The sequence below is a fragment of the Notolepis coatsorum genome, assembly GCF_963971535.1.
Source record: "Notolepis coatsorum genome assembly, chromosome: 9".
Taxonomy (NCBI): domain Eukaryota; kingdom Metazoa; phylum Chordata; class Actinopteri; order Aulopiformes; family Paralepididae; genus Notolepis; species Notolepis coatsorum.
In genome coordinates this window covers 60,778,842-60,850,930 of record NC_140173.1, presented here as the reverse complement: position 1 = coordinate 60,850,930, position 72,089 = coordinate 60,778,842, and positions in this window count along the sequence as shown.

Sequence of the window (72,089 nt, the reverse complement as noted above, 5' to 3'; positions counted from 1 at the left end):
CTTGACTTGACTTGACTTGTAGCACCTCACGAACATGCATTTGGTGCTGCACCATATTGCGAGAAAAAATTAGGATGTCATCTAAGTACACAAACACTGACACCCCAATTAAATCCCGCAGCACGTCGTTGACCAGGGCTTGGAAAACTGCCGGAGCATTAGCTAAACCAAAGGGCATGACTAAATACTCATAATGCGTGTTGGGCGTGTTCATTGGGCGTGTTAAACGCAGTCTTCCTGTTGTAATCACAGCAAGAGCCTTCTTCACTCCTCCTCATCCTCTCCCACACTCTCGCACGCTGCCAGCTCTCCACTCAACACAGCTGTCACTCATCCCCTCATCAACACAGCTGTCACTCATCCCCTCATCAGCCAGAAGATACTTCAGCTGGCGGAGCCTGTTCCCTCGCCGTGGGAGTGTTAAACTACCTTCCAAGACCTCCGCTCCAGTGTCCCTCCTACCCGGACATCCCGTGCTGATACTGCACAAGGAGTGCTCCTGCTCTCACCCCGACACAGCCCTGTGTCTACATTCTCCCGTACTGCACAAGGAGTGCACCTGTCCTAACCCCAAGAACATTCTCCCGTACTGCACAAGGAGTGCACCTGTACAAACCCCAAGAACATTTCTATACCTGTCTGTCGCACATTCCATCTGTCAAACTGTCTGCTTGGGGAAAACTACATTAAAATACCCTAAAACGCTCCATTCTCTCTCCTCCTGTGTTTGATATTGGGCTCCGCCAAATCCCCTTCTCACAGAACACTCCCACCAGAATGATGAACCCAGCACCACCGGAGAATGGGGCAACAACATCCAGGACATCAATGGACATGCCATTCTGGTAAACTAGACGAAACCATTTCCCAACTCGGCGCTCTCTCGGTTCACTCCCTGGAACGAGACAGACAATGTGAACGTTTTGATGCATATGTCACTGCCCAGCTAGACGACCCACCTGTTGTATCCCCACCTGTTGTATCCCTGCACAGGGAGCCCCATGTCCCCGCGCCAGAACGTTATGACAGAAACGTCTCTAGGTGTCGAGCCTTTCTTTTTCAATGTTCATTAGTATTTGGGCAACAGCCACACACCTTCCAGAGTGAGAAATCCAAAGTCTCCTACCTGTCAGGTCTGCTCACGGGTCCCGCGCTAGAATGGGCAACCGCCCTCCACTTTAGTCGTTCTTCCCTCTGCGATTCATACTCTGCATATATCGGCGACATGCGAAGGGTCTTCGACCACCCTCCCGGGGGTTCGGATAGTACGGCCAACTTGTTTACAATCCGCCAAGGTAATCGCAGCGTGAGCGAATATGCAATTTAATTCCGTATCCTAGCAGCAGGTTCCGAGTGGAATGACACGCCATTACGAGGTGCTTTTCGCCAAAGCCTCAGCGACGTCCTAAAGGATGAATTGGCGCCTAAGGAGAAGCCGTCTTCCCTTGACGAGTTCATTAATTTAGCCAGAGAATTGGACACGCGCCTCCGTGAACGCCGCCGTGAAAAGGCTAGTGCCGCCCGCCCTTCATTGCCCAGCTCGTCTCGCTCCCCTCCCTCTGGGCGCGCTGTCAATAGTGTGCAGCTGCAGAGCCGCAGAGCCGAAGACTCGGAGCCTATGGAGCTTGACCGCTCTCGCCTCCCTCTCAGCGAACGCCGTCACAGACTCAAGACGGGGGCATGTTTGTACTGCAGGCAACTCGGCCACTCCATCGCTTCTTGCTTGATTCGCCCAAACGATGGGGCTCGACAGTGACACTGGGCGTATGTACAAGCCTTAATTATGCTCCCAGCTCCGGTCCAAATATGCAATTCAGTGCCACGCTTTGTTACAACGGTCAATCGCTCCCTCTGTCCGCGCTGGTCGATTCAGGCGCCGACAAAAACCTCATTGACGCTGGGGTAGTGTCCCACTTCTGCATTGCCACTGACACCTTGCCAATTCCCTGCGATGCTCAATGTCTAAACGGGAGGTTGCTCTCGCGAATAACCCGCCACACCAAGCCTCTCCGTCTCCAACTCTCAGAGAATCATAACGAGGACATCCGTTTCCACGTCACTAATTCCCCCCATATCTTGGCACAATCCCATCGTTCTTGGCATGCCTTGGCTAAAGCTACACAACTCTGTAATAAACTGGCCAACAGGCTCAGTCACAAGCTGGACTGCTCACAGCCACGCCTCTTGTCTACAGTCAGCTCGGCCGCCACTGGAAGTCGCTGGTTCTCCCGTTCCCGACGAACCTATTGACCTTTCAGCTATTCCGCCAATTTATCATGATTTAGAGGCAGTTTTTAGTAAACAACAGGCTCTCTCTTTGCCACCTCATTGCCAGTACGACTGTGCTATTGATCTGCTCCCGGGAGCTACGCTCCCCGCTAGTCGCCTGTTTAACCTCTCACACCCGGAGAGGGAGTCCATGGAGAAATACGTCTACGAGTCCCTGGCCTCAGGCATTATTACCCCCTCCTCCTCCCAAGTGGGCGCGGGTTTCTTTTTCGTTTCCAAGAAGGATGGCTCCCTTCGCCCCTGTATTGATTACCGGGGTCTCAACAACATCACGATCAAGAACAAGTACCCCCTGCCATTGATTAACTCTGCTTTTGAACCCCTGCAAGGTGCCACCATTTCCACGAAGCTGGACCTCAGAAATGCCTATCACCTTGTCCGTGTCCGGGAGGGGGACGAGTGGAAGACGGCCTTTAAGACCCCGCTCGGTCACTTCGAGTACAAGGTAATGCCCTTTGGGCTGACCAACGCCCCTGCTGTCTTCCAGGCCCTTGTCAATGACATTCTCTGATTTTTTCCCGCTCTATGGAGGAGCATGTCCAGCATGTCCGCCGGGTCCTCCAACGCCTACTGGAGAACAAGCTGTTCGTCAAGGCGGAGAAGTGTGAGTTCCACGTCTCCTCCATCGGGTTCCTCGGCTACATCATAGAGAGCAGCCGGATCCGGGCGGACCCCGAGAAGATCAAGGCGGTGTCCGACTGGCCCCGGCCCACCAACGTCAAGCAGCTCCAACACTTCCTGGGGTTTGCTAACTTCTACCGCCGTTTCATCAGGGACTACAGCCGGGTCGCTGCACCCCTTACCCAACTCACCTCGCCCTCCGTGCCCTTCGTCTGGTCTGACAAGGTGGACTCTGCCTTCGCCAAGTTGCGCCGGTGCTTCACCTCCACGCCCATCCGCGTCCAGCCGGACGCGTCCCGCCAGTTTGTGGTGGAGGTAGACGCCTCTAGTACCGGAGTATGGGCGGTCCTCTCCCAACGCTCCGCTGTGTACTCCACATGTACTACATAAGGCTTCAGGCTATGAGTAGTTTAAGCCATACCACCTTTGGGGAAATACTACCTCTGGACTACTAACTACTACAGAAAAACTTGAGTAACAAGTTTTTCTACAACTCAAGTTCAGACCTTGAGTTGTAGATTGTAGATGTTACTCTATTTCATTAGCACTAAAAGTGATATTTCTTTATTGTTTCATAAACTCCAGAATGTTATCTTTCAAACGAGACCAGGCTCATGCATGTGCTATAAGTATAAAGTATAGTATTTTGGTTTGCAAAAAAAGTATGCAGTCCTCAAAAACTAAAACTTTTGGGGGCGCAGGTTAAGAGGCATAATAATACATAATAATTATTAACTCATAATGATACATAGTATTAACTCATAATAATGATTAACTCGTAATAATAATACATGGTAATTATTAACTCATAATTATACGTGAGCATTTTAACCCATAATAATACACTGATGATGTAACCAGTGGCGAATCCTTATGGAAGCCAACGGAAGCCATGCCTCCCTAATATTAAAATATGAATTAATATCAAATATCAAATATGAAAAAAAAAAAAATATATATATATATAATTTTTTTTTAATATAGTTTACATTCTTTTTCATCTGTGCATCTGTGTTATATTTTTTTTTTTTATTATTAATGTCTCCCTCTTCTCCTTCTCACTCCCTCTAACACACTGTCAGCCTCACTATGCTCACTGCAGCAGGAGAGGAGGCAGATGGTAGGTCTCTTTCTCCAGGCTTCCAGCATTATAGAGTCCAAATCCGATCCTAGCCAATCAGATTCGAGCTGACTGCCACACCCTAAAAGTTTAAAACGGGGCTGAGAGGAAAACACTCAGCATATTTTCCCCTTTGCACTCTGAACATTGTATTAACCCATAACTGTTCCCACGGGCCGAATATTGCCCCGATCCTCGCGAGATTAAATCCACGGGGACCTCTCGGCGTGCCGAAACTTTTCCTAAATCACTTCCATCATCGAAAACGAGGGGAAAAGGTCGGCTCGCGACCCTGAAAATGTCGCGTGATTTTAAAAACGCTGTATTAAGTGAGCCTATTATGGGATCCACGCGAGCTTTCTATCGTGGAAACATATGGGCGTCCCGCAACTTTTACTCATTCACATGTAGCCCCTAAAATGCTTAGAAAAGGAAAACAGAAAGCGTGGAATAAACTCGCCGAAACGGAAAAGTGTCCCACGGGCGCGCCGTGATTCCGATCCGTGTGAAAATATTCACGGCCATAGAGGAGACCGTGGGACACCTTTTTGCAACCGAATATGTGTCTCGGATTTGCTCCCACGCGGCGCGCAAAATCGTGCAAGGAAAAATCGGACCAAAAATTAACCAATGCTCCAGCAGTATTAATGACCCTGATGTAAACAAGACAAACGTCTTTCTCTGGTCTGCATCCCCTTATACAATTGTGTGTATTGAGCCGTACTGTATTGTACCCATTCTGCAATCTGTTAAATAAATAAAAAGAAAGTTTGACTGGCCGCCGAGCCATACTGTAGTGTACATGGTGACTGCTAGAATATTTAATAATTTTTTTTTGTATAAATTTTTTTTGGCTTCCCCTGTTATTTTACCCACGCGACGCCACTGGATGTAACGTGTGGATTTCAACCACGTTGGGAGATTTCAGACTTCATTCCCTCTTCCAGGCACCAAACGCTGTGGGAGGAAACATCACGGGTTGAAAGCAGCTCACAGAGGCAACAAAACATAGTGATGATCATATTCATATTATGAAAAACAACAACAACTAAAAACTCGTAACAACATCAGTTGTTGCCCTCAGTGCTTTGCTCCATTTAAAAATGAAACCAGACACTAAAAACACCATTATGTTCCCATAATCTTCTGGTCTGATCCTTCAAAACAGATCAACTAACGTTGTAAAAAACACTTCTATGTTCAGTCTATTGATCCCTTCCCTCCAGTGCTAAGACTAAATAATTCTCAAATTTGATTTTTAAATAAGGAAATTACCCAGATTTGGAATCTGAGGTCTTTGGTATGAGATGAGAAGAGGTTAAAACATAGAGAGAGAAGAGAGAGTGTCTATTCATTCTGTTTAAACCAATGGGGTTTTTCTTCACAGTTACAGTTGAATGTTGTGCTTGAATGTTGCATACTTTGCCGATGGTGCACGGCTGAGCTAGTGTCTGTGGTTTTGCCAGTCCGTCACGGTGAGATTCATGTGGCGGAACTTTGGTGTGTGTGTGCTCCGATTGAATGTGAGCCTCTGTCTTGTCCCGTTGCATGGGGTTGTGTCGTGTTTGAGACGACGGGTTTGAATGGCTGTGAGATGCGGAGGAGGAAGTAAACATTGCCAGGTATTCTGGTAAATGTAGTTATTGTAGTTCTCCCTCGTTCGCCCACTGTTAACACTTTGAGTGCCAGCGACGAGATTTCTCGTTAGTTCATGCCGACCGTTGAGTGCCAGCGACGAGATTACTCGTTTTTTTTTTATTAGCAATTTGCATTCATATTTCATCAATCTAGTCTCACGTTAGTGCTGCAAACTCTCTCTGAGCTCCATTGGGAAAATACAGCCCCCTATCGTCTCTCCCCGTTGTACTGCACCCCTTTGGAATGGATTGAATGAAACACATGGGGGAGGGAAAATCCTGCTTCCTCATTTTACTTCTCGGGCAAGTCACCCGAGAGGGTCGGATTCATTGCCGAGCCCCAAAACAGCGTGGAATACATATTTCCAGTACCCAGCGTTGGATCAATAAACGCGATCGATATTTGGAATGGCGATCAGGAATTGGAAAAATGTTTTTGGAGAACATCTGATCTGAGGTAAGGAATTTACCAGTCTTAGGATAATCAGAACTTTTTTCACAGAGATATCAACGTGTGCACTATGTGTGTGTGTGTGTGTGCTGATCAGGAAATGAGAGAATAGATTTTTCAGCTCGCTTCTATAGCGTACATAAGTACACATATACTATTGATAATCTAGCGTTTATTTGAAAACTATTCATAACTAGGCCAAAAAATTACAACGTTTTTTGTGTATTCCAGAATATTCCAGTAAAGGGCGATTATCACAGAATCTTTATATTTTCCTGAAACTTAAAAGAGACGTCTGGGAGGTTGGAGACATCAGGAAGATACTAATTCAATGTGGCTGGGCCAACTGATGAGATTATCAAGTAACATTACTATGTGAACAGGAGCTCTCAAAACAGGCTCACCAAAGAGGAACTCACACATACTGTAGGATCTAAACCAGTTTATTATAGGAGACAGGAACATTGATTAGCACATAGAAACACACACAGACACACTTAACCACACACACACACACACGCACACACACACACACACACACACACACACACACACACACACACAGACACATTACAGATCAGGTGACACACACATGAACTCACTCACCCACCTGGTGACCATTGTCTCATCTGAGAGCCAGTTTGACGAGCTGGGTCAAACTGTGGGCATGTCCAGACTTATTTGGTTATTGGAAAACACTATAAGGCATGTCTGTTTGTAACAAGGTCGGGACAGAATCGTAGCTGTCAGCTTGAAGAAGGACTTGTGAATGCTGTAACTTGCTTTGACTGCTGAAATAAACCAACGAGAATCCAGAAGCCATTGCTTTGAAACCAGTTGTCCCATCTTCTTTGCCTTTTTGACCACAGAACCATCTTTTTGCCTAAAATATCTACCTCAACAGCACCCACAACTGATACAGAGTAACAACAGGGAGTGGGTTGGTTTATGAAGTTTGCACTGTTCTCCTGTTCTTACTCTGTAGTTCCTGGAAATTACAGGGTAAATGTTGGGGAAGTTATACTCTAAATACTCTTGTTTTCCTCTGCTGTACCTACATTTAAGTACCTGTAGGAGATGGTAAATATTGTATTGTTTATAAAACATTTATTTGCATTGTTGATATAGTCTTTGTATGTGAATTTAAGCAAAGTTGCAAATGAGAGTAAGGGAGAGAGAGACTGATTAAGAGATAAAGACAGACACAACAAGACACAGCAAGACACACCTTTGGTGTGTGGATCTAAGATCAGGGCAAACACCAACAGTGAGTGGAGAAGGTCTGAAGAAGCTTGTCGCTGGATATATTGTCAAGATCATTTTAAGGCCCCACTCAGAGAGGCAGACTTGGTTTCCACCACAGCTGACATCTGGACAGCTACAGAAGCATGAAGTTACAAATCAGCTGTGACTTTGTAAACAACAATGGCAACTGATCAATTCACGGCAAGAAAGTAGATGCTTGGATACAGGTTTGAAAGTCAATGGCTTCAGGTTCTCAGTCGATTTATTCAGCAGGGCATCAGCGGTAGAATACAGCAAATTCACAGGATACAAAGAATCTCTCAGTGACACGGACAGCTTGGGTCTGTAGTGTGTTCTAATGTCGAGACAGTTTGATACATATAAATGTTCTCGACCCCCGTATCCACTAGAGTGGACTGGTCCAAAATAGCATAATTACAATACATTTCTTTGATAACAAAGGCTGACCTTCGTCCTACACCTTTACATGGTAATTCACTCATTCTGGCTCAGGGAGGGTGATCCGGCACCAGTTTATGAGTACTCAATCAGTTAATAATAAATAATAATGCAGGACCTCTTTAGGGGGTCTTTATTCGGCATGCAACAAACTCGACATGCAATTGGAGCGGCACACACACCGGGATACACACACACACATGCATTGTCTTTTTCTCAGTCGCCGATGCGATTGAGTCTCTGCGCCTAACCCATCCCGTCGTCCTTCCCCCCATGGGCAGCCGGGAGCAGATAGGGCGTCAACATGAGCCGTGCCCCCGGGGACCAATCCAAGTGCTCCTGTCCGTCTTCGTCAAGGACGCCACAGCGTTAGCGATCTGCATGTTTTTCCATTGGGTTTATCTTATCGGGGGGGGGGGGGGGGGACCCTTGCGAGCACGGGGAGAACATGCAAACTTCAGTCACACAGAGGGGCCTGGGAGATACCCCACCTGGCATCATGGAAACATGGTCCCCAAGCGGGAATCGAACCCTGGACCTTCTTGCTGTGAGGCGACAGTGTTAACCACTACACCACCGTGCCGCTCCACTACACCACCGTGCCGCTTAGTGCTGATTAGTTTCGTGTGTGTGTGTGTGTGTGTGTGTGTGTGTGTGTGTGTGTGTGTGTGTGTGTGTGTGTGTGTGTGTGTGTGTGTGTGTGTGTGTGTGTGTGTGTGTGTGCTCAATTCATTTGCATTGGCTCTGATGAAGGGAAGCTGACCAGTTTGGCCTGTTTAGAGGTTTGATCTTACTTATAAATGAATATGTGCCATAATTACTGGTGTTATTTGTCTACTAGCCTTCAAAAATATATGCGTGTGTGTGTGTGCATGTTTCAGACAGACAGCTGTATTTGTTTAACTTAGTATCAAATCAATTGGCCATATGAATTAAATGTTACTTCACTCCACAGGTTGTACATAACTTTTTTCGGAGGGGGGTAAGCGAGAGTAACGAGAAACGTAACTAGTAACGTAACTAATTACTTTTATAGTAAATTACTTTGAAGTAATTAGTAAAGTAATTGAGATCAGAATCAGAAGAATCGGTAATAAGTAACTGCACTTCCTTAGTAACTTGCCCAGCACTGCTCGTGACATTTAAGATTGTGCTTGAACTGAAGCATCGGCACAGTGAATACAGTATGACTGTTATGGTTTCAAGAATGGCCTGTCAAGTTTCCTCTATCTTATCTTTCATTATGCTGTTTACCAAGTGTTGTGAAGGGCCAGATTAAACCGAATATATATATTTATTTATATATATATATATTTAATTGTATTTGTATATTCTCTAATATTCCCTGATATCCCTTGTATATTCCTTGTACAATATGCATTGAATATCCATTCTAGCCTACTGAACATCCCATAATAGTCTCCATTCTACTATTGGTCGAGACCTTGGTGCCAGGCTGCCATACCCCTCAGACCCAGTTCAAACGTACCGCTCCACATGTACGAACAAGTCCTAGTTCCGCGTAGGAATCTGGCTACCGCACCACTAATGGGACTATTTGTTCATAGTGCGTATATATACTGCGCTACTAAAGTAGGACTTTCTTTTCAGTCCAGTTTCTTACCCTCCAATAGAGTCACAGACGTAAAGCCTCCCCGCGACGCCACGTGTGGGAGTAAGGCCAAGTTCGCCTACCATCGGTATTGAGACATCGTGTATATTAATATTTGAATAGTCATATTTGGCACTATATCGTCGAGTTGGACGTAGTCTATTAAGCTAATAATAGTCTGTTAATATATAGTGCTTCGTGCGGTGAGAATACTACCGTAGTCAGTACCCCATCGTTTCGGGCAGAGAACTGGCTGCTTATCCAGGGTGGTTGACCCCACGTGAAGCTGCACCCGAGGAGCCCCAGAGCCGACGAGCGAGTGGACCTGTATACCGGATTATTCTGCCGACGACAGCCCGCCTTCCCAGGCACGGATCATGCTTTGTATACTTTGATTATTCCATGGATAAAGACCCCCGACACTGCCGTGTGTTGGAACCCCCCCCCCCTGGAGAGGACGCAAGGTGAGGAGATGCTCTGCAAGACGAGGTCGCTTCACGTCTCTCCTCCGTGGACCGGATGACGCCGGCCCACAAAGAGTCCACCTGCTTTCATCTGTGGTCCAAGGATCGCCGGCGCATTGAACGGCACTACAGTGGGTTCACCTGGGATACCCTTGGCCGGATGAGGCAGCCAGATTCTACCCCCCCCCCCCCTCCTACTCCTGTCGGCTTACAAGCGACCGGATTAACCCCCCCTAGTGTGTCCAGTATATAATCATTAAAGTATCATTGCTGTTATAACTTAAACTATTCCAGGTCGTATATGTACCACCTGCGCCTTCAGAGATTGGACATTCTCTATTGATATACCGACGAATACTCTTGCCATAAAAGTGCATACTAATTTCCATTCATAAATGTGATTGATTTGATTAAGTGCTTGCTCTACACACCATCGCTGTGTAGAAATAAAGACCTATTTCTAATTCGTACATTTGTGTTGGATCCGTTTCATCTACGTGACAGTGTTCATCATAATATATTTATGCCGTGTACTGGGTGGCCGAATATTAAGTACAAAGGTAGTGGTAGTAAGTATCATATCTAGTAATACAGTCAGGGAATTGTACCCCTCAGTTACAATTGGTCCTTCGAGCCGGAGGGTAATTAGTGTAATATTAATATAGTGTTATTAATATTGAAATGGCCTATGATGAACACTCCACGAAACGATCCTCCTAACCAACGCCCGCAGCGCGAACGACGGCTCCCTCAGTACTTAGAGGCTTACGCTGTCAGTCAACAACCTAGTCTTCTACTAACAGTAGACGCGGTAAAACTAGAGAGTAAAGGTATGTCTAACCCCAACGCCCAGACTACCCCGACCATAGAGGCCCCTACGGGCTCTAATGTAACTGACCAAGTTCACGGTGGGGACCAGTGGGAACCAGACATGACTTCACACCCCGCCAGTACTGAAGAAGTAGTCCCCGATGAGTCCCGGGAGGAATACAACGCTACCGAGAGAGAACTCGGCACGGAAGAAGACGGGGAGAGCACCGTGGAGATAGAGCTCCAAGGCTCCGCAAGGAGTACCCCGAGGGAAGGCTCCCCTATACAACCGCCTTCTCCCAGCGAGGCAGAGAGGACCCTACAGCAGGCCTTCCTCATCAGCCTGAACGCCGCTGCTGAACGCGACCGACTGCAGATCCAGCAGCGGAGCGAAGAAGAGCATATACGTCTAGAACTAAGACGCATTCAGAGAGAAGAGAATGTGGCCCGAGACCGAGCAGACAGCCAGCGAGCAGCTGCTGGTGCTCTACGGGACGCAGAGCGCGACAGACAGCAAGCGCAACTAATAGAACAGCTGATCAGACGGACAACACCCTCTCCCTCCGCCAGAGGCTCCAGGAACTCGTCTAGACACACCTCCAGGGCGGCATCCCCTAGCCGAGTAAACAACCCTGAACTTGACCAACAGACGAGGTCTATACCCCCCACAGACCACCTCCCCCCACCGGTCCAAGCGAGACCTAGCAACCGGGAAGGAGCAGCATATCCTGTGGAGAGGCTAAACCAGAGACTACAAGCACTGGATGACCTAACTGAAGACGAAGAGGAAGAGGAGGAGAACCACGCCCGACGACAGCACAGTACTCTACCGGACCAGGAGGTCCGGTACAGCCCAGGCTATACTCCCGCGGAGCTGCGCTACAGACCCCCGACTCTATACACGGGTGAGCACGACGCACGACCCGCACCGAGGAACAGCACCTGGACAAGCGGGCCATGGTACACTGCCAGTACCAGCCCATACCAAGGAGCGGGAGGAGACTCGCCTAGGAGGCCTCTCCCCCAACGCTCGCCGATGTATCCACAGTCAGCGTCATACATTGGCACGCCTATGGTACCCGACTTCACCCAAGAGAACCGGGCCCAGTATACGGAACTCCGCATGTGTCTGGAGACCATGTTGGTGGATGTATTGGATGAACGCCATAAATACGCCATCCTACTGAAGCACTTAAAGGTGCCCCGCGCACATAATATAGCGCTCGCCTACGCGACTTCCACCACCCCATACACAGCAGCGCTGGTAGCATTGGACCAGAGGTATGGGCGCATATGGGATTACGTGATCCAGGAGATCCGACACATCGACCGCTTACCCCCAGCAATAGACAATCGAGCACTGGGCGACCTGTCCATCAGAGTGCAGTCCCTGGTAGGGATGTTGGGAGCGCAGAGAGAGAAGGGGAGGCATGAACTTTACGCCAACTCAAATGTGGAAAGGATCTTGGAGAAGCTGCCGCCCGCTCGACAGGAGCGTTTTAGGCGACAGAGGGACCACCGAGACCCGAATGGCCCCGAACCGAACCTCCTCGATCTAGCAGACTTCCTGGCGAGAGAAGTCAGCAGCCTACGGCTAGATACATTCGGACGGAGCACCCCTGGCTCCAGAGAAGGAACCAGACGACTAAATGATGGAAGAAGATCGGTGACTGTGATGCACCAATCGGAGTCAGTACCGAGCAGCAGGAGCCACAGTACCCCCTCCAGAACGGAGAAGTGGAAGATAGTGTGCCCCTACTGTGAGAAAGAACACTGGCTAGCGCAATGTGACTCCTTCCCCAAGCTGAACGCGGAGGAAGCAAGTCAATGGATAAAGTCCAACAAGCGCTGTTTTCGCTGTGCGCGCTCACACATGGCAGCCAAATGCCGCTTAAAGAAAAGGTGCACCAAGTGCGATGGAGCCCATCTGGACATACTTCACGACAGTAACAGACGGCGCCCTTCACCCGCACCATCCAGCAGCAAAGCGAGCGTCATGTACATCGATCCCGCCAGCAGCAGTGGAGCCCGAGTACTCCTAAAAGTAGTGCGTGTGACACTAAGCTACCAGAATAAAGTCCTGGACACTTACGCCGTCCTCGATGACGGGTCAGAGAAGACCCTGCTGCTCGCCTCCGCTGCGGCCCAGCTAGGGCTGCGGGGAAGCGAAACCCAAATGACAATTCGGACAATAAGACGAGATTTGAAGACGATAAAGGGCGAGAATGTCTCATTCTCTATCGCAGCAAGCGGCCAGCCTGAGCGACGGTACCAGATTACAGACGCTTTCACCAGCCAAGAAATAGGACTGTCGCGGTACACATACCCCGTCGCCAAGCTGATGGAGAAATATGCACATCTGCGCAAGTTACCGATCCCGCTCATAGACAATGCTATGCCGACCCTGTTGATAGGCTCCGACCATGCAGACCTCATTGTCCCGATAGACCGGGTTCATACCGGACCCCGAGGCTGTCCTGCAGCAGTCGAGACCCGTTTGGGATGGACTCTCCAAGGCCCGCTCGCCAAATCTCTCAACCGAAGTACAGCCACTAGATGTCTCCACTCCCGAGTCACAGAGGGAGAAACCGCACTCCTGCAACACGTAGAGCGGCTATGGACCTTGGAACAAATGCCCTTTAAGAACGGAAAGAAAGACATTCGCTCTAAAGATGACATTTACGCCATTCACCTCCTCGAGACAGGGACCAAGAGAGTCCCGGTCAACGGCATGTTGAGATACGCCACGCCACTCCTGCGGCGAGAAGGAATGCCTACTTTCCACGCCAAGACAGACGCCACAGAACGGTACCTGCTGAACCCGGAGCGGCGCTTAGCCAAGAACCCCGCCCAAGAGAGTGTATACCGCGCTGAGATTGAGAAGCTCATCACAGCGGGACACGTCACAAAGATGGACATTAAAGAGGCTGACCAGACCACTGAATCGTGGTACGTGCCTCACCACAAGGTCCATCACAACGGTAAAGACCGCATAGTATTTAACTGCAGCTACCAGATCGGATCCCAAAATCTGAATAAAGAGTTACTGCCCGGTCCCACACTCGGCCCCTCCCTACTCGGCGTTCTACTCCGCTTCCGCCAGGAAAAGGTGGCCATCAGCGGGGACATTAAAGGAATGTTCCTGCAGGTGAGATTAGTAGAGGCGGACAAGCCCCTGTTACGGTTCCTATGGAGAGAGAAGCCAGGAGATGAGCACCCAGCCATCTACCAATGGGAAGTCCTCCCCTTCGGAACGACGTGCAGCCCCTGCTGTGCTACATTTGCACTACAGAAACATGTAGCAGAGGACCCAGCAGCGGACGAAGAGGTCCGACACAGCGTAAAGAACAGCTTCTACGTAGACAACTGTCTACAAAGCCTTTCAACCCAAGAAGAAGCCGAGGCTCTCCTGATTAAACTCCGCGCCTCATTGATCAAAGGCGGCTTTGATCTCAGGCAGTGGGCCAGCAGCGATCCGCAAGTACTGCGCAGCCTCTCCTCCGAGGACAAGGCAGCCAGCAGCGAGACCTGGATGGCTACAATCCCGGGAGAAGCCCAGGAGATGACCCTGGGATTGGTGTGGCGATTCAAAACAGATTCGCTTCACTACAGACACAAGCCCCTGACTACGGAGCAGGGAAGGCCGGCGGCGGCGCCGACCACCAGACGGAGTGTGTACACAACACTCGCCCGACAATATGACCCGCTAGGATGTATTCTACCGTACACCACCAGGGCAAAAATGATTGTACGAGCATTGTGGGACAAGGACCAGGGCTGGGACGACCCCATTCCCGCACAACTTGCATCCACCTGGAGAGAGTGGGAGATGGAGCTCCACTCACTCCCAGGCGTTAATATGCGCCGAAGCTACTTCCCACCCACGGTGAGGCCAGAGACATGTAAAATGGACTTACACGTCTTCAGTGACGCCTCAGAGGTCGCATACGGATCAGTAGCCTACTTGCGGGCCCAAGAAAGGGGGGGAGAGATCTACACAGCATTTGTCCTCGCCCGCTCGAGAATAGCCCCACGCAAGCAACAATCTATCCCACGTCTAGAGCTCTGCGCAGCCCTAGCCGGAGCGCACCTAGCCACGCTCATCCAACGTGAGCTCACCATACCGGTGTCTAGAACAATCCTGTGGTCAGATTCCACGACGGTACTCGCCTGGATCAAATCGGACTCATGCAAGTACAAAGTCTTCGTGGGAGTCAGAGTCACCGAGATTCAAGACTTAACCGAAGAGTTAACCGGAGAAACAGAGTGGCGCTACGTTGATACAAAACAGAACCCAGCTGACGTCATCACCCGGGGGATGCCCCTGGATGACCTCACCCGTCGCAATGTCTACAGTGACGGCCCCGCATTCCTAAGACTCCCGGAAGGACAGTGGCCCATGCCTATCCCGAGGGAAGCAAGTCCAGAGGAGGTGGAAAATAAGAAGTCTGTGTTCTGTGGATTGAGCACCGTAGCCTCCACCGACCCTAACATAGACGATTGCACGTCCATAGAGAGTGCACAACAAAGAACATTCCTGCGGTACCACCCGGAGTGCAAGTCCCCCGCTGATATGTCAGCAGCTAACTACGAGGAAGCAGAATTGCTTCTACTGCAGCGAGCCCAGAGAGACAATTTGACAGAAGGAACAGTCGTCATGATTATTGATCAATCACTGCCCAGAGCTATGTGGCCGGCCGGCCGCGTAAGCAAAGTGATCACCGGTGCCGACGGCAAGGTCCGAGCAGCTGAAGTGCTCGTCCAGGGTCGCACTTACACCCGTCCCGTGGCGAGGCTCATAGAACTGCCCCGACTCCCAGACACAATCGATGATGACCATGACCCTATAACCCTATGACTTTGTGAAGTTGACTGACCCCTACAGCAAACCCTTATGTGTAAATAGACAACGCGATTAATCTGTCTCTGTTTAACTGATTAGGTCTGGGACCAATCAGGGGGTGGCTGTTGTGAAGGGCCAGATTAAACCGAATATATATATTTATTTATATATATATATTTAATTGTATTTGTATATTCTCTAATATTCCCTGATATCCCTTGTATATTCCTTGTACAATATGCATTGAATATCCATTCTAGCCTACTGAACATCCCATAATAGTCTCCATTCTACTATTGGTCGAGACCTTGGTGCCAGGCTGCCATACCCCTCAGACCCAGTTCAAACGTACTGCTCCACATGTACGAACAAGTCCTAGTTCCGCGTAGGAATCTGGCTACCGCACCACTAATGGGACTATTTGTTCATAGTGCGTATATATACTGCGCTACTAAAGTAGGACTTTCTTTTCAGTCCAGTTTCTTACCCTCCAATAGAGTCACAGACGTAAAGCCTCCCCGCGACGCCACGTGTGGGAGTAAGGCCAAGTTCGCCTACCATCGGTATTGAGACATCGTGTATATTAATATTTGAATAGTCATATTTGGCACTATATCGTCGAGTTGGACGTAGTCTATTAAGCTAATAATAGTCTGTTAATATATAGTGCTTCGTGCGGTGAGAATACTACCGTAGTCAGTACCCCATCGTTTCGGGCAGAGAACTGGCTGCTTATCCAGGGTGGTTGACCCCACGTGAAGCTGCACCCGAGGAGCCCCAGAGCCGACGAGCGAGTGGACCTGTATACCGGATTATTCTGCCGACGACAGCCCGCCTTCCCAGGCACGGATTATGCTTTGTATACTTTGATTATTCCATGGATAAAGACCCCCGACACTGCCGTGTGTTGGAACCCCCCCCCCCCTGGAGAGGACGCAAGGTGAGGAGACGCTCTGCAAGACGAGGTCGCTTCACGTCTCTCCTCCGTGGACCGGATGACGCCGGCCCACAAAGAGTCCACCTGCTTTCATCTGTGGTCCAAGGATCGCCGGCGCATTGAACGGCACTACAGTGGGTTCACCTGGGATACCCTTGGCCGGATGAGGCAGCCGGATTCTACCCCCCCCCCCTCCTACTCCTGTCGGCTTACAAGCGACCGGATTAACCCCCCCTAGTGTGTCCAGTATATAATCATTAAAGTATCATTGCTGTTATTCCTTAAACTATTCCAGGTCGTATATGTACCACCTGCGCCTTCAGAGATTGGACATTCTCTACCGACGAATACTCTTGCCATAAAAGTGCATACTAATTTCCATTCATAAATGTGATTGATTTGATTAAGTGCTTGCTCTACACACCATCGCTGTGTAGAAATAAAGACCTATTTCTAATTCGTACATTTGTGTTGGATCCGTTTCATCTACGTGACAGTGTTCATCATAATATATTTATGCCGTGTACTGGGTGGCCGAATATTAAGTACAAAGGTAGTGGTAGTAAGTATCATATCTAGTAATACAGTCAGGGAATTGTACCCCTCAGTTACACCAAGTATTTGTAAAGATCTCTTGACGTTGTATTCTCCTGTATACAACTCTCCTGTGATTTTTTTTACATTTCATTCTCTTGTGGTTTTCTAACATTTTATTTCCGTATACAATCCGCTCGTGTTTTAATTTTTTTACTTTGTAATCTTTCACATGTGCTGTGTTTTTTCGTGGAGACTTTTATCTCTGTGTCCTCGACAGCCCACTACAGATGAAGCCCTTAGAAGTCAAGCATTTACTGCCACTACTCCACCACTCTGATTTTGTGACTCCTATTGTTCTGGACCGGGCCAGATTTCACACCTCCACTGCCTCCCACAGGCTGGGGAGATTTTCATCTTACATTTTTATTCGTCCCAAATGTCCCAGCCCCATCCGATTTCTTTGATTTTTTCACTGTTTATTTATCATGCATTGCAACACTAATATATGGTCAGTACGCCAAGTCAGACTGCCCATATAAAAATTATCTTGGGGGTCTGAGGGCAGTAGCCCCCGACCCCCTCCCTGGGGAAGCACTTAAGTTAAGTACCCTCCCTTTGTTTACGGCCAGCAGCCCCTGAAAATGAACACCTGAGTGCTAGTTCTAAAGTGACATAGGAGTGGTAGAGGAGTGGCAGTGGGGACCTGATTCTGGAGGGCTTCTACTGTACCTCCAGTGCTCCCCACCGGCCACGGTCGTCCATCCGCCAGGCGCTAAAGACACACACACCGCACCTGTTATTTCCCCCCTTCTGCATAGTAATAAATGCCCTACAGGGTTGAACATTATCCTGCCTCCCACGTTGTGCATTTGAGCCCACCAGTTTCAAATATTACAATTAGCCTACTGAGAAAGCAAGCTTGTTTTTGTCAAAACCTTATGGTTTATTTTCAGAAAATACCGCTTGACTGGTGTAACTGATTACTCACCGTGTGTCATCCTAAATTGAATCGCCACGCCAGGAAACTGGATACAATAAAAACAGTGCGTTTACATTCAAAGAGCGTGTTCTTGGCTGTCAACAAGTCACCGCCATCGATGCAAGGAAATTAGTTTGCATTATGGTTCCCCCCGGAGTGTCCATTATTAACTCCGGCAAGACACCTTCTCCATGGGGTTATATTTAAGCTCTCTTTCTCCAGGCCTGATGAGTGCGCGTGTCTGTGCACAGGGCGGACTGGATTAGCAGAGTTCCATGCAGTTCCAACGTGGCCACACAAGAGCCCTCCCCAGGGGCATCATCACGCATCATTTCTTATTGACACCGTGATCTTCAAACTGATGCCTTTCACCTTTTATAAGGAAGTAAGACTGAATCAAAGGTCACTCTGCAACACATGAAGATGTTTTTGTTGTTGTTGTTTGAAAAGGTTGTGTAATAATAAAAAAAATAATCATAAAAAAGACATTTACAAAGTAAAATGTTCTCCGTCAGTGTTTATTTTTTACGTTTACAGTAGTGGGCTAGTTAGGCTACAGTCTACAATATGTCAGTCCAATCTTGCTTAAATATGTAAATAAAGTACTAATTTACCACAGGAGAAAAGGTACTGTACATCATGTATGTTATGTAGTAATAAGGTATATGTACATATTGTATCGATCATAAAAATGTAGATAGTGGTGAGAGCACTGCAACAGTTCAACTCCTGGTTGTGGCGTTTTTTTTTTGCCAATATAATACGTACATATACTGTATATTACTTATGGCTATAACATAACTTTTGTACCTTTTTTCCTATGGTCGATTAGTACTTGATTTACGTTTTCTGATGAGACTGTTACAGCAGCGTAGACAGGATGGGGGACATGCATGTATGTATATAGGAACCTAGTGTAGCTATAAAAGGTATGGGTCAGTTTTGGGTTAGGGTTAGGCCAATTTTATTTGTCACGGCATACAGGGCATACAGTGAAATGCGGGTGGTCATGCCCGCTGCGATTGTGCAATAATACAAGTAATAAGAATAAGACATGACAGGTATAATGTACATAAAGTTTAAAATGCATGGTAAAAGACATGCTAAGGTCCTGCGATAGTGCAATACAGTGTTAAGCTACAGATGAGGCACTGAGTCTTATGTACACTACTATACAATACTATACTATACAATATACAGTTCTACTATATATCCTTATGCTATCTTGCTATATACACTGTGTGTGTGTGTGTGTGTGTGTGTGTGTGTGTGTGTGTGTGTGTGTGTGTGTGTGTGTGTGTGTGTGTGTGTGTGTGTGTGTGTGTGTGTGTGTGTGTGTGTGTGTGTGTGTGCGCCTGTGTGTGTGTGTTACAACGCAGTATGTCTCTCCACACTGCTCTATGGAGCAGAATCCTGGACCCCATACCGCCGGCACATCACCAACCTGGACGCTTTCCACATACGTTGCCTCCAAAGGATCCTAGGCCTGACCTGGGAAGATCGAGTCCCGCACACAGACATCCTCAACAACACCAACTCAATCTGAATGGCCGCAGCTGTGGCCAAAAAACATCTTCATTGGATAGGGCACACCATACGTATGCCTGACCACCGCCTGCCCGGCCAAGTCCTCTATGGCCAACTGAGAGGAGCAAAGCGGGCTGCTGAAGGCCAAAAGAGACGCTTTAAGGACTACACCAGGGACCTCCTAAAGTGTGCAAACATCACGCAGCTTGAAACTCTGGCACTCGACAGATCAGCCTGGCAAGTCACTTGTGCCACTGCAGTTTCCCAAATACACCAAACGAACCAAGACCGAAGATCTGAGAGGCGCACGCAACGACACCAGCGAGCGGCTGGCATCCCCCAGGTATCTGGCTTCCCTTGCGCCATCTGTGGACGGGTGTGCAGCTCAAGGATCGGACTCAACGCCCACGATAAGTGGCACCAGCGGCAGCGGCGCTAACCCCCCTCACCCCATCCCTGGAGCAAGCGTCATCATCGAACATGATGGACAGCTAAGAGAGTGTGCGCGTGTGTTCGTGCTAAAATGACTGTTAGTGTGTGAGCGTATACAGTATGTGTGTTATGTGTGTGCTCATCTGTGCTTGTGTGTGGAGAGTTCAGTGTTCAAGACTCTGATGGCCTGGGGGAAGAAGCTGAGCCAAAGTCTCTCTCTCAGATGTCTCTCAGAAGTAGATGGTAGTAGAAGTAGAAGTAGACAGTAGATGCTTGTGTCCCAGAGCTACTCTCTATACCTACACCCAGCACTGCCATGCTATCCTACCTAGGGTGGCCAAACATCCCGATTTGTGCGGGACAGTCCCGCATTTCAGCCCTCTGTCCTGCATGCCCTCTGTCCTCTCATTAATCCCCAAAACATGCACTAATGCACGCACCGCAAGTACTACATACGTAACGTTATGTAACATAGCCTATAGTCTAACCAGCAGGAGCGCATTATATAGTACCTGGCGGAGCTGTTTATTTCCGGTCGCTCAAGTTGCGCGGCAATAAACAGCTCGCGCCAGGTACTATATGCAAGCTGCTATTGGTTATTGGGGGATGACGTGACTGTATGCGAGGTCTACCCCATCCTCTCTACCCTGCGTGGGAAACTCCAGCAAAGGCTCACGGATTCCTTCTTTGGAACAGAGGCCAGTGTCCTTCTCCGCCACTTCCCAAATGCAAGAGCGACAAAGACAAGAGCAGACTTCACATCGTTCTACACAGGTCTGCCATCGTCTACCTCGAGAAGTGGTTCGATTTCTCAGATGATAATTATCTCAAGGCTCTTTCTGTCATGTCTCTAAAGAGAAACGTCAGCTTCACTGACCTGCGCGCTACAGCTGAAGCCCTTAAGATCAACGGCATGTTAGACATGGATGCGCTCTATGAGGAGTTTTGTTTAATCGTTCCACGTCAGAAGGAAGTGGTGGAGATGGAGGCGACTGTTGGAGTGAAGTGGGGGCTGCTGTTGAAGGACATCCAGACCCCCGAACCTGACCCAGCTGGCTTCATTCTTCCTGAGCATCCCGGTGACGAATGCGTTCGTAGAGAGGTTGTTCTCCCTCATGACCGGCGCGCCGTGGACGGACCAGAGAAATAGATACAGTGTAGAGCTTGTGAAGAGAGAAATACAAGTCAAAACTAATTTCTCTCTGACATGTGCAGCATTTTATAAATATGCTCTTGGTCAGAAGGCTCTACTGGAAGCTGCACGGTCCAGTCATAAATATAAATTCCTCAAGCACTAAGGCACTATGGTGCTCTCCATGGTGCTGAACATTTCAGAGGCACATTCTATGTTCGAGACGCAAATCGCGCAATGCGAAGGCCATAGTGTTTTACAGCCATTTGCTTAGCCTATCCTACTGTTCCCCATAGGATAAATTTTGTATAGTTGTTTCCTGTTGTTCACTGCTGTTTTCATTTGTATATATATGTATTTCACTTAGAGGATAACACTCTAGGCCATAACACAGGCCTACCAATGCTCATGTCAATTCATCCTGTATATACCCATTTACATTTAACCTGTTAATTAAAGTTTAAAAAAATTAAATGTATATATGATAAAAAAAAATATTAAAAGTATTATCATTTTAATAATTGTACAATTTTGTCAGATTATCATTGAATGACAAATTAAATGTTTGTAGTGTTCTGCACAGGTTTAGAATCAAGGAAGCCACTACCATTGTAGACAATGTAATACATGTATGCACTTCAGTATCACATTACAAGAGAGATCTCCGGGGTTCATGTATCTTAACTCTATAGCCATATAACCTCTAGGAGTCGGTAGGTAATTTAACAGCATGTTGGATTGTGGTATTCTTCTATACAGAGATTATGAGTATAATAAGCAATTAAGACACAACACTATTGTGTTTTTAATACATTAAATGCTTATATTTGGATAAAAATGAATACATTATGTAAACATGATTATTGTATACATATTCATTACTGTCCCGCAATTTCAACAAATGTCCCGCAAAATCGACACACTGTCCTGCATTTGGATCATATGGATTTGGTCACCCTAATCCTACCCTACATGCAATTATCAGCCTCCAATACTCATACAGTATTCAGTGGCGTAGGGGAGGCCCCGGAGTTTAGGGGGCCCCACCCCCACTGTAGGCTATCATCTTAGATTTCCTAGCGCAGGAACAGGGCGCAGATGTTGCTAAGCACCCCATCCCCGTCATGTGTACGCTGTAGAATTATTTGCTCACCTGCGATAGGGCTAGCCGGCTGATAACTAATGTTCATTGGCAGGCAGGGCAGCATTCAAAACAAAGCGGGAAGCGCCGGTAAAAATTAAGCGCAAATACCCGAGCGGTGCTCAGAAAAACAAGATGAGAGCGAAAGCCGAACAGGAGACGGCAAAGCAACAAAAAATAACATCATTGTTCCAGCAGAGGTAGACTGACTATTATTACTGAAGATGCATCGGTAGCAGGGGTGCAGTCGTGGTCACACGCGGTTACACGCCGTGTTACCAGATCACTGAGGCAGAAGTACGCGCGATCGCGCACGGATGTGTACTCGCGTGTACGCGCACACAAAAATGCGCTGTATCCATTCGTTGTGACTAAGTACCCGGCCACCGTTTTACATAACAAAAAGCGCAGGTAGACTAAGTGTCTGGGTGTTGGCTATCTGAATGCATCTCCCCCTTCATTCTGTGTGACACAGGCAGTGGAGGTGAATACTAATGTGGCTCGGAATTCGTGATGGGGATCTACCTGCTTATGATATTGAATCAAGCGTCTGTGCTGCGCGCCAGCTTTCCACGTGCACATTCACACAAATAGAGAGCAAGAAGAGCTTGTATGATAGAAAGATTGCACTTGCGTATATGCGCTTGTGTGTGTGTGTGTGTGTGTGCGTGTGTGTGTGCATGTGCGTGCGTGTGTGTGTATAAATCAGTTCACGCGTGCGCGTGCACGTGGCGTGGCGTGTTACCAGTTCCCATATTACGACTGCACCACTGATCGGTAGTAAGCTCCCCACCCACGCCGGCCGCCCAGCCTGGCCACCGCTATCAACCCCCCGGTCAGCTCCGAGTCCAGGCAGACAGCAGACACACATCCCTGTCAGGACACCATCCACGCTACAGCTGCCCAGACAGGCTAGAATAATATAACGTTTTATTCGCCATAACCAGTACGAGTAAGCTACAGGTTACATTGGAATTGGAATCTAATCCGTAAATGTTTTAGTACATGGTTTAAATTGTGCGCATAACGCGCTATAAGTTCTATGGTAGATAAGAAATGACCGAACAGCCAGCACACAATTGAATTATGTTGTGTCTGTTCACTATGTTTGTTACTTTTGTTATTTCCCCCCTATGTAAAGCGACCTTGGGTCTTTAAATAAAGCTATTATTATTATTATTATTATTATTATTATTATTATTATTATTATTATTATTATTATTATTATTATTATTATTATTATTATTATTATTATTATTATTATTATTATTATTATTATTATTATTATTAACGTTTCTAGTATTGAGAGCCGACGAGTGCGGAGTCTAGATTTAAAGAGTGTTATACAGGACTTTGCGCAGAAGAATGCCAGGAGACGTGCTCGTATAAAATAATAGGCCTACTGTAGGAGACGGGAAATCACGACCAAAGAGAGTGAAGTTTCTTTGACCACACATCAGTGTGCATCATTTAATAGCATAGCCATGGATACCACAACAAACAAAGTCAAGCGTTAATATGGCCGCTCTAGATACCCCGGATGCCCCGTGTCCTTAAAGTGACAGTGTAGGTGGATTATGTCCCGTCCAGGTAAGTGCCCATGTAAGTGCCCACTACATATGTCCCCCCAGAATTCACCCTACTAACTCACAAAACGGGTCGGTAGACGGACCTCGCAACCATAACGGCTCCGAACAACTGGAGCCGGCATATGAGCTACCGTGGGACCCCCTGGGGCCTTGCGGTGGCGGGGAGGGCAAGGGGCAAGGTGCCTAATGGGTGGTGAGGGACTCATATTTTCAAAAAGCGACCTAGGGTGACGAGGTTTAACACGGGGAGGTCGCCCCCGCCGCGGGGGCTGAGCGAGTGCCACGGGGTGATCCACATCCAAGTGAGCTGGCTTAAGCCTGTCCACAGAGACATGTTCCGGTTTACCGCCAATGTCCACCACGAAGGTCTTACTTCCCGTCTGTAGGACCCGAAACGGGCCATCGTAGGGGGGTTGAAAGGACCCGTGGTGGGCATCGTGCCGTATGAACACATATTCCGTCGCCTGGAGGCCGGGTGGAACACGAGTCTGTGGCAAACCATGCTGCGAGGTGGGGACCGGCACAAATGCCCTAGCGTTCTCCAAGTTTGAAACGCGCTGCTGGGTCGCAGACCAGGGGTCTGTGGTGTCAGGTAAAAACTCCCCGGGGACCCGCAGCGGTTGGCCATAGACCAGCTCAGCCGACAATGACTGGAGATCATCCTTGGGGGCGGTCCTGAGACCCAACATGACCCACGGGAGCCTGTCGACCCAACTACCATCGCTAAGGGCAGCTCGGAGAGAAGCCTTCATGGACCGGTGAAACCGCTCACACAAACCGTTAGCCTGTGGGTGATAAGCGGTAGTGCGGTGCAGTCTCACGCCTAAGTTTCTGGCAATCTCGGACCAAAGCTCAGAGGTGAACTGAGGTCCGCGGTCCGACGAAAGGTCAGACGGAGCACCGAACCGGGCCACCCACGTATATATAAACGCCCGAGCCACATCAGTGGACGTTGTGGATGACAGCGGAACGGCCTCTGGCCACCGAGTGGTTCTGTCCACCATCGTGAGGAGGTATGTGAAACCATGCGATGGGGGTAATGGACCCACCAGGTCCACATTCACATGGTCAAACCTCCTTTCGGGCACGGAGAACTGGGCCAAAGGAGCTTTAATGTGGCGATTGTGGCGGTGTACCTTAGCGCGCTGGCACATCACACAGGTCTTAACCCACCCGCTCACATCCTTTTTCAGCCCGTGCCAAATGAACTTGGCTGCCACCTGCTTTTGAGACGCCCTGTTACCGGGGTGAGAGAGACCATGTATGATGTCAAAAACATGACGTCTCCAACTGCTGGGCACCACCGGTCGCGGCCGCCCCGTGGAAACGTCGCACAGGAGTGTGCCGTTAGCCTCATTAAATGCCACATCCTCCAGCCTGAGTGCTGTGATGGCCGTCCTGTAGGCCTGAACGTCCAGGTCGGAAACCTGGTCTGAGGCCATGCGTGCATAGTCCAAACCAACATGGACGGCCCCGATCAAGGCCCGAGAGAGACAGTCTGCCACTAGATTGTCCCTGCCTGCGACATGCTGAATATCCGTGGTAAACTCTGAAATATATGACAGGTGCCTCTGCTGACGGGCAGACCATGGCTCACTCACTTTAGCCATAGCAAAAGTGAGTGGCTTGTGGTCTACAAATGCCGTGAACGAACGAGCCTCCAGCAGGGAACGGAAATGCCGCACGGCCAGATAGAGGGCGAGGAGCTCCCTATCAAAAGTGCTATATTTGCACTCATTAGGACGAAGCTGTCGGCTAAAAAACGCCAGTGGCTGCCAAGCCCCACTCACCCACTGCTCGTATACCGCTCCAACAGCATAGTCTGAAGCATCAGTGGTGATGGCAACCGGGGCGTTGGGAAGTGGGTGTGCCAGCCTGGTTGCATTGGCCAGGGCGGTTTTAGTATCGACAAACGCCTTGCGTCTCTCGTCCGTCCAGTCCACCACATGTTTGGCGATTTTACCCCTGAGAGCCTCGTAAAGAGGTCGCATTAGCTGAGCAGCCCGGGGGACAAACCGATGGTAAAAATTGACCATGCCAAGGAACTCTTGCAGAGCCTTGATGGTGGGTGGCAGTGGAAAATTTGCTATGGCGTCAACCTTAGATGGGAGGGGAACTGCCCCATCTTTGGTGACGTGGTGCCAGAGGAAATCGATCCTAGACAGCCCAAACTGACATTTAGCTGGGTTAATTATGAGCCCATGCTGACTGAGTCGGTGGAAAAGGGTCCTGAGATGGGACAAGTGCTCTGCCTTGGTGGTACTGGCGCCTAAGATGTCATCTAGGTAGACAAACAAAAAAGGCAGGTCCCGTAACACAGAGTCCATCAAGCGCTGGAATGTCTGTGCTGCGTTTTTAAGCCCAAATGGCATGCGCAAGAACTCAAACAAACCAAAGGGAGTAATCACCGCCGTCTTAGGGATGTCCGCTGGGTGGACCGGCACCTGGTGGTAACCTCGAACTAAATCTATTTTTGAAAATATGAGCTTCCGGGCCAGGTGGGTGGAAAAATCCTGAATATGTGGAACCGGGTATCGGTCCGGTGTGGTTACCTCGTTAAGGCGGCGGTAATCGCCACACGGGCGCCACCCGCCGGCAGCCTTGGGGACAATGTGAAGGGGTGAGGCCCATGGGCTGTCAGAACGACGGATAATACCCAGGTTCTCCATGTTGGAAAACTCTGCCTTGGCCACGGCCAGCTTGGCAGGATCTAGGCGCCGAGCCCGGGAGTAGACTGGCGCACCTGCCGTAGCGATGTGATGCTCCACACCGTGCTTACTGGTGGAGGACGAGAAAGTGGGCTGGGTAAGGACAGGGAACTCGGCTAGCAGCTGGTGAAACTCATCTGTAACAGACAACATGTTAGACAAACCCACAGGAGGCGCTGCCCCGACAGTACATTCAAATGAACAAAAGGTGGTGGCGTCGATCAATCGATTGTTCCTGACATCCACCAACAATCCATAGGCACACAGAAAATCAGCACCCAGCAGGGGCACAGACACATCAGCAGTAATGAAGTTCCAGCTAAACCGCCGCTCACCAAAACACAGCTCCACTAGCCTACTGCCATACGTGCATTGTAGTACCATTGGCAGCTTCCATAGGGAGCCCATGCCCGTCAGCCAGGGTGTCCACCCTTGACGCAGGCAGCACGCTTCTCTGTGCCCCTGTGTCGCACATGAAACGCCTGCCTGAGATGTTGTCCCGAATAAACAGTAGCCTGCCGGCCTCACCAACGCTCATGGCCACTGTTGAGCGCCGGCCCGGGCGTTTCCCGGCCCCTTGTAAGTACATGGGGGACGGCATTGGTTAGCCCTGGCTCCATACTTGGTGTGAAAGAAACACCAGCCAGTGTCTCTCCCTCGCTGGCGAGGGGCTGCCACCGCAGCAGCGACGGTATAATCCCCATGGTGAGAGGTAGAGGGTTGGTCATGATAGAACACGGCCGTACAGTGTTGCTGCTGGCTGGCCAAAAAGAACGTATCCGCCTCCGCGGCTAACATACGGCAGTCATTTATTGTTGTGTTTGCCAAGGCGGCCCTTACCTGAGCCGGTAACTGGCGCAAGAACAGCTGTCGGAAGAGAAAATGGTTGGGCTCATGTTCCCCCATCAACGCCAACATCCTATCCATAAGCTCGGACGGTTTACTGTCGCCCAGACCTTGCAATGAAAACAGCCGGTTAGCTCGTTCCACCTCAGACAGTTCAAAACACTTCAACAAGTGTGCCTTCAGCGTGCCATATTTGTTGTGCGCCGGAGGGTTTGTGAGTAGACTCACCACTCTGGCTGCCGTGTTAGTCCCCAGCACAGCGACAACGTGATAGTACTTAGTGTCATCCTCCGTTATTTTCTTTATTGCAAACTGCGCCTCCGCCTGCACAAACCATGCAGTAGCTTGCGTTTCCCAGAACTCTGGCAATTTCAGCGCGACTGCTGCTTCCACAAACTTCAGCGCGACTGCCTGTTCCATTGTTCAATCGTCCTTGAAAGCGTCCAAGAACGTCAGGTTCACCAATGTAGGAGACGGGAAATCACGACCAAAGAGAGTGAAGTTTCTTTGACCACACATCAGTGTGCATCATTTAATAGCATAGCCATGGATACCACAACAAACAAAGTCAAGCGTTAATATGGCCGCTCTAGATACCCCGGATGCCCCGTGTCCTTAAAGTGACAGTGTAGGTGGATTATGTCCCGTCCAGGTAAGTTCCCATGTAAGTGCCCACTACACTACTACAATAGAAAGCAGCTCCTGACTGCATCCTCTACTATGTAGCCTATAGGATGTGTTTTGTTTGTTTTTTGTAGGCTACTTTTCTTTTATACAGAATTATGTTATGTGAACCGTTCCGTTGTGTGAACTCAAATTATGATATGGCTATAACGTTCTACAATACCTTCATGTTAAAAAGAATACAAAGCCACTTGTATTTGTCAATGAATGATGCCTGAAAAAATAAACATTTAAAAAAAAAATGCTTTAAGTGGCCGCAATGTCTATCCCATCTCACTTTATTATTGATTTAGGGGAATGGGCGGGGCCCCATGGTCCGACCTGCGGGGGAGTCCCCCACATATTGCGCAACGCCACTGACAGTATTCCTAACAAAACTCTGCCTAACAAAGCCCTACTCTGTAGATTACCACCTTATATCTCAGTAAGCATTGGTACCTGTATATTTATAAAGCCCATACTCTGTAAATTACCACCTTATATCTCATGCTTTATTTTTGACTGTGTGTTGGTGATTGATTTATTGTATATTTTAAATTGATTGTGTTTTGTAATCTCATATGCCATGTGCACTTTGTGCTATTTAAGATGAGGGTCTCCCTCACTGACTCCCAAGTTTAAATAAATTATATATATATAATATATATATATATTAGGGCTGTCAGTTTATCGCGTTAATTAGATTAATTAATTACACAGCAAATTATCGCGTTATGAAAATTAACTCAAAATTAATTACAATTTTTTATTTAATTTTTATTTTTTTGTATCTCATTCATTCCATAAGAATGTAGAATACACATTTACAGACTTTTTTTAAAATATGGTCCATTTGCATGTTCTTGGTATCTGATTCTAGGGACATCTATGAATCTCAGGGAATGTATTCCCAGTGTCAGAAATACTGTGGGCTAGATCCACAAAGAATGGATTGCACGGAGCAAGTTGCACCCTTACTTACAATTCATTATGAATTGAAAATGGGGGACCCTGATGTAAACAAGACGAAAGTCTTTCTCTGGTCTGCATCCCCTTAACAATTGTGTGTATTGAGCCATACTGTATTGTACCCATTCTGCAATCTGTTAATAACATTTTCATTCAATCAATCAATCTGCGCAGTGATTGATTGAATGAACATTTTATTTTTAGTCAATTGTAATGAACCAAATGAGAATATCAATACATTTTTTTTTATCTTAGACTGTGAATAACACCATGCTCAAATTGACCAGACCTGAAAAATCTAAGCAAATTAATAGATGGAAGATGATTAAACAGAAAGTTTTATAGATACAGTACTGAATTCTGCCATCCGGACACATGCTATTTGAAATATGATTATAGAATATAGAATATCAGGCATAAAATGGTTATGCGATTAAAATGCGATTAATTAGATTAATTAATTACAAATCCTGTAATTAATTAGATAAAAAAATTTAATCGCCTGACAGCACTAATATATATATAAACTAAAAGGAGAAAACCTTCAAGGGAAAGAAGGGACCGCACACTCCTCAGGACTGGTTTTTGCTTTTTTATTGTTGCACAACGCGTTTCGCTATCGCTTCCTCAGGTGCTATGCAGCAGGTGTCAATGATCATCATTATGTACAGCATACTCCACCCCACATCGTAACACATCAAGCCCATTGGCTACTCAATTATCACATTTAATTTGATCATTTTGCAGCATGTAATGCATATAAATTTGTCACTTCTCTCATATTGTTTTATTATATATAATTTTCAAAAATGAGTTTATGTGTATGTATGTGGTCTCTAGGCATCATTTCTATACATAAGAGTTATATGTATCCTGCAAAATGATAAAATTAAATGTGATAATTGAGTAGCCAATGGGCTTGATGTGTTACGATTTGTCACTTCTCTCATATTGTATTATTATATATAATTTTCAAAAATGAGTGTGTATATATGTGGTCTCTATGCATCATTTTTATACATAAGAGTTATATGCATTACATCCTGCAAAATGATCAAATTAAATGTGATAATTGAGTAGCCAATGGGCTTGATGTGTTACGATGTGGGGTGGAGTATGCTGTACATAATGATGATTGACACCTGCTGCATAGCACCTGAGGAAGCGATAGCGAAACGCGTTGTGCAACAATAAAAAAGCAAAAACCAGTCCTGAGGAGTGTGCGGTCCCTTCTTTCCCTTGAAGGTTTTCTCCTTTTAGTTTATATATCTCTCTTGCGCTGACCTGCACCTCCAGTCGGGGTCCAACCAGATGTGCACAAGTCTTATTTAGTTTAATATATATATATATCCACTCCTGCTGCAAGCCCTCCAGAACGACGTTCCGGGCCAAAGACGGGGGTACATATAGATCCAATTATATAGTATCCTGCTACCCAGTGTCTGTGTACTACTACTCCCACAAGCAGGGATAATCCACCCTTCTACACAAGTACCAAAATACAGTACCAAAATCAAACATTTTGGAAGATAGACAGGTTAATCAGCCAGGAGTGGATGGGGCCCAGGATTTACTAACCTGGGGAATGGTACTCTGGTCTCCCTCGCCTTCCAAGGCGGTCAGCAGTAGCTCCCCACACACTCTGACTCCCCCCAGTACCTCCGACAGCCCTCCCACACCCGGTGACTGTCAGTTCAATAGTATTATTGGGCTTCCCTGTAAGCAGTACCCTTCCTTGACCACCTGTATAGACCCTTCAAATGCTATTCTGTGAATGGGGTGTAAGGGTTAAATAATTATGCAGTCACAGTATTTACCCAGGGGTTAGGTTAGCAAATGGAAGAAACAGACACACACACAGTGCTCCCAATTATATCTACTTTGTATTTAAGCCTGGGCAGGTTATCAGTTACAGGTTGTACTTCAGATTTATTCAGATAGCACTTATTCATGAATGGCACCGGGTGCTCTCACTGATAATGTAGGGGAACACTATTCCCACCATAGGCACCGCATGCTCAATACATTAATAACACCCCGCTTGTACTAGGGGAGATCCAGGCATAAAGTAGAGAAACATTGGGAATTCAAACAACAAGAATAATAATAAAAATACAAAAGAAACCAAGATACCAAAATAAAACCTACACTAAAGCCGACTTATATTGTTTGGGGTACCCCTTAGACACTGGTTGTTAGCGTTCACTTGAATGGACGTTGATGTGGATACACAAGGTACCGTTCGTACTTAGCCAAGATGGCGGACCCACTCTTATCACCTCTCGTCCAGGTGACAAGATGGCGTCGGGCGATCCCGCGAGCACAGCCAGCGGGCTGGGGCGAACAGCATGGGCAGTGGTGAACTGGAGGAGCGTGCTGTGATGGCGACCTCTGCTGGTGGGAAGAGGCATCCTCTGCGACGTCGGGGAGACGTCCACTGCTGGCTGTTGCTTGCTGCTGTCGCGCGAGCTAATACTGTTGGCTACCCTAAACACAGCTAAACTTTGGGTCTGGATGCACCCTCCTGCTATATCGGTTGTACTACTAACGCAACGTGGCTGACTGTACAACCGGTCTTCAGCGCCGCGCGCCCGGTAGTCTACTGGAGTCAGACGGAGCCGTTAGCAGCATGCTAATACACCGCACACTTACTACTATAACCCGTTAACTATAGACGTTAGTCCTGTTAACTATGGACGTTAGTCCTTCGTTCTGTATCGCTTACTCACACACTATCGCTGGTACTTCTAGGATAACACGTCAACTAGCAAGTACTTCTTATCACCCGTCGCTCTCCAACAGGGCTCTCTTCTTATCACCCGTCGCTCTACAACGGGGCTCTTCAACAGCACTCCTTCAACGGGGCTTGTTTGAGCACACGCCCGCTGCGACTGTTCACGGTCGAGTTCACTGCCGAAGAGAGCTTCCTGGTCCTCTCGCCCCCAGGTAATTCCCTCTTCCTCGTTGCTTCCCTCTCTCCTCCGCTCCACCTGCCACCACTGCCACTCCGCCCCCTGCTGGCAACCGCCACTGATCCCACTCTAGGACCACTCCAGAAAGGGAGAAAGGTGCTTTTATGTTATTGTTAGTGATCCATACTGAAGCCGGAGAAGAGTAGCACCTCACCTCGTTATTAGACCGGGCGAGATATCAAAAGGAACACTGTTTATCACACTTTATACACACACAGGGAAAGTAACAGTTAGTTAGCACTTCTGAATACTTAGTAGAATATTTAGGCTGCTACACTTGTCTCAGGGATATATCCTGCAGACTACAGTATATGTTGGTACTTGTCTCCGGGATATATCCTGCAGACTACAGTATATGTTGGTACTACAGGTGGCACGGTGGTGTAGTGGTTAACACTGTCGCCTCACAGCAAGAAGGTCCAGGGTTTGATTCTCGCTTGGGGACCTTCCATGACGCCAGTTACCCCAGGTGGGGTATCTCCCGGGCCTTTCTGTGTAGAGTTTGCATGTTCTCCCCGTGCTTGCAAGGGTGTGTCGTCGCCCCCCCCCCCCCCCCCCCCCCCGATACATGATGGAAAAACATGCAAAACAACAGATCGCTAACGCTGTCGTGTCCGTGACAAAGACGGGCAAGAGCACTTGGATGGTCCCGGGGCGTGGCTCACGCCACAGCCCTCGTCTGCTCCCGGCTGCCCTTGGGACGACGGGATGGGTTAAGCGCAGAGGAGTATCGCATCGGCGATCCTATAGACAATGCATGCGTGTGTGTTCCGGTGTGTGTGTGCTGCTAACATTGAGTGTCGTTGCATGCCAATTAAAGACCTCTGCGACAGGTCCTGCATTATTATTATATTATTATTATTATTACTTGTCTCCGGGATATATCCTGCAGACTAGGGGTGTAACAATTCGACCTCCCAACGATTCGATTCGATTACGATTCTTCAGGCAACGATTCAATGCATCATGAAATCTCTTCATTTGACCACGATTCGATTCGATTAATTATTGAAACATTTTCTATCAGTTAATTCCCCAAAAAAAATGTATACACAAATGTGGCTGGGGGAACTGATTCACTCAGCATGAATGGACTATAGGTCAATAAAAACAATACACACAAAAAAAAACATTAAAAAATAAATAAAATGTATTTCGATTCATTTAGATTATAATCGATTATAACATATTCAAATCGATGCATCGAATCAAACACATTAAAATCTGGGGGCGGTCAGGTGGCGTAGCGGAGATTGTGCTCGTCACCAATGCAAGAGGCTGCGGTCTCGACTCCCGGAGAGTCAGCATTGCCTTGGCTCGGGCTGATCGCTATACTAACTCGTTTGGCTGAGTTAGGGGGAGGGGAGCCGTGGGTGGGTCCTGGGCGTTGTGGACAGCGACCCCTACAGTTTGGTCGGGGCGCCTGCTCAGCAAGGGTAGGATCTGGAGAGAGGATTGTGCGACCTTCCACACGTTACACTCTCCCGGTGAGAATCTGCGCGGCCAGGCTGGCTGCCGGCTGGCTGCACATGCGTCGGAGGAAAGCATGTGACATGTGACAGTCTCCGGCCTCTCGGACCAACAGTAGGGGAAAGTGCGCAACAACCAGGAAGGGGGTTGGGAATTGGCATAACGACTAAACAGTGGGATGGGAGAAAAATCGGGGAAAAAAGGAGGGGGAAAAAGATAAAAAATAAAATAAAAAATCGATGGATTTTGATTAATCGATGCATCGTTACACCCCTACTGCATGACTAACAGTATATGATGGTGTTTGTCTGAGGGCTATATCCTGCAGATTACAGTATATGTTGGTACTTGTCTAAACCTAAGGCACCTCAAGTTACCTTTGCCCATGCAGCTTCCTCTCTTCTGCCCTGAACTATTAGTCTCCAATGATATATCCTTTCCACTTCTAGTTATGTCCATTCCAGCGCCTGTTACTGTGTTGTCATCCTGTGTTTTTTTTTTTTTTACCAGCCTCACTCTTGCAGACTCGAGGGATAAACCACTGTGGTCTCTGGACGCATGAACAGAATTTATCAAAAGTGCTTAGCTTGCCTTAGATACTGCTAACCCATGACGGCCCTAGTGGGGTCCATATTCCCCCCTGTCAGATGTCTTTCCAGGCCGTCACACAGTCTCTCCATAGCTGTTAGCTATACTCTATTCACAGTCATAATAAGTCAAAGCTAATTTATCTGTATTTAGTCCACATGGTATTTTCCATGGATATAATAACTCAAACTGCCAGATATTCTGCTTGATCATTGTGTATTAGTGTGTGATTCAGATAATAGTGAGGTGCTTGCAGTTTGGATGTATTACAGCTCATCTCAGCAGAGGCTACAGGACTAAATCAAAATGGTACATTTCCTGTGTGAGGTTTGTTTAATTAGCTAATCAATCTGACATTATGGTGTACATTTATAAGAAACTTATTAATTAAACATTACATTATCAACCTAATATATATATGCTTCTGCTGTGCAATTTAATTCAGCAACTTAATGTTGGCATAGCCCACTGAGAACAAGCTGGATTGCTATGTACAGACAATTAAAAGACAGGCATGGCAGGATAATACACAGAGAAACAACAGGACAATATACAGAGAAAAAACAGGACAATATAAAGAGAAACAACAGTAACAGTACAGAAACAAGCATTTCATCATAACGTATTCTGTATTTTGTTGTGACTAATAATAAACAAACTTGAAACATACACAGGGAAACAACAGGACAATACACAGGGAAACAACAGGACAATACACAGGGAAACAACAGGACAATACACAGAGAAACAACAGAACAATACACAGGGAAACAACTGGACAATACACAGGGAAACAACAGGACAATACACAGAGAAACAACAGGACAATACACAGGGAAACAACAGGACAATACACAGAGAAACAACAGGACAATACACAGAGAAACAACAGGACAATACACAGAGAAACAACAGGACAATACACAGGGAAACAATAATACACAGGGAAACAACAGGACAATACACAGAGAAACAACAGGACAATACACAGAGAAACAACAGGACAATACACAGAGAAACAACAGGACAACACACAGGGAAATAACAGTACAATACACTAGGGCTGTCATAATTGGCCAAAAATGACATTCAAATATTCCTTCTAAACCATTCAAATCCATTGTTGCGCATTATGTCTACAAGAGGGCAAACCAATACAATGGGAGACATAACTAGTAGGCTATATTTATTTAAACAAAATAAATATCAACATAGAGGATACAAATAGAATAATGTATTATCTCAATCTCTCAGAAGGGTCTGTATCTCGGAGCAAGATCAAATTAATGAAAGTTCACGGTATATAGAACGGACATTTATACATTCATACACAGCAGCGCGCCTCCGAAAAAGCCGTGATAAACATCAAACAATATATTTTCCTTGACATGAAATGTGAAATAGTATCAAACTATTGGGGATCCGTATGATGCTTCTGTCAATTAATTATTCAATAGCTGTTCAGTAAGCCTACAGTAGCCTATACTTGTTTCATGTTTTGTTTAAATAAAATTAAGGCAAACAATTCCTAGAAATGTGACTAAACAAAGTCGTTTAGCCCTGAGGGATGATTTATAATAAAGTGCTTTTTTTATTGCGCCCTGTAGCCGGCCTCCCAAGAATTACCCCGGATCATTCCGAAATTATACTTATATTCACCACGGGATAACGCGTGAACGTATTCATGAAAAGAATTCGTCTTTTTTGCATCTTGAACGTAAGATAGGTACTGTGAAATGACCATGGTATTGTATCCATAGCTATAATATAAAATATAGATTTAGCTCTACAAACAAGGTGACGCACAGTGAAACTATGTAATAGAAAGCTGGCCCAGCTATAGCTAGATGGGGAAATCGAATGGCCGCGAATGTGTTAAGTAGAGTCCGCTACCCGAGACATTCTCCTTGATGTGTACCGCAATTTGGGACCCAAATTGGAGCGAGGAACAAAATGCAGTGTTGGATGTCATAATTTCCCCAACCCCCAACTACATACAATATCCATATATCAATAATAAAGCAGGCCGAGGCCAAGAGAGGATTTTACGCCAGGTTACCCAACATCATCGGAGCAATAGACTGTACCCGTGTACCTTTCAAAGCTCCATCAATAAACAAATCCAGTTATGTGAATAGAACGGGATTCCACTCGGTCAATGTACAGATAATCTGCGATGCGCATTTGGCTGATAATGACGTTGCCGGTGGCCGGGAGGAACACAACTCATTCAGGCCTAATTGTATTTAATTCAATTGTAATGTTATTACTGGGGTGGGTATCTGTAATTAAAATAGCACTTACAGTAAATGCAGACCCAACGACCCCACAGGAGCGCAAAACGGGCTCACACAATTAGTTGGTTAGACCTCCGTGATCAATCTCGGACTTTCAGTGAAGTTTCTCATAGTTCGCTTAGCCCATTTTTCCACATTCCATGGGGGTGTTTCACTGCCATATATGGTTAATTAGGGGCGGTTCTGAATGCAAATACTTACAATCGTGCACGAGCGCGGAGTGTAGAACTAGTGGTATTTATCAACATGGAGTACTTGCAGGTGTGCATAGGACCTGTGTACGCACGCTTGATAAATCCCGATTTTTCTGTGCGTAGAGACATTCTAAACGCAAATAGAACACTTTCTACGCATTATTGATAAATGAGGACCCAGGGGTCTCAAACTCCTTCCATCGTGGCCCAAGTTTTCATTAAAAAAATTAACTACACATTGCACCAGGTGAGTTAGTTGAAGAGGTGAGCCAATTAGTGAAATCATCAGCTGATCGTTTAGTCCTCTTCATCACTTGTACTATAATTTGTGGCCATCTTCTGTAGCTTGTCACTCTGACTGTCTATTCCTCTGATAGCAGGTGTTTCATCAAAGACCCCCGCTTTCTAGTCTTGCACAAGGACCAATCAGCATGGGTATGGGCGGGTTAATTTTCCAATGATGGGGATTTGATTGGCTGTTTTTTTTTAATTATTATCTTTTTCCCCCTCCATTTTCCTCCGATTTTCTCCCCATCCCAATGTTAGTCATATGCCAATTCCCAATCCCCTTCCTGGTCGCTGCGCACTTACCCCCCACAGTCAGATCATCTGGGAGAGTGGAGGCTATCACGTGCTTCCTCCGACACACGTCCAGCCAATCAACCGCTTCTTTTCACCTGGCAGGGCGGATCCTCCCTGAGAGGGCGTAGCGTGTGGAAGGATCACACTTATCCCACTCAGGTCCTATATGCGCTTAGCAGGCGCCCCGACCGAACTGTAGGAGTCGCTGTTTACAACGACCCGGACCCACCCCGCCAGCTTCTCCCACCCTCTAATACAGCCAATTGTATTAGTGTGAAGGGCCAGCCAAGCTGGCGACAACCCCGGAGCTGTGAGCTGGATTGGTGACGAACGCAATCTCCGCTACGCCACCTAACCGCACTGATTGGCTGTTTTTAAATAAAGTGTGGCCGCAGGATTAATAAGGTTAACATTAGTTCAGCCAGAGAAACAAATATACTAATTCAAATGGTTGGACCTGCAAGATTTGTACTTTGTAGGTCTGCATTTTAAATGTAAGGAGTAAAAGGTGTTTTTTTTCTCTGAAATGTAATTGAGTAAAAGTACAAGTATACAAACCTAATAATACTTGAGTACAAATCCCCCAAAACAGTAATTAAGTATTATAACAATTCGAAGTTCAATTACTCAAGTACTTTACACCCCTGGTGTGATGCAGGGTGGTGTGATGCAGGGTGGTGTGATGCAGGGTGGTGTGATGCAGGGCAGTGTGATGCAGGGTGGTGTGATGCAGGGTGGTGTGATGCAGGGTGGTGTGATGCAGGGTGGTGTGATGCAGGGCAGGGTGGTGTGATGCAGGGTGGTGTGATGCAGGGTGGTGTGATGCAGGGTGGTGTGATGCAGGGCAGGGTGGTGTGATGCAGGGTGGTGTGATGCAGGGCAGGGTGGTGTGATGCAGGGCAGGGTGGTGTGACGCAGGGTGGTGTGATGCAGGGCAGGGTGGTGTGATGCAGGGCAGGGTGGTGTGATGCAGGGCAAGGTGGTGTGACGCAGGGTGGTGTGATGCAGGGCAGGGTGGTGTGACGCAGGGTGGTGTGATGCAGGGCAGGGTGGTGTGATGCAGGGTGGTGTGATGCAGGGCAGGGTGGTGTGATGCAGGGTGGTGTGATGCAGGGCAGGGTGGTGTGATGCAGGGCAGGGTGGTGTGACGCAGGGTGGTGTGATGCAGGGCAGGGTGGTGTGATGCAGGGTGGTGTGATGCAGGGTGGTGTGATGCAAGGCAGGGTGGTGTGATGCAGGGTGGTGTGATGCAGGGCAGGGTGGTGTGATGCAGGGTGGTGTGATGCAGCCTTCGACACAGTCAACCATCAGATCCTCCTCGCGGCCCTCGCAGGAATGGGAGTGGCTGGCTCTGCACTGACATGGCTGACATCATACCTCAATGACAACTCCTACCAAGTGTCACAGAGAGGGACCCTGTCGGCCACCCGCCCCCTGCCGACGGGTGTCCCCCAGGGCTCTGTCCTTGGACCCCTTCTCTTCTCCCTCTACACTAAATCTCTGGGTAACATTATCATGTCTCATGCCTTCTCGTATCATTGCTATGCCGATGATACTCAACTCTTCCTCTCCTTCCCTCCCTCAGATATCCACGTCTCTGAGCGGATCTCGGCCTGTCTGTCCGACATCTCCGCCTGGATGGACCAACCACCTCAAACTGAACCTAAGCCAAACAGAATTGCTCCACCTGGCTGCCGGCCAAATCCTCCCCCCTGACCGACCTTTCCATCACAGTCGAGAATGCAGCTGTGACCGTGTCCCCGACCGCCAAGAACCTTGGTGTTGTCATCGACAACCAGTTGAACTTCTCCGCTCACATCACAGCAACAACCAGAACCTGCAGATTCCTCCTGAGCAACGTCAGAAGGATCCGCCTCTTCCTGACAAAAGAAGCCAGCCAACTCCTCGTCCAATCAACAGTCATCTCAAGCCTCTTCAACTCATTCAGAACGCACCGGCCCGCCTGATCTCAAACCTACCGAAGTCAGCCCATGTCACCCCACTTCTTAGGGACCTGCACTGACTCCCCATTGCCGCACAAATCCGCTTCAAGGCCCTCAACCTGGCATATCGTGCGGCAAAGGGAACCGCTCCCGCCTACCTCCGGTCAATGGTCTCTAACTACACACCCTCAAGACCCCTACGCTCTGCATCTTCTGGCCATCTCAGACCCACTCCTATCCAAGCTCCGGGAGGGTCATCAAGGAGAAGCCGCCTTTTCTCAGTCCTTGCCCCACAATGGTGGAATGAACTGCCTACCACAGTTAGTACAGCCGAAACCCGTCCAATCTTTCACCGGTGACTAAAGACGCACTTCTTCAACCATTATCTGAAAATAAATTAAATAAATTAAAAAATAAATCTAACCCTAACTAACCTTACTGTCATGCACTTGTCCTAATATACTAACCTACACTGTAGCACTCGACACTTTGATGAACATTGTTACTCAGCTGATAGAGTTGTGCCCTTCCTGATGACTTGTCGTTCAGAACTTGTAAGACCCTTTGGATAAAAGAGTCAGCTAAATGACTAAATGTAAAATGCAGGGGTGTGTGATGCAGGGCAGGGTGGTGTGATGCAGGCCTGTTATAAATGAAAATAATATCATAAAATAAAACTTTGATGATTTAACCATGCAATGACCTCAGTAAGGTTGCATAACTCCCTGTCACCGTGAGGAACAACCGCCCTCCGTCTTCCTTCAATATCGATTATAGATTTTAGTTCAGCCTTCAACACCATCTCCCCCAACAAACTATTCTCCAAACTTCAGGACATGAACATCAACCCGGCCATAAACTACTGTATCCTTGACTTCCTCAACAAGAGAACCCAAAAAGTCAAGGTGAACAACCTCATCACATCCCACTCCCTGACACTCAGCACTGGTGCCCCACAGGGCTGCGTCCTTTCCCCCTGGCTCTTCTCCATCTACACCAACCAACTCGTCTCCCTGGACAGCTCAGTAAAAATCTTTAAATATGCAGACGACACCACCATCCTCGGCCTGATCACAAACAACGACGAGACCTCATACCGGCGAGAGGTGGACAGAGCAGCGAGATGGTGCTCCATCAACAACCTCCTGCTCAACACCTCCAAAACTACAGAAATAGCCATCGACTTCAGATCTGCCAACAAAACACACAAACTCCCACTATCAATCTCTGACCAATCCATAACTCTGACGGACTCACTCAAATTCCTCGGCACCCACATCAACAATAGCTTAAAATGGGACACCAACATCACCTACATCACAAAAAAGGCCCAGCAGCGCCTGTACTTCCTCAGGCAACTGAGGAAGTACAGGGTCAAACACCACCTGCTGGTCCAATTCTATACCGCCATCATACAAAGCATACTCACCTCTTCAATCACAGTCTGGTACGGTCCCGCACAAAAACTCTCCATTCAAAAACGTCAGCGCATCATAAACAAGGCCTCCAAAATCATAGGATGTGACCTTCCCTCCCTGGACTCCATCTTCACCTCCCGCACAACCACCCGCGCCAGAAAAATTGCTAAGGACCCATCACACCCAGCACACCCCCTGTTTCTTTTTTTGTGAACAAATCTTTTTTTATTTTCAATTTTTTTTGACATGACATAAAACTAGACACACAAACATTAAAAGTAAAAATCCACAATAAATCATAGGACTATGATAGTCCAGTATTTAAATCAAAATAAATGTAGATTAAAGGATATATACATAATAATTACGATACACTACAATACATACAAATGCTCTTGCTAGCTCTTCTGCACCCCTCCTTTCTCCTTCCCCCCACCCCCCCCCTCAGGACCCCCCTTGGACAATAACCACCATTTCGTTCAACACCAAGGATTACAAATTCAAATGCTGTGCTTTATCTTCTCCACCATATCTGACCAAATTGCTATGTTGGCTTCTTTGACACCTAGAATTTGTGCGGTAGATATCTCTAAATAAATCACATCTAGATAGGTAAGAATCCATACCTTCAGGCAAATTTTTTCCGGTTGAATCCAGCGTGATGCTATTAGCTTTTTGGCAGCCATAAGACCGGACAAGATTAGCCTCTTAACATGTATTGAGTGTGATAACTGAGAGACTATTTGCTATTTTCGATTTACATGCTACCCCTCGGCGATATCATACGCAAATTTGGCATAAACTTTCATTTTTACGCTGATGACACCCAATTATATATACCTATTAAGCCAAATGATTCCTCCCAACTACAAAACCTTGAGGCCTGCTTGCTTGCCGTCAAAAAATGGATGTCGCAAAACTTTCTACTCCTTAATGCAGATAAAACTGAGATGTTAATTGTTGGCCCCCCAAACCACAGAGGCCTGTTTCAGGACATCTCCCTCAACTTTGATACCTGTCATGTATCCCAGAGCTCCACCATAAAAAACCTCTGAGTCATTTTTGATTCCTCCCTCTCATTTAATGCACATATAAAAAATGTCACCAAAATTGCATTCTTCCATCTTCGTAATATCGCAAAAATACGCCCCATTTTAACTCTGGCTGATGCTGAAACCCTGATTCATGCTTTTGTCTCATCACGTCTGGACTACTGTAATGCACTTTTTTCAGGCTTACCTAATTCAAGCATCAAAAATCTTCAACTCGTGCAAAATGCGGCTGCACGGATACTAACTAGAACTAGAAAATTTGATCACATCACACCAGTTCTGTCCGCCCTACATTGGCTTCCTATCCAAGCCCGCTCTGACTTTAAAGTGCTACTCCTCACCTACAAAATTTTAAATGGGCTTGCACCGCTCTATCTATCTGATCTCATCTCCCGATACTCGCCCGCTCGTGCTCTGCGCTCACAAAATGCGGGGCTTCTATCGACCCCTAGGGTTAAAAAGAAATCCGCCGGCCACAGAGCCTTTGTCTACCGCGCTCCCTACCTGTGGAACAAATTACCTGCCGTCATCAGGGGCGCCTGCTCTGTCGAAGCTTTTAAATCCCTGCTTAAGACTCATCTTTTCTCTCTCTCCTTCAACCTACCTTGATCTCACCTGGTCGGGGACTGACCTTTAGATTAATCTGTGTAGTTTAGTTATGGTACAGGGTACTACATGGTACCACTGGGTAGTTTACTATAGGGTAGTTTAGTTAGGGTACAGGGTACTACATGGTACCACAGAGTACTACTTGGTACTGCATGGCATTACAGGGTACTACATGGCTTACATAGCTCTACATGGCACCACAGGGTACTACATGGCACTACAGGGTACTACAGGATACTACGGGGTACTACATGGCACTATGGGGTACTATAGGGTACTACATGGCACTACGGGGTACTACATGGCACTACAGGGTACTACATGTCTGCTCCTTTGCAGCACCACAAACATGGGAACTCTCTAACTCTTTATTTGCATTCATCTAAAAAAATTTTGGACCCTATGGTGTTCTTGTTCTGTTCTTGACTTATTGTTATGTTGTCTTCTTGACTTGTTTAAAGAAGACCTGTACGGCCCATGGGGACATTAACGTGTGTTGTCGGGCCCTATAAATAAATTTGATTTGATTTGATTTGATTTGAGACATCATTCAGCAACAATACCGAAGGCAGTACAGGTATGGTCAGAAACAAAAGTTCTGATAATTGTGTAGTTACTTCTTCCCAGAATATCTTAACAGGGGGACATTCCCAATACATATGCATAAATGTACCGATCTCACCCTTTAAACACAATGAGCATCGAGAGTCCTGTTTAAGCCCCATAAGGTACAATCGTCTAGGAGTCAAGTAAGTCCTATGAATAAAATTAAGATTAATCTGTTGATCCGGGTTGCGTGACGACAGCCGAACGTTTGCCCAGACTTCATCCCAATCAAAATCCACTTCCAAGTCTGGTATATCCTTCCTCCAAACTGAGTCTAGGGGAAGGACTTCATACGAAGACGTAAGTAAGTGACGATAAAAGTCAGAGACGAAGCCTCTCGATGTTTCCTTTTCATAAAAGAATTTGTGATATCTGTGGTGCTCAAGTGGACTATTTAAAGGAACTCCATGAGCCTTCAAAGCAGCTCTTAATTGTAGATAGAAATAATAAGTAGAGCAGGTGAGGTTAAATTTGTTATGTATATCTCGATAGCTACAGAAACCCTGTTTGTTGAAAATATCCCCTAATGTATGTATGCCCTTCTTTTCCCATTTGGTAAATCTGATAGGTTGTTTTCTAATAAGGAGTAAATTGTTATTAAATATGGGAGAATGACTATGCCATTTATATTGGTTAGTAATTTTTTTCTGTGTGTCACGCCATATCCGGATCACATGTGTAATAAGAGGGCCAAATTTCAAGTTGCATTGCTTAATTGACAAGTTGGTGTACACTATATACTGTAGTCTATGTGGTGCCACTATATTCTCCTCTAATGGTCTCCAGGATACAGCTGCTTGAGAGTCAAACCAGGTGATCAGTGGTCTTAAAGAGAATGCTTTAAAATAGTAGTAGAGGTCTGGAAATGCTAAACCACCGTCGGCTTTATTTCTATGTGCTGTGGATCTTTTTATTCATGGAGGTTTGTTGTTCCAAATAAATTTATATGCGACGGAGTGTAATTCTTTCCAGTAACCAACAGGGGGGGGCGGGGGGGTAACGGCAACATTGAACTGAAGAAGTTGATTCTTGGTAAAACATCCATCTTAACTATTGACGCTTGGGCCTGTACTGAGTTTTTTAGTTTTGACCATCTGTCGAAATCATTTGTGATTCTATCTAGGATTCCGGTATAATTATACTTCACGTTTGGCATATAGTGGGGAATATTTCAACTCCAAGACATCTAAAGTGTTCTACCATTAGTATATTTTCTGGGAGGGAGGTAGCCTTCGCAGTGACATTAAGTGGAAGGAATGCCGATTTTGGCCATTTACCTGTTATAATCATGACCGAAGGATCTTTGTATAGTACTTTGATCATATTAATGAATCCATCTCCTAACCCCATCCTTCCAAGTACTGCCCATAAATAAGACCATTCTAATCTATCAAAGGCCTTCATCGCATCCAAGGATAATACAGCTATAGGAGGTACGGTATCCTTACTGGCGTCTATCACATCGCTGCTGTCGGGACAAAACCTCATAACTCCATTTTTTGAATTTTTTTTTTATTATATAAATCAACTCCGTAGATCATCCTCCATATGTGTGTGTGGGTTTTACAAAGTTTAAACAATGGGAAAGCATTAAACCGATCATCTGTCTAAATCTCTTAACTCTATTCACCCTCAAATCTGTGTTAGTTTTTTTCATCTGCTGAAAAGTTGGGTTTTTGGAGTTATGAGGTTTTGTCCCGACAGCAGCGACATGCAGTATCCGTCTAATATTATCCGTGATCAGACGGCCTCTTATGAAGCCCGTCTGATCAGGATGAACCAAAGATGTCATATGCTTTTGAAGTCTGATGGCTAGTACCTTAGCATACAGCTTGAGATCGGTTCCGAGGAGGCTTAAGGGTCTATAGCTACCGCATTCGTTGGGGTCTTTGTCCTTTTTAAGGAGGACAGATATGAGTGCCATATTGACGTCCCTGGGGAAGTTCCCCTCTTTAATTGAGTATAAAATCATATCAAGTAATAGGGGTCCAATTACATCCCAACATGTGAGGTACAGTTCTGGTGGGATACCATCCCATCCAGGAGCCTTACCACTTTGCAATTCAGATATAGCCTCCCTAAGTTCCTCTAGTGTAATATAGCCTCCCTAAGTTCCTCTAGTGCAGTGGTCACCAACCTTTTTAAGCCCAAGATCACTTTTTTTTTTGTGAAGGCAAGATCTACCTATTGAAGTGTTGAGAGAAAAAGACAGCCAAGATTGTACTTTAAACTAAATTACTTTTATTTGCCTGTATTCTAATTACATGCAATGCTTTGGTCCAACATTAAAACGTCAAAGTAGAACTATTATGTACTTTCTCAGTCAGTGCTAAGTGCAGTCATCTTATGCAGCATCACTTTTCACATCAAAACAAAAGTAGAACTGTAATGTGGACTTTCTCATATTATTAACATTGACAAACATATTTACAATTAGCATTTTATAAAGTAGAACTGTAATGTGTACTTTCTCAGTCAGTGCTAAGTGCAGCATCACTTTTCACATCAAAACAAAAGTAGAACTGTAATGTATACTTTCTCAGTCAGTGCTAAGTGCAGTCAGTGCTAAGTGCAGTCAGTGCTAAGTGCAGCATCATTTTCACATCAAAACAAAGGTAGAACTGTATGTGTACTTTCTCAGTCAGTGCTAAGTGCAGCATCACTTTTCACATCAAAACAAAAGTAGAACTGTAATGTGGACTCTCAGGGTAAGATCTATCTTTTTTTTTTTTTTAAGATTTTCATGGAAAGATCTACAGGGACAGTCTCAAAGATCGACCAGTCGATCAAGATCGACGGGTTGGTGACCACTGCTCTAGTGTAATAGGTGCATCTAACTGTTTAGCATCTTCCTCTGAAAGTTTAGGTAAGTTAATTTGATCCAGAAATGTATCCATTTTATTATGATCAAAATCCACTTCTGATTTGTATAGGTTGGAGTAAAACGCTCTAAAAGTCTCGTTGATTTTTTTGGGGTCTGTAACAAGTCCTTGTTGGTCATTAATAGCAGGGATATCAGAAAATTGTGCATTGGATCGTATCCTCATAGCCAGTAGGTGACTCGGTTTAGAGCCATGAAAATAATAATGCTGTCTTGTACTGTGTATTTGAAATTCAGAATGTTGTTTTAACACGTTGGTTGCCTAAGGTTAAATGAATGATATACCATAGATTGCCAGCGCTATTTGTCTATGGAGAAAGTCCCCTTCTTTGCAGGGCTATAACTTTTTAAATTCTATTGCTACATTGCCATTATTAGGGCCCATTCAAAGTCCTATATGTATTGTTCATTGTGTAGCAACGTTAAACTTTTTCATTCACATATTCATAGTAAAGTATGGTCTAATGTATAAGTATGTTTTCATCTCTTTCTGCAGCTTTCTCCAGAACGTGATATATAGCCCCAAATGCATTATATTGATGATGAAATACAGTTTGATGGCAATCAGCGCGATATAAAAAATTCCAACTAGACGTACTTCTAGAAGTTACTACACGTCATCTGATGTTGACCGGATGGGCGAGGGGGCGTTTATAATTCCGTGGGCAGCGTTATACCAATCATCTAATGTGGGTCAAATGTTGATAATATCAGTTATTATCGAAGACGGTAACGTTACACGCTGAAACTCACCCCAGTCTCCGCGCGCCGTTGGGCGATCATCGTCGAGTAGAAATTTTATCATTATGGGATATATTATTACCCGGTCCATCTCCAGCTTGTATAATGGTATATACGTCCAAATCATGTTGTTTATCGAGTTATTGGCAATCGATCGCTATGTAGAGTGACGAGCTAGAGTCACGGGACATGTACCGAGTGGCCGGAAGCAATACGGACGTCTAGCAAAACCTCTAGTGCGCTTCCTGTTAAGCGCTTGCGCCGATCGGCCACCAGATGGCGCTCCTGAACCGCCAGAGAGCTCAGTGGGTCCTGCTGGTGGATCTCAGGCCAGCGGAGGGACATTATGAATCCGATCGCAGATTTTTGAAATATTGATATAAAGACGACGTACAGTGTCCCCCGGCAACTTTAGCATGGCCAGCAAAGACGTCTAAAGACGGCTCCCGGCACCCAAAGTGTTAAGATGGAGTTAATCTCTTTTTTTAACACTTTAATTCGAGACTCCAATTGAAACGAGTAGTTGCGTTGTAAAGCAGAGAACAATGACGAATGATGCGCTTCCAGCTCTACCAATTTGGAATGTCGTTTCTTGCGGAGGTTGGAGGCAAAGACCGTAGTGTTTCCCTTGATAAAACCCTTTACCGACATCCATAACATTCTGGGGTCTAGTACCGACGCCGCATTAACCTGCAGGAATTTATTTCGTTCATCTTTGAATTGTGAAATTAATTCAGTATTTTTCAGCAGTGTTGAGTTAAAACGCCATCTTGGGGCACGGGATGTCAATCTACTAAATGAGCCCTTTAGGAGTAAATAGCTATGATCTGATAGTGCACTAGGTCCCATTTCCACGTCAAAGCTATCAAATAGTCTAAGTGATGCAAAAACATAATCTATTCTGGAAAATGTCTTGTGTCTACCTGAGAAAAAAGAGTACTCACGGGCCGTAGGGTTGAGTAATCGCCACAGATCATTAACGCTTGTATCCTTGGCCCATGTAATGCATTAGAGGTCTGTTTCTGTTCATTGGAAGTGGTGGGGTTAGATTTATCCATCGAGGGCTCCCATATGGCATTAAAATCCGCTCCAGTTATAAATGAATACTCAGGGAGATCAAGCATTGCTCTAGTGAGTGTATCGTAGAAGTTAGTGTCGTACAGATTAGGGGCATAAGCTGCTACCAAAGCGATTTTCCTGTTACTGTAGTCTATTTTAGCAATGGTTATTCGGCCGGCTGTATCAGACCATACGTCCAATAATTTAATATTCAGATTTCGTTTCACGACTATAGCTACACCACGAGATCTAGTTCCAAAAGATGAGTAGCTTATGTTTTGATATATTTTATCCGCCAACTTTACATTGTCATTCAATAAAAGGTGCGTTTCACTTAAAAGAGCCACATCAACCTGTTTGCTTTTCATCAATGTAAGCACGCTTTTGCGTTTATGTGGTATGTTTAGTCCCCCAGTATTCCAAATCAGTATATTCAAACTAGCCATAATCTAAACATGTTGCAGTATTCTTGTGTGTAATTCATCTAAAGTATTGATTCATAATAGATATATATCCAATTGAGGTCCTGTTGTGAGCCGAGCTTGAGCATAATAACCAACATATAGAAAACACATACGAACACATATAATCCCCTATTCCCCCTACAAGAACACAAACATAAAACACAAACATAACACCCAACAGTGAACTTCCAATTCCTGCAACCTCTAACCGGTTACAGGAGATATTCCACATTATTATGGTTATGTGGAAAGAGGGGTTATCATTAAGTAACCCCTGCCACCAGATGGTGAGTGTGGCTATGGTTATGGGACAAAAGGTTGCCCATATCTGCATGGTAGACGGCATGCGGGTGCACAGTCCCTCCAATAATTTCTTTATAGCTAATTTGTGTAACTCACGTATATATCTAATACTAATACCATTCAAAGAATAGATTATAATAATAGTCATAGTATATGCAGGTATGCATACATATACACGATACTACATATGCATACACACGCATACAACAATTAACAGCACCCTCCCCTCCAGACATGTCTCTCTAATCTCTATAGATAATTTGTATAACTCACATAGATCTCCAATACCTTTCAAAGCATAGATTATAATAATAGTCGTAGTATATACCGGCATGCATACATATACACAAAACTACATACATACCGACTGTAGCTAAGGGGCTACACAACCCTGACTGTATTTAGATTGTTTAGATTAAACCACTACTAAAGAATATTAATTTAGCCAGACAGTACAGTTACTCAAAATGGCGGACACTCCATTAACTGCGCGGGGAGCGTCTCTACATTTCGTAGCCGCATTTCTGCAGACCCCTCTCTGATTGGTTGAACTCCATTTCTGCAGACCCCTCTCTGATTGGTTGAGCGAAGCCCCTCTCTGATTGGTTGAGCGTGCGCATGTGCATGAGCCGCGACAAGCTCCTCCAGAAACTCCGGAGGAAACTCTGTTAAGCTCCAGAGAGAGAGGCTGAAAACCCACAGTTCTTGCCCGATGGATGGGAGCGAATCCCGGATCTGAGGTTTCTGATGACTACCCCCAAAACATGGAGGTCGCGAACGCAATTTATACGCATGGAAGTATTGATTACGCCATAACGAATCATTAAAAAAATATACCGTTAACTGGAATATGTTGTGTGTGCCTTTCTGAATATGATTTGGGAGGGTTATAATAGAAGAAAGACAGTGTAAACAATATAACGTTATGTGAATAAACCGCGAAATAATAACTAATTCCTTGGTCAATAGAAGTCTCTGTGATACTTTCTGAATATGATTTGGGAGGGTTATAATAGAAGAAAGACAGTGTAAACAATATAACGTTATGTGAATAAACCGCGAAATAATAACTAATTCCTTGGTCAATAGAAGTCTCTGTGATACTTTCTGAATATGATTTGGGAGGGTTATAATAGAAGAAAGACAGTGTAAACAATATAACGTTATGTGAATAAACCGCGAAATAACATAACGTTATGTTATAATAATGTTACAATGTACAGTTTCTAACAGCTGGCTGTGTTGTGAAATGTGCATAACGTTATGAATAAACCGCGAAGTCACGCGAAATAAATAACGTTATACGCGAATCTGGTAGTACATTTCTGCTTATCTTCTTGATATGATAACATTACATCCGCCTTTTACCGCGTGACGAGCTAAACCAATCAGAGAGGGGCTTCGCTCACATGACGCTCAACCAATCAGAGAGGGGCTTCGCTCAACCAATCAGAGAGGGGTCTGCAGAAATGGAGTTCAACCAATCAGAGAGGGGTCTGCAGAAATGCGGCTACGAAATGTAGAGACGCGCGCGGGGACAGGGATACAAGTTGAACAAGCATCAGTTTAATGTTAATAGTAAACATACATATTATTTAACACAGCTCTCCTTTAATACTTTAATATCAGTGTCACAATGTCCGCGGTAACGATAGTTCCTATGCTACGGGTACCCGAATCGGTGGAGCTCTGAATGGAGTGGATTGAGACGAAGCACGCAGAACAGGGAAAGCAAGATGGTGGCTGGAAACGGTGGTTCTCTCTAGAGCTCCGGCTCCAGAGAAACTGTAGACTGTTGGGATAATCCTGTCGTCGCTGGGAGAATGGGTCTCGTACGGACCGGTCCTTGTATTCCTAGCGCCCGATGGCAGGATTAATAGCTATTAGTCCAAACGCCCGTTGGCATGGTTGATAGCTAGTTAGCCCTTGGTGTTAGGCTAACCCGCATGAAGTCTTTGATAAATAGTTATGTCCAGAACGTCGCTGAGTTCAACTATAAGTCTCTCCACGTTACTTCGCTTACACAAGTCACTATACTGTGCCAATAATGGCTCGACAATATTATAGTTGTATCTAATTAGCCGTACGGCTCTCTATAACGATACACTGCTCTCGGTCTGTGTACAACTGCACCAGACGTCTTCTCTCTCACTCTGTTAGTTTTCCTGTTAATGCTGCTGCTGCACGTCTTCTACACAACACACTCTATCTTAGTTCCCTGTTGGACTCCGCCTGTTCACCTGTAGAGAATCAATGCGCTCGCTCCCTTGAATGGGCATGCCTGAACATGTTCTGAAAACATGTCTAGGGGGGGCGCGCGCGCTGGCGCCTACAGCGTTAAGAATGGGACATACAATAAGCGAATGATGAATACTGGTAGGTAAACAGATGACGTAAAGATATATATCTTATATATATAAACAATATATAAGTTATACAAAATAATAAACGCAGACTTTCAGTGTTAATCTGGACCTTCAGAACACCGACTCTCACACACACACACACACACACACACACACACACACACACACACACACACACACACACACACACACACACACACACACACACACAAATCACTATTATGTGCATGTATAGTGTCCCTAAACTGCCATTTTAGCCTCTATTTTTTTAGTTAAGTTAAAGGGGAACTATCTTATAAATGACCTTTTCCAGTGTTTAGGGTTATTTTCTAGCTATGTGGACTTATAGTAATAGGATCTATGTCTCTAATTCTCGATTTGGCGCATTCTTCCAATTCTCATCTCACAATAATGTCCCTCCCTCAAGTGAGTCATCTGAAAATTAGCGTATTCGGGACGTCAGATGGTCCTCATTTGCATAATAACGCCCGCCCCCCTCTAGCTGCCAGGCAGCCACGAGCCACCGCAGGTAAACACAGTCAAACAGTATTTATTGCAGGATGCAACCGCAAGCAAATTGAATTGAAGTGAGTTAGCATTGGATTAGCTAGACGTTATGAGCAAATCGGGCAAGCTACGTTGTGCTGTTCATAACTGCCGAGCAACGAATGTGTCCTTGCATTTATTCCCTGATGATAGCGTGACCTGTGGACCAAGTTTATTTTCGGCGACCCGCCGAATGGTTTTCCAACTCCTCGCAGTCGAGTCTGTACCGCACATTTTTGCAAGGATGACATTGATAATAAAGGACTTTATGATGCTGGGATGAGTTCCAGGATTACACTAAAGAAGGGTGCTGTACCGTGTATTCGGGACCCGAACGAATCCGTAAGTACAAATGTAATTAGTCAGCTAACTAAATAATTGTTGCTAGCTTAGCTAACGTTATTTTAGCTCTGTGCTTCATTATATATATGTAGACCTAGTTGTGTGTATTGCGAATGAATGATTGTGTTCCTTGTGTGTGTTTGGGGGGGAATAGCTAGGTTTATCTCAGCTGTTTATTGCGCCAAGAAAATCGAACGTTAGTACACGCTGTGTGTGTGTGTGTGTGTGTGTGTGTGTGTGTGTGTGTGTGTGTGTGTGTGTGTGTTAGACGGAGTGTAAGGTATTCCATCCTAATTGTGAAATAAATGATCAGATAATCCAGTCGGGCCTGACTATATTCAATATCTAAACTTTACCTGCACTATTCTTACCCTACCTTCAATGGTTTTATTCCAAGTAGTGAATCAAAATATGTTAGACAGATTATGCATTGTATTGTATTATATATGTAATTGTTTTTATCCTTAGGGCAGCAGGCCTTTGCAGCGCCCAGCTTCCCGGGACATCTGTTGCCAGACCGACCCCCCAAATAGAATATCTGTTGGCACTCAGCTCTCGAAAAGAACTTTACAGACACATGTCAAAAGTCGAGGTTTGTAACATTTCTGATCAATTAGCAAATTATGTATTCCAGTTAGTGCTGTGATGTGTTGCTTAGAATATCAATTCTGTAGCTATTGCACATGTAATGCACACATGTAGTTTTGGCAGCTATAATAGCCTTTAGATATCAATCTATCTACTGTAATATCATCCACAGACAAACTGAACAGGCCATCAGACTTGTGAATGCCTAGCAATCTGTACACATTGAACTAAAGTCTGCCTTCTTTGACTAAACTACTGTATGTTTTCTAAATAGCTGTTCAGGCAAAAGTGGCGTTTGTAGAGGTTGGAGTTGGAACCCCAGGCTGCTGGTTCAATGAACCTGCTCCCTCCACCTCAACACCAGTGAAGACGTTTCGATCCGGTAAAAGACCACGGCTGGATTTGGATGATGATGATGATGTCTTCTTCAGCTCCCCCTTTGAGGACCAAGAGCCTCATGACTCCACGTTCACCCCTGACTCACCCCTGAATCGAGTCCTCGATTCTAGCGTAAGTTCTTAGCCAGTAAATACTCAACTATTTGCTGACCATAACAAATGAAGCTTCGAAGCACAATGATGAGGCCGCTGTGGCGGACATTGCTCTGCATTTTGTTATACGAGCAAATTATGTGGACTTCAATTCACCCTGTCCTGTAAACTGTACATCCTATGTGCATTACACAACGGCTACCTCCATCACCTTATCATAAGCTCTCAGTTGACCGATGTAAAGCTTTCTAAATAGTCATAGGCTGATTTTCAATGACCTAACCTTAGTAAATAGCATTTGTACTATTTTGTGGTAAATATTTTGCTAACTAGATATTGTTACTTGTTGTAACATTAGCATGTAGAGCAGTGGCGGCCAGTGGGTACTTCGCCACTAGGGGCGCTATACCAAACATCTCTCCCTCTCTCCTTCTCTCTCTCACACACAGCGCGACGTGGAATCGATTCGTTACACAATCAGACCTATTATATACCAAGAATAACTTCAGTATGAGTACAGGGCTGTACACATATTTTGCATATTGTTAAACGAGCCAAGGCTAGCTATTAAACTATGGATATGAATCGAAAATCTGGGACCCTGATGTAAACAAGACAAACGTCTTTCTCTGGTCTGCATCCCCTTAACAATTGTGTGTATTGAGCCGTACTGTATTGTACCCATTCTGCAATCTGTTAATAAAGTTCTCATTCATTCATTCATTCAAACATAGACGATATTGAACAAGCCATAATCCACGTATTTTCAATCCGAGAGAGCTGCAGTAGTTAAATCAATGAGCCATCGACATAGTCAGTGTGGTAACGACGTAACGTTATTATTGCATCCAAGATTGATACACGGCTGGCTAGGCAGTTGGTAGTCATAGTCTTGTGTTATAAAATAAATAAACAATCAGCAATGTCTCGCTTCATGAATGGCCAGCAGTAGCCTAACAGTACTGCTCCTAAAAAAAACTATTTACAAACGTTAACGTTAACCAGAGAGAGAGAGAGAGAGAGAGAGAGAGAGAGAGAGAGAGAGAGAGAGAGAGAGAGAGAGAGAGAGAGAGACTCACTGTTTAGTTGAAACGTCCAGGGCAGGAGAGCTTGATAAACGTGTATAATCCACTGATGATGTATTCCAGTCCAGACCACTGTCCACTGTAGTCTGTCTCCAGACTACATCCGCCATATAGCTTGTTAGCCAAGTGTTAGCTCGTTAGCACAACACAAGAACATTCCTTTGTCCATTTCCGCTCGAACAGACTGCAAACTACCTGGCGTTCTATCGCCATGCTCTAAGACAAACTCTAACCTTAACCAACTTTGAAAGAGTGCCTAAGCTTAACAGTCTAAAGAACTTGCAGTCACGGCACGCTCGTCTAAGACAAACAGCTGCCTGCATCATTCTCACAACAACACAACGATCTCCACCGACCAACCTAGGAACCAACCTAGCCGGAATAACCTAGAATTGGAACATTAGAAATTGGATTCGGCCAATCAGAGATCGTCTCTGTGAAATTCTGCTACGGAAAAAAATACTGGCGTCGGCCAATCAGAGAGCGTCTCCGCGAAATGCGGCTACAGATATTCTTGACGCTACTGGCTAGACCGCTTCAAATCGCGCCCAGATTCCAACATAATAGTCATATTTCAACGCACAACGCGTTATGCACTGATTGGCTGTGACGGATACAGCGATCAAACTGTGACGCGCACTCAGAGCGATATCGCGTATAGCCCGGGCCGAGAAATACGAAAAAATAAAAGAAATAAAAGTCACTTCCTGCTCTGGAAAACAAGTGTTTTTTAATTGCGATAATAACGTTATATTGTGCATTGGAAATACAAACATACTTAAAATGAGTAAATATTATTCATTTTAAACATGTTTATATTATTTATAGGGCTATAAAACAAAAAACAAAAAGATACTTATTCTTGTTCTACTCTCATATAACCAGGCAGGGCCTGAAGGGGGGTGCGGCGCCCTAGCGCCCCCCAGTGGCGGCCCCCACTGATGTAGAGTAATGTATATAGCTAGCTAGTGGTGTATGGAAGATGCTGTTGGAATTTTGTGAGCTTGTCTCAGAGTTCAGAGTTTATACGGTTGTGTGTGTGTGAGTGATTATGCTTGCCATAGTGATTGAAGTGGTGAAGACACCATTGCTAGGCAACTGGGCAATGCGTCTTGAAGCCACAACACTGGGTCCTTCATGTGGACTATTCTCGTGAACACTGTAAACACGACCCTGTTACGATTCTGGTTCTTGACTACGGTCGGGAACCTCCCACCTTCTCTGTCATCTGTCACTTGATTACTGTCACTTGTTTTCCCTGTCATTTAGTGCTGTCAATTAGGGGTTGGCTTCTGATTGGCTGTCACGGGGGTGTGTGTGGAATGTTGGTATTTGGTGGCTATGTAACATTCCTTTCCTCTGCTTGTCATTTGTCAGGTCTTCACTATAGGCGTTCGGAGATAACGCGGGCGGTTCCAGTTATGGACCACCACTAAGCTCCATTACCTAATTCTCTCGTTCCCTTGCCTTGTCATAGTATCCTAGTATTACTCTTTGTGTTCTTTACTATTAAAGTCGAACCTGTTCAAGAGTATACCTTCTCCGTCTCTGTGATTGCCTACAACAATTGGAACTCACCTACCTCCATCCTGACAGAAGACCTGACCATCAGAGTTCCATGGAGGCAATCATGGAGATGCTCCGGGCACAGAAGAGTGCACAGGAGCGCATGGAGGAACACTAACATCTGGTCAGCGCCGAGTTGGTTCGGCTGGGCGGGATCGTCAGCGCGTCGCAGGAGACGGCGCAGTCGGCGCTCATCACAGCCCAGCAGGCACAAGTCGAGGTGGCGGGGGTAAGGACGACGGTGGGTGAGACGGCGGCAGGAGAGGCGGCGTTCAACACCACGTTCAACACCGAGGAGAGTCGGGGAGCTCTTGGGCACCAGGATCGGAACCAGGAGCCACGGCTACCCGCACCAGGCCGCTATGCGGGAGCACCGGAGGGATGCAGGGAGTTCATCACCCAGTGCTCACTCGTGTTCCAGCTGCAGCCACGCTCATTCCCCTCTTCCAGAGCACAAGTCGCATATATTATCACCCTCCTCACCGGTCAAGGACTCTCCTGGGCTACAGCCGAATTAGAGAGCGGTTCGCCTCTCTGCGACTGTGTGGACAACTTCATCAGGGAGTTGAGAAGGGTATTCGACACTTCCCGAGTACTCTCGGTCTTCGAGGCCGGTGTGCGGCTTCTCGCTTGCCGGCAGGGCTCCCGCACGGTCTCAGAATACGCCATCGAATTTCGGATCGTGGCTCGGGAGGCGGCTTGGCCGGAAATTCCTTGTGTGGTCCTATTTCTCAAGGGACTCTCCGCACGGATGCGAGACGAGTTCTCCGTGCGTGAGATCCCCGAGCAGCTGGAAACGCTCATCAACACCGCCATACGGATGGACAACCGACATCGGGAGAGAGAGAGGGAGCGTGAAGATACTACCCAGGTACGTGTCCTTTCTCCTCCCGTTGTTGACATCTTCCCGCATTACACGAGTGGGCCACTGGGTGATGAATCCATGCAGCTGGGGGCGCTGTCGCTCTCAGACGACGAGCGGCGGCGCTTCATCGAGGAGCGACGCTGCTTCCGGTGCGGCCGCACCGGTCATCGTTTCGGCAGCTGTCGGGAACAGGCTGGCTCAACTCGGCGCCAGTCAGGAAGGGGAGGTGCTCCGCCGGGCCTCGAGAGGGCGCCAGCAGGTGGGCTCACCCCAGCACTACCATCTGACTCACGTACATTTCTGGAGGTGGCGGTTAACTGTGGGGGTAACGTTAGGGGAACGAAGGCTCTCATTGACTCAGGGGCGGCGGGCAATTTCAATCACTTTGGGTTGGTGAGAGAATGGGGAATCCTGGTAGAAGAGTTGGGGGTTCCCATTCCTGTCTACGCCCTGGACGGTCAGCCCCTGGGCAGTGGGAGCGTCACACAACGTACTGTTCCTATGCACATCCAGGTGGGGGGTGGGAGTGGGTTCAATTATTTGTTATTGTCTCCCCCTATTCTGTTATGGTGTTGGGTCATCCCTGGTTGTCTTCATGTGTACGGAATATTAATTGGAGCACGGGCAAGCTCTCAACGGAGGTCGACGTGAAGTCGGTCGTCGGCGAGAGTTTGTCCACTCCCTTGTCTCCCTTCCCCTCTTCTCTTTTTTCTCCTTCTTCTCTCTCCAGGGTGGTGGGGAGCGTCGCAGATTCTGTTCCACCCTCTAATCCCGATTTGATAGGGGTTCCTGAGATCTATTGGGACCTGGCGAACGTTTTTAGCAAGACGCGTGCTAAAGCACTACCGCCTCATAGATCATACGACTGTCCCATTAATCTTCTACCCGGTACCTCCCCGCCTCGCGGGCGAATGTTCTCTCTCTCACGCCCCGAGACCTTGGCCATGAACACCTACATTGAGGAGGCATTGCTTGCGGGGCACATACGTCCTTCCACATCCCCGGCCGGCGCTGGTTTCTTCTTTGTTGACAAAAAAGATGGGGATCAGCGCCCGTGCATTGATTATAGGGGATTGAATGACGTTTCCATCAAGAACCGATATCCTTTACCTCTCATGGACACGGCCTTTGAGTGCTTACAGGGGGCGCAGGTCTTTTCTAAACTTGACTTACGTAATGCATACAATCTGGTCAGGATTAGAGAAGGAGACGAGTGGAAGACTGCATTTAATACACCCAATGGTCACTATGAGTATTTGGTCATGCCCTTTGGTTTGGCTAATGCTCCGGCAGTCTTCCAAGCCCTGGTTAACGACGTGCTGCGAGACTTGATTGGGGTGTCGGTGTTTGTTTACCTAGATGATATCCTAATTTTTTCTCGCGATATGGTGCAACACCAACTGCATGTTCGGGAGGTGCTAGACCGTCTCCTCAAGCAACAACTATTCGTTAAGGCTGAGAAGTGTGTGTTTCACACTGATACCGTTTCCTTCCTGGGCTTTGTGTTGACGAAGGGTGATCTACGCATGGATTCGGCCAAGGTGAGTGCAGTCTTGGACTGGCCACGGCCTTCGTCGCTCAAGGGGTTACAACGGTTTTTGGGCTTTGCAAATTTTTACAGCCGCTTTATTCGCAACTTTACCGCCTTAGCAAATCCGTTAACAGCTCTCACTAAGGCCTCTCTCCCTGGCTTTGAATGGTCGCCTAGGGCAGAGTCGGCCTTCTGCGATCTCAAGCGTCGGTTTACATCCGCTCCTGTATTGATCCGCCACGATGCAGAGGTTCCGTTCATTGTGGAGGTGGATGCCTCTGACATCGCTGTGGGGGGGTGCTCTCTCAGAGGTGCTTAAAGGATGGGAAAGTGCACCCGTGTGCTTTTTTTTCTCGTCGTCTGTCATCAGCCGAGCGCAACTACGACGTGGGTAATCGGGAGTTGTTGGCTATCAAATTGGCACTGGAGGAATGGAGACATTGGTTGGAGGGGGCGGCACATCCTTTCATTGTTTGGACCGATCATAAGAACTTGGCTTACATCCAAGGGGCTAAACGCCTTAACGCTCGCCAGGCCAGGTGGGCGTTATTCTTCACACGATTTCGATTTACCATCTCCTATAGACCCGGGTCCAAGAATATCATACCCGACGCGTTATCGCGCCAGTTTGATCTTCCTGGCCGGGAGGAGCAGCCCCATCCCATTATTCCACCGGCCTTGATTTTGGCACCCGTGTCTTGGGGCATAGATAAGGTGGTAAGGTCGGCGCTGACGCGGGAGCCCGATCCTGGCGGGCGCCCTCCGGGGCGGTCGTATGTGCCCAAGGCGGCACGCTCACGTTTGCTGCAGTGGGCACATGCCTCATCCCTCACCAGCCACCCTGGGGCCACCAGGACCCTGGAATTTATCCGTAGGAGGTTCTGGTGGCCGACAGTGGAGAGGGATACGCGTTCCTTTGTGGCGGCCTGCCCGATGTGCGAGCGCAGTAAGACCTCTCGCCGTGCACCGGCAGGTCTCCTCCGGCCACTTCCTATTCCTAAACGGCCCTGGTCACACATATCCCTGGACTTTATTTCTGGCCTCCCCCTTTCGGACGGGTTCACCGCCATTTTGGTGGTGGTGGACCGGTTCTCGAAGGCGGCTCATTTTGTTCCTCTCCCCAAGCTTCCATCGGCCCGAGAGACTGCTGATCTGGTGATACAGCATGTCTTTCGGGTCCACGGGCTTCCGGTGGATATCGTGTCGGACCGGGGTCCTCAGTTTGCTTCCAGGTTCTGGAAGGCATTTGCCGCCGGTCTCGGCGCCTCCGTCAGCCTTTCGTCTGGGTTTCATCCGCAGTCGAACGGGCAGACGGAGCGTGTCAACCAGGACCTGGAGGGGGTCTTGAGATGTTACGTTGCCGGTTGCCCGGCAACGTGGAGTAGGAGGTTGGCATGGGCTGAGTACGCGCATAATACCCTCCTCTCCTCCTCTACCGGTATGTCTCCCTTTCAGTGTCAGTATGGTTTTCAACCTCCTTTGTTTCCCGAGCAGGAGCAGGAGGCGGAGGTGCCCTCGGCCCAGGCACATGTGGCTCGCTGCCGCAGGACGTGGAAGCGGTATGTCTTCGAGAACCGGTCCGAGCGGTGCTGCAGAAGGTTTCGGTTAGTACCCAGCGGCAGGCTAACCGCAAGCGTCGTCCGGCTCCGGTTTACCGTCCTGGGCAGCGGGTTTGGCTTTCCACCCGGGATCTCCCTCTCCGGGTGGAATCCAGGAGGCTGGCTCCTCGCTTTATAGGACCCTTTAAGGTGGTACGTCGGGTGAATCCTGTGGCTTACAGGCTACGGCTTCCGAGTTCTATGAGCGTTCATCCGACGTTTCATGTGTCCCTGTTGAAGCCGTTCCTCTCATCGCCCTTGGCCCCGCCACTGCCTACGGTTCCTCCGCCTCGGTTTATGGGTGGTCAGCCCATTTACATGGTGCGGAGGATACTGGGTTGTAGGCGGAGGGGTAGGGGGTTTCAGTTCTTGGTGGATTGGCAGGGGTACGGGATAGAAGAGCGTTTTTGGGTGCCTCAAAGGGATATTTTAGATCCCAGCCTGATCGATGATTTCCGGCGGCTGAATCCCGAGGCCCCCAGGTGAACGTCTGGTGCCGTTCGTCGGGGGAGGGTACTGTTACGATTCTGGTTCTTGACTACGGTCGGGAACCTCCCACCTTCTCTGTCATCTGTCACTTGATTACTGTCACTTGTTTTCCCTGTCATTTAGTGCTGTCAATTAGGGGTTGGCTTCTGATTGGCTGTCACGGGGGTGTGTGTGGAATGTTGGTATTTGGTGGCTATATAACATTCCTTTCTTCTGCTTGTCATTTGTCAGGTCTTCACTATAGGCGTTCGGAGATAACGCGGGCGGTTCCAGTTCTGGACCACCACTAAGCTCCATTACCTAATTATCTCGTTCCCTTGCCTTGGCATAGTATCCTAGTATTACTCTTTGTGTTCTTTACTATTAAAGTCGAACCTGTTCAAGAGTATACCTTCTCCGTCTCTGTGATTGCCTACAACAATTGGAACTCACCTACCTCCATCCTGACACGACCCCATAATTAAAAGACTTTGGCAAGTCAGTGCTATTTACTTTTTTTTTTTTTTATAGGAGCTATTTGCTCTTATAGTAGTGGATTTATTCCTCCCAGTATTAGTATGTGTTTATGGAAGCCATGTTCTTTTTATTGATAACTGCTCCTTGGTTATCCAATGTTTATTATTTGGATAAATAATAAGTATATACTTGAATTGTCACTATTTGCACAACTGCCTTTGTTCATTTACAATTACACAATTGTATGATGTACAAGTAATATTCGCTGGTATTATAATGTAAAATAAATTGTGTTTTGTGCTGTACAACACAGTGACATTCCTTCATGCACAACACAGTATTCAAATACATTATAGAGCTGTACTGTTATTACATTATACATACTTGTTTACGCCCCGGATTGGCAGACGCCCATAATCTGCCCTGTAGATATTGTTTGCCATTTGCAGCGAATATGGGTTTAGGCAGACCGGTTCCAAACCTGGGTGGTCTACCATGCACAAAGGGGGTTCCGGTGCTTGGTCACATCTTCTCCTGACCTATATAAAACAACACAGTTAGTCCATTTATTCACCCTAAACCCTGTCCTCATCCTTCAAGGTCAATCTAAAGAATGCAACATTAGCCAGATGCATGTTTTCTGTAACTGTTAGCCAGTTTATGTTACTCATAAACAGTACTGTATATTTGTAGATCTGGTATGTCATAAATGTCTAGATGCAACAGTACTGTCTACCTGTATGTCATTTATGTTATGATGAATTGAAAATGGGGGACCCTGATGTAAACAAGACGAAAGTCTTTCTCTGGTCTGCATCCCCTTATGTAATTGAGCTGTACTGTACTGTACCCATTCTGCAATCTGTTAATAAAGTTTTCAATCAATCAATCAATCAATACCTGAGGTATTTCCAGGCAACAAAGATTCTCCACCGTGGTAGGCATTAGAGCACAGTTGCCACAGACACACCTGCATAACCGAAAGTGCATATACTGTAAAGTGAACAGATTCAACACAATTCCTACTGTACTTGTAAGACGTGGATGCAATATATAACATTATGCTTCTCTTTTCGTTGGGCATGCTACCTAATTTACCCAAAGAAAACTAACTTTATAGCTCGCTAACGTTATAGCTCGCTATAACGTCATAAACTAACTAACTAACGTTACTGTTACTGACTGTTGTTAGACAGTATACATTACCCACCACTCAGAAACAACTTGAAGCCCTCTCTCAATCTCGGCTTCCTCGTAGTCGCAGTCGGGGTCACTCTCCGGATCAAAAACATATGCTTGCGCTATGTTTGTGTACGAGTTAACTTTTGCACGTGTATGGGCGGAGCTACAGGTGGGGGTCTCTCTCTCTCTCCCTGTCACTCAAATCGCATTCAGAGTATGGGCGTGGCCAAGCCTCAAAACGGCTTAAAATGTTGAGGTAGACAAATGCCGTTTTTGAGTACTTGATTAGAAAGATTTTCTTTTTTTTTTTTTTTAAATAAACCTTACATATGTGTTCCATAAACTCACAGGAATTGTGTAAAAGTGCCCAAATAATGAAAGAAATAGTAAAATAGTTCCCCTTTAAAATGGAAAGTCTCTCTTGGTAGCCAAGCACTCTTGTGCGTTGAGTGAAAGTACCTATATGCTCAAGAAAAGAAGATAGAAAGAAAAACAATAAGAATAGTATAAATATATCCTCTTAACGTTCAGGGGGGCCCCATACAACTTTTTGTATAGGGCCCCCAAAGAGCCAGAACCGGCCCTGCCTGCACACATGCATGCAGGTATGCATGCACACACACCACACGTATGATACATACACAATGCTACACACATCACCACACCCACCCACACACATACATTCTTGCATACATATACAGACACATACTGCATGTACATTATACCCACATAAACCTATGCATATATAAACACATACACACACATATACACATACATATATACATGCCCACATACACCGATTCCTAATAAAAAAAAATATATATATATATACATAAACATGCCTACACACACTACTCATACTTAAGAGAATAATGAGGACTTTTTTTCATAATAATAATAATAATAATAATAATAATAATAATAATAATAATAATAATAATAATAATAATAATAATAATAATAATAATAATAATAATAATAATAATATATCACTTCTATTTGTTATCATCCATAGATCATTTAAGAATTCACCTTGTTCTCATCCTTCTGGCTCTTAGTTTAATATTTAATAATTGGGGAAAATAAAAATAAAAGTAAATAAACACTGTTTGCGGCATAGGTCTACAAGGTATATGCTATTAATTAAATAATACATCATTTTAGAGTAACAAAACGAAAATCCTTTCACAATCATCTTTCGTTTGTTGTCCATGTGTAAGCTCACATGAGTTCACATCTTCTAATGGGAGTCGGGGAAGATAGACGCAAGAGAGAGGGCTGGGGGGGGGGGGGGAAATGCAATTGTCTTATAAAGTTCAATATTCCATATTGGATAATCATGAAAAAAAAAAGGGAGGATATGGCGATGGTGGGGAATTGTCACTGGATTCCAGTAGATCTATTCTATTATGTGGTCATCACGTTTACAGTACCTTAGTCTCTCAGGTGTGAGCCACCGTCTGCTCCGTGCCTCTGGTCGCGCGTCCTCTGGAACGCGGTGGATTGGGCATCTGCGCTGCGCACCGGGGCCTGATTTAGTCTCGGCTCGGTAGTAGGGATAATTCCCTGCTCCCTTAAAGCCCAACTTGCAGGTTAAACCCTACTCTGCAATTATGGGTAGTTTACATCATTGGTATCTAATTTAATTATTTTTTTTTTTCCATTTGACGCCGGAAATTTCACTAGAGGCAGTTAAATCATTTTGTGTCCTGTACTGTGCAGGACAGTGATGCAACAGTAGCAGGACAGTGGATCACAGTGATGTAGCAGGAAAGTGATGTAGCAGGACAGTGATGTAGCAGGACAGTGATGTAGCATCACAGTGATGTAGCATCACAGTGATGTAGCAGGACAGTGATGTAGCAGGACAGTACATCACAGTGATGTAGCAGGACAGTGATGTAGCAGGACAGTACATCACAGTGATGTAGCAGGACAGTGATGTAGCAGGACAGTACATCACAGTGATGTAGCAGGACAGTGATGTAGCAGGACAGTACATCACGGTGATGTAGCAGGACAGTAGATCACAGTGATGTAGCAGGACAGTGATGTAGCAGGACAGTGATGTAGCATCACAGTGATGTAGCAGGACAGTACATCACAGTGATGTAGCAGGACAGTGATGTAGCAGGACAGTGATGTAGCATCACAGTGATGTAGCAGGACAGTACATCACAGTGATGTAGCAGGACAGTGATGTAGCAGGACAGTACATCACAGTGATGTAGCAGGACAGTGATGTAGCAGGACAGTGATGTAGCATCACAGTGATGTAGCAGGACAGTACATCACAGTGATGTAGCAGGACAGTGATGTAGCAGGACAGTACATCACAGTGATGTAGCAGGACAGTGATGTAGCAGGACAGTACATCACAGTGATGTAGCAGGACAGTACATCACAGTGATGTAGCAGGACAGTACATCACAGTGATGTAGCAGGACAGTACATCACAGTGATGTAGCAGGACAGTGATGTAGCAGGACAGTGATGTAGCATCACAGTGATGTAGCAGGACAGTGATGTAGCAGGACAGTGATGTAGCAGGACAGTACATCACAGTGATGTAGCAGGACAGTGATGTAGCAGGACAGTGATGTAGCAGGACAGTACATCACAGTGATGTAGCAGGACAGTGATGTAGCAGGACAGTGATGTAGCAGGACAGTACATCACAGTGATGTAGCAGGACAGTGATGTAGCAGGACAGTACATCACAGTGATGTAGCAGGACAGTGATGTAGCAGGACAGTACATTACAGTGATGTAGCAGGACAGTACATCACAGTGATGTAGCAGGACAGTTAAAGGTGTATTCCACCCAAATGGTTAGCAGGACAGTGATGTAGCAGGACTGTACAGTACAGTACAGTGGACAGTGGTAAAATGGCTGCAGGACAGTTAAAGGTGTATTCCACCCAAATAGTGTTAAAGGTTATAACCCAAATCGAATGATTTAAAGGTGTATTCCACCCAAATTGTTTTAAAGGTTATAATACAGTAGCAGTACAGTGGATCACTGTGATGCAACAGTAGCAGGACAGTTAAAGGTGTATTCCACCCAAATGGTTAGCAGGACAGTGATGTAGCAGGACTGTACAGTACAGTGGACAGTGGTAAAATGGCTGCAGGACAGTTAAAGGTGTATTCCACCCAAATAGTGTTAAAGGTTATAACCCAAATTGAATGATTTAAAGGTGTATTCCACCCAAATTGTTTTAAAGGTTATAATACAATAGCAGTACAGTGGATCACAGTGATGCAACAGTAGCAGGACAGTTAAAGGTGTATTCCACCCAAATGGTTAGCAGGACAGTGATGTAGCAGGACTGTACAGTACAGTACAGTGGACAGTGGTAAAATGGCTGCAGGACAGTTAAAGGTGTATTCCACCCAAATAGTGTTAAAGGTTATAACCCAAATCGAATGATTTAAAGGTGTATTCCACCCAAATTGTTTTAAAGGTTATAATACAGTAGCAGTACAGTGGATCACAGTGATGCAACAGTAGCAGGACAGTTAAAGGTGTATTCCACCCAAATGGTTAGCAGGACAGTGATGTAGCAGGACTGTACAGTACAGTGGACAGTGGTAAAATGGCTGCAGGACAGTTAAAGGTGTATTCCACCCAAATAGTGTTAAAGGTTATAACCCAAATCGAATGATTTAAAGGTGTATTCCACCCAAATAGTTTTAAAGGTTATAATACAATAGCAGTACAGTGGATCACAGTGATGCAACAGTAGCAGGACAGTTAAAGGTGTATTCCACCCAAATGGTTAGCAGGACAGTGATGTAGCAGGACTGTACAGTACAGTACAGTGGACAGTGGTAAAATGGCTGCAGGACAGTTAAAGGTGTATTCCACCCAAATAGTGTTAAAGGTTATAACCCAAATCGAATGATTTAAAGGTGTATTCCACCCACATTGTTTTAAAGGTTATAATACAATAGCAGTACAGTGGATCACAGTGATGCAACAGTAGCAGGACAGTTAAAGGTGTATTCCACCCAAATGGTTAGCAGGACCGTGATGTAGCAGGACTGTACAGTACAGTGGACAGTGGTAAAATGGCTGCAGGACAGTTAAAGGTGTATTCCACCCAAATAGTGTTAAAGGTTATAACCCAAATCGAATGATTTTAAAGGTGTATTCCACCCAAATTGTTTTAAAGGTTTTAATACAGTAGCAGTACAGTGGATCACAGTGATGCAACAGTAGCAGGACAGTTAAAAAGGTGTATTCCACCCAAATTCTATATGAATTGAAAATGGGGGACCCTGATGGAAACAAGACAAACGTCTTTCTCAGGTCTGCATCCCCTTAACAATTGTATGTATTGAGCCGTACTGTATTGTACCCATTCTGCAATCTGTTAAATAAAGTTTTCATTCATTCATTCATTCATGGTTAGCAGGACAGCCCCATCACAATGTGCAGGAGGTGTGTACAGTAGCAGTACAGTAGCAGTACAGTAGGTGTACAGTAGCAGTACAGTAGGTGTACAGTAGCAGTACAGTATGTGTACAGTAGCAGTACAGTAGGCGTACAGTAGCAGTACAGTATCAGTACAGTAGGTGTACAGTCGCAGGACAGTTAAAGGTGTATTCCACCCAAATGGTTAGCAGGACAGCCCCATCACAATGTGCAGGAGGTGTGTACAGTAGCAGTACAGTAGCAGTACAGTAGGTGTACAGTAGCAGTACAGTAGGTGTACAGTAGCAGTAGGTGTACAGTAGCAGCACAGTAGCAGTGCAGTAGGTGTACAGTAGCAGTACAGTAGGTGTACAGTCGCAGGACAGTTAAAGGTGTATTCCACCCAAATGGTTAGCAGGACAGCCCCATCACAATGTGCAGGAGGTGTGTACAGTAGCAGTACAGTATGTGTACAGTAGCAGTACAGTATGTGTACAGTATCAGTACAGTATGTGTACAGTATCAGTAGGTGTACAGTAGCAGTGCAGTAGCAGTACAGTAGGTGTACAGTAGCAGTACAGTATGTGTACAGTAGCAGTACAGTATGTGTACAGTAGCAGTACAGTATCAGTACAGTAGGTGTACAGTCGCAGGACAGTTAAAGGTGTATTCCACCCAAATGGTTAGCAGGACAGCCCCATCACAATGTGCAGGAGGTGTGTACAGTAGCAGTACAGTAGCAGTACAGTAGGTGTACAGTAGCAGTACAGTATGTGTACAGTATCAGTAGGTGTACAGTAGCAGTACAGTAGCAGTGCAGTAGGTGTACAGTATCAGTACAGTAGGTGTACAGTCGCAGGACAGTTAAAGGTGTATTCCACCCAAATGGTTAGCAGGACAGCCCCATCACAATGTGCAGGAGGTGTGTACAGTAGCAGTACAGTAGGTGTACAGTAGCAGTACAGTATGTGTACAGTATCAGTACAGTATGTGTACAGTATCAGTAGGTGTACAGTAGCAGTACAGTAGCAGTGCAGTAGCAGTACAGTAGGTGTACAGTCACAGGACAGTTAAAGGTGTATTCCACCCAAATGGTTAGCAGGACAGCCCCATCACAATGTGCAGGAGGTGTGTACAGTAGCAGTACAGTATGTGTACAGTATCAGTACAGTATGTGTACAGTATCAGTACAGTAGGTGTACAGTCGCAGGACAGTTAAAGGTGTATTCCACCCAAATGGTTAGCAGGACAGTACATCACAGTGATGCAACAGTAGCAGGACAGTTAAAGGTGTATTCCACCCAAATGGTTTTAAAGGTTCTAATACCCAATTGTGTTATGGTGTCTTCCCCAAATCCTTTTAAAGCTTATAACCCCAAATAGTTTGAATGAATAAATGAATGAAATGGGACTATTAAGTCTTTATTTGTAACACATGTGAGATGGGCAGCACACACGCATTCCTTTGGGGGGGTTGCCATTGAAATGTCATCTGCGCTTGACCCATCCTGTCATCCTTCATCCTGTCGTGGGTCCGCTCCAATACAATACCTTGCCAATCCAAGTGCTCCTGTTCATCTTCATCAGGGACGTGACAGCATTAGCGATCAGTTCTGCATGTTTTTCCATTCTTTCGTTTTTATTTTTGTATGTGTATTCCCACAAATAGCTTTAAAGGTGTATTCATCCCAAATGTTTCTAAAACTTTATTCCACCCAAAGTTAAAATACTACTTCATGTTCAACTCCTAAAGGTATATATGCTTGAATTACATTCAAGTAATCTCATGACTTCCAGCTGGCTATAATGGAGGCGGTGAGCCCTCTAGTGTTCAAACATAAATAAGACACTATTCTAGACAAAATTAATTCTAATATTCTACACACCGGCGCCTAATTGTGCCTTAAACTAAACACAATTACAAAATATATATATATATATCGGAGAAGCTACCGACATAATCAAAACACTCATATGGCCCTTACACTGTGTCTACGTACGTGACTTCTATTTTTACTTCTATTTTTTTTACATGCTATACTATTTTATTTCACTTATCTTTTGTCTAGCAGTCTCTGGAGCGTAACAGAAAGAAGCATTTTGTATAAAAGTATTCTGTACTTCTGTATGACAACTATTAAAGAAACTTGAACTTGAAACTTGATACATGACATACAGATAGACAGTACTGCTACATCTATACATTTATGACATACCAGATTTGCAAATACAGTACTGTTTGTGATACATGGCAGGCATGTTAGACATCGTTTTGCCTCCTGAGCACAGTGATGTACAGGTGCAGCTCAATAAATTAGAATATCGTGGAAAAGTATATATTTAGCTGTATTGATGCAGTAATTTGTGCAAAAGGAGCCCCAACCGCGTGAATACTTTCGGTAAGCAACAAGCCCTTCCGCGTTGCTCTGATTGGCCGAGCGTGCGCATGCACATGAGCCGCAACAAGCCCCTCAGCCAGGCAGCAATACTAAGGTCCGCTTAATGCAATTTATACAAATGGAAGTATTGATTTCGCCGTAACGAATAATTAAAAAAATATACCGTTAACTGGAATATGTTGTTTCTTTACACATATGTTGGATTATGTAATTGGTTTGTCATGACAAACCAATAAAAAAGACAAACCAATTACATAATCCAACATATGTGTAAAGAAACAACATATTCCAGTAACTTTTTCTGATCAGTTAGGAGTTGTTTAGAAACAGTGTAAATAATAACAATCAAATAGCACACAAGCTAACACTACTACTACAAGCACAACACATAAACAAGCACATCATTTGTGATCAACTGTAATCCTCATTGTGCAGGTGTTCTCAGTGAGCATGGTGAGGTTATGTGCACACATTCAGATTGTCTTGTCCTTTCATGGTGCTGGTCCTCAAAAAAATTGCAGTTACTTTGTTGGGCAAAAAGAGCAATAGACTTAAGCTAAATTCAGGCAGCCAACCACGTCCAATGGCTGCCGATATCCTCCACCCTAAAAAGGTGCAGGATCACAGAGCCTGAAGAAGAGTGGAGCAGGAGACCAAACACACCCAGGACAGGATGACCACAGTCAGCAGATGAGGGATGGAGCAGGAGAGATGAGGAATGAGATAGGACTAAACAGACCAGTAAGTAGTGATTCCGGGCCCCCTGGGAGACATGCCAAGGAAAGAGAAAAAGTAAAGCATTGTTAGTTAGTATTGTGGCTATATGATGCTAATTATGTGAGTTAGTCAACTGGCCTACTAGAAGGCCTTTTATATGAGATCAAGTCAAGTCAAGTCAAGAGTTTTATTTGTCACGGCATACGGATATACAATGAAATGCGGGTGGTCTTGCCCGCAACGATGTGCAATTGGTACAACATATAATAGAATCCAATACAAAAAAATGTGTGCAATAAAATTGTGCAATAACAGGTAGCAGGTAACAATACATTTGTGCAATAACGGGTAACAGTTAACAGTTAACAGTAGTAGTAATAGTAGTGCAATACACTGTTACTGTTGCTAATACTAATTTAAATTGGCCTTTCCTTTTGGCAATATATTTGGTATTTGGTATGGTCAAATATTCAGTATACTCAAGTCCCATTATGGAATATGGGTTTATTTCTGTGGCCACTACTGATGACCATTTTGTATAATGCGTCATTGACAGCAACATCATGTGAAAATGTGCCCCATTGCATTGGAGCCTGGTGAGAGGATACAACATAGTGCTATGTGTCTAAGTACTAAAGCGATCAGTGAAATCTTGGCCTGTACAGCAATATCAGAACCTGAACCAATCCCAGCTACTCACATAACCTAGTTTTAGGTAGAAGCATAAATGTCATAACCTGGCAGATCTCAAAACAAACTGGTCAGACTACTGCTTGACCTTACTCCTAGAACCCACCTCACCCCTGCCCACTTTGACAACCTAGGATGGCTTAGAGTAGACGACAGAGTACAGCAACTTGCAATGGGCCTGGTCAACAAGATACACTATACGACTAAGGTACCCATGTACATGTCAAAATACTTCCCAAAGGTCAGTGAATACCACGATCACAACACCAGAGGGAGCTCCACAAATCATGTTAAACCCAGATTCGGCTCAAACAAGGGACTAAACACGGTTCGCAATTATGCCACATCGATGTGGAACGCCCTACCCAAAGCTGTAAAGCAGGGGTCAGCAACCTTAGGCACGAGTGCCACCATTGGTACACATTATCTAAACCAACATGGCACACTAGCAAATGTGTAAGAGGAACCTTTTTGGAAATGTTGAGTTACCTCCCCATGCAGTTACCTCTTTCACAGCCATTGGCAGTTGCACAGCCTGTTATTTATGGTACTGTAGGTTGACTGATATACCAGGGATATTTCATGGTCAGAGCCAATGAGAAGGGTCAGTCTGTTGTTGTTTGCCGAACATTGAGTGTTAAACGCCATTTTGAGACCAAACATGAGAACTTTAAAGGATGAGGCAGACAAGGCTGAATGTGTCCAGGTATGGCAAGCAAGCATCTCATAAAGACGGCAGCATTCTCTTATATATTTATGAGAGGAAAATGGTTATTAAAACTATTGCTATGCACGTTGCCTATATGGATGGAATAGAATTACAGATCTGTTGGAGATTTACATTGTGATGTGGTGTCATAATTAACCTTAACATTGATATGGCACACTGGTTAACAAGAACATTTTAAAATGGCACTTTGTATCAAAAAGGTTGCTGATCCCTGCTGTAAAGGAATGTGAATCACTACCCACTTTCAAAACCACTCTCAAAGAGCAACTACGGGAGACTGCAATTCGAAACTGGACCCTGTAAATGTCCTAACCCAACCCCCTCCAATGTACAGTAAATGACCAAGTATGGTTTCGTCAATATTCCAATGTACAGTTTTGCTTGTACAGTTGTACAGTGTACTTAGTATAATAGTAGTAGTAAAGTATAATTTCTGGGTACTTTTTACACCCCTGTTTATGATGAATTGAAAATGGGGGACCCTGATGTAAACAAGACAAACGTCTTTCTCTGGTCTGCATCCCCTTAACAATTGTATGTATTGCGCTGTTTTGATTGATTGATTGAAAACTTTATTAACAGATTGCAGAATGGGTACAATATAGTACAGCTCAATACACACAATTGTTAAGGGGATGCAGACCAGAGAAAGACTTTCGTCTTGTTTACATCAGGGTCCCCCATTTTCAATTCATCAGGACAGACATACATGACATACAGATAGACCCATTCTGCAATCTGTTAATAAAGTTTTCAATCAATCAAACACAACTACTGTACATAACGTTAAATAGACCGTGGACGACGTACCCCCCCCCCCCCCCCCCGCACACAACCTACAGCATAACTTCCCACAGTAACGTTAACCAAATACTGTGGGCGACGCAGCCCCCCGCCCCCCTCCCACATACAACCTACAGCATAACTTTTATATCAGTATAATACAACTCTCAAAGCCAACGTAGAGTTTGTGCACTACTGTACATTTTAACTAGCACTTACCAGCCTCGGGACTCGGCAGTTCTGTTGTACAATGTGGTAGAAAAGATCGCTCCTGTGAATTGAAAAGCAAGCCCCGCCCCCAGCCTAGTGAATGAGAAAAGCCTGCCCCTAGTGGAGCAGGACAGTCCCTACACAGTACACTACACAAAATGATCACATCACTGTGATCCAATGTCCTGACTCCTGCTACATCACTGTCCTGCTACAGTACATCACTGTGATCCAATGTCCTGACTCCTGCTACATCACTGTCCTGCTACAGTACATCACTGTGATCCACTGTCCTGCTACTGTTGCATCACTGTCCTGCACAGTATGATGAATTGAAAATGGGGGACCCTGATGTAAACAAGACAAACGTCTTTCTCTGGTCTGCATCCCCTTAACAATTGTATGTATTGAGCTGTTTTGATTGATTGATTGAAAACTTTATTAACAGATTGCAGAATGGGTACAATACAGTACGGCTCAATACACACAATTGTTAAGGGGATGCAGACCAGAGAAAGACTTTCGTCTTGTTTACATCAGGGTCCCCATACATGACATACAGATAGACAGTAGGCCTACTGCTACATCTATGTACTGTACTGTACCCATTCTGCAATCTGTTAATAAAGTTTTCAATCAATTCAATCAATCAAACATGTATATATTCCCTCCCCGCCGTATGTATATTTCTCTCCCACCCACCCACCCCCTCCTAATGTACAGTCCCCTCCCCATCATATGTATATACTCTGTCAGGATCTAGGGGTAACAGTACTGTATATTTGAATACCGGTTATGTCACAATTTACAAATGTATCAGTACTAAATACCTATATGTCCCTAAT